Source organism: Enhydra lutris, unplaced genomic scaffold, assembly GCF_002288905.1.
Source record: "Enhydra lutris kenyoni isolate GAN:26980312 unplaced genomic scaffold, ASM228890v2 scaffoldscaffold2, whole genome shotgun sequence".
Lineage (NCBI taxonomy): Eukaryota > Metazoa > Chordata > Mammalia > Carnivora > Mustelidae > Enhydra > Enhydra lutris.
In genome coordinates, this window is record NW_019154086.1 from 28,174,846 (window position 1) to 28,246,934 (window position 72,089).

Genomic DNA, 72,089 nt, shown 5'->3' on the forward strand with positions numbered 1-72,089 from the left:
AACTATCATAGTATCTTCAGCAAAGTCTGAATCATGGATGCTATCTTTGTCAGCAGGGAAGGCGTTTCAAATCCAAATTCCTATTTAAGCTTATCTAAGCAAAATAACTTTCATATATACTCTACCATATTGCCAGGAACCTGTACAATGCTACTTCCTCAGCATACCCATTTCCAGACATCTTTATCTAACATCAAAAAATTCACATATATACTTGGCCAACTCCAGCAGCAGTTTGGCCAAAGAGCTTGTAATTTTCCAATAGCACCCCCAACTGTCATTGCAGAACCTTGAATCAAAAGACTTACTCAGGTATGTGACTAAAAATATCTGCCAGGTAAGTCAGGCCACGATCAAGCTACTCCCACATCAAAACTATCCTAAGAATAGATGTACTTTCTTTTTGTCTCAACAAAGGAAAACTTCCAATGGCTATCCAACTGCTGGTTTTAAGATTTGCTTTTGGAAAAGCCGTAAATTGTGGAAGAGAGAAGAACTTTGTATCCAGCTTCCATTTTCTTGGCAAAACCTCTCGAAAAGATGCTCGTTGTGAACTTAACACTTTCCATAGCAGCAAGCATGACTTCTGTCAGAATTCTTGACAGGGTTTTCATGCCAACCCATGCCCGTGTCAAAAACAGTGAGTCACTCTGACATGTTACCAGGCAGTAAGGCCCAGTGTGGTGCCAAGCTTCTAGAGACCCCATCTGTACACAGAGTATCACAATTTTTCTTTCAGGCAAAGTTTTGCTTGGCTAAGAAGCACAGCATCATTTTGAAGCTGCTGACAACCTTTCCAGTTTCCAAAAAGGAAATGGGACTTTTTCTTTGATGGCATCAGCAAGCACATACCCGGCAAAACACAGGAGCTGGCAGCACTGAAAAACATCATTAGTTTTATTGAAGAAACTGGTGTGTCAGCTCCATGATCAGCTGTGAAATATCAGAAATGTCAGCAGCTACGTAGTGAGTCACATAATGTAGGAGAGACACCACTTCCATTGCCTTCCCCCCCGCCCCAAGCTACTCCCAACTTGACCATTCCCAGGGCAGACACTTTCAGCAAGACCTCTCTGGACATGTGTGGCTTCTTTCCTTTTCCAGTATAAATCTAGCAGGATTTAAGTAAGGGTTTTGTCTGAGGTCAAATCCTAACTTTTTCAAATCAGGATTTCTTCCTGAAAACTTCCAATGAGTTTCCGAATGGACAAACACGAAGCATTCCGCGGTTTTACTCGATTTGGGATCTCGCTGGCAAGAACTCAGTAGCACAGGACACACAACAACTTTTGTGTTGGTGATAAAAGGGAAAGCAAATGCAATATGCATCTCATCATTTTACCCATGTGAGGGTCTCAATTACAAAATATGGTCTTCTCCTTCTCATTCCTGCTTGACTGACAGAGTGAATTGAGTATTTGGTTGGGGAGCAGGGATGGCTTCCCCCACCTCCCCTGGTTTCCACCACTGCTCACTGAGCAGCAGACATGCCCATCTCCCCAGGCAGTCTGGGGGCTCCCATGCATCTTTTTAAAATCATTAGCAAATAGTCAAGAAGGAAGGGCAATTAAAAAAATGTCTGGACATAAATGAGATTTCTCGGTAATCAATTCATTTGACAAGGGAGTACACCAGAAGAATGACTTCAGAATCTCTCCAACAATTTTGTCTTAAGAGGTAGGTTTTGTGGGAATTTTTTGTGTAGTTAACACACAATGTTACATTAGTTTCATGTGTACAACATAATTATTTAACACCTTCATACATTATGCTATACTTACCATAAATGTAGCTATCATCTATCACCATACAATGCTATTACAGTATCATTGACTATATTCCCTAAGTTGTATCTTCTGTGACTTGTTCATTCCATAACTAGAAACCTGTATTTTCCACTCCCTTTCACTCATTTTGCTTATCCTCACACCCCACTTCCCTCTGGCAATCATCAATTTGCTCTCTGTATTTATAGGTCTGAGTCTACTGTTTGCTTATTCACTTGCTTTGTTTTTTAGAGTCCATGTAGGAGTGAAACTATATGGCATTTGTTTTTCTCAGTCTGACTTATTTCACTTAGTGTAATATCCTTAAAGTCCATCCATGTTGTTGCAAATGGCAAGATCACATCCTTTTGTATGGCTGTGTAATATCCCATTGTTCACATATACTACATCTTCTTTATCTATTAATGGACACAGGTGCTTCCATATCTTGGCTATTGTAAATCACAATGCAGTAAATATAGGGGAGTAAGGTTTTTTTGAATTATTTTTTATTTTCTTTGGGCAAATACCCAGTAGTGGAATTACTGGATCATATGGTATTTCTAATTCTAATTTTTTGAGAAACCTCCATACCATTTTCCACAGTACCTGTACCAATTTACTTTTCCACCCATAGTGCAGAAGAGTTCTATTTTCTCTACCTCCTCATCAACACTTATTTCTTGTCTTTTTTATTTTGCCATTCTGACAGGTATAGTGTAATATCTCACTGTGGTTTTGATTTATATCTCCCTGATGATGACCGATATTGAACATCTGTATGTCTTCTTTAGAAAAATGCCTCTTCAGGTAAGAGGTGGGTTTCTTGAAAACCAGTGAGATGCTACCTTTCCAAAAATTTCCTGCCAATACTTACAACACAACTAAATGTGTAAATGTATCAGACTTACATTTGTTCGATTAACAATTTTTCTTTTTCCACACGCTAAGCATTGTGCTAAGTAGTAAAGACAAAAGGTAAGCAAAACAGACAAGATCCTTGCCCTCAAGAATATTATAATTCAATGGGATAGACAGGAAGAAAAGAAATACTGAGATACAATAATTACAGATATGGAGAAATGCTTAAAGAGAGATAAACAGGAGAACAACAAAAGAGGCAAAGATTTTAATCAGATAAGGTAGTTAAGGAGATACTGTCTGACAATATACCATTTATATCATCATAATGGATGAAAAAGAGTCACTTCTGCCAAGTGGGGAGAAGTGTTCCAAGTGGGGCAAACATCCTGAGCAAAGACCTTGAGGCAGGGAAGTTATAGGAACTGACAAAGGCCTATATGACTACAGCCTAATTTGTAAGAAGAGATTAAAGTAAAATTTAAATTTAAATTTTAAAAAGTTACCACTATTTCGTTTAGTAAAGAATCCCTTGTTTCCAATTATAAAACAACTAACAGAGTTTGATCATTAGACTCACAATCTCTCTCTAGCACTGCCCCCCACATTTCACCCTTACTAAAGTCACAGAAGAGTTTGCACTGACCCTTGCCCCTTCAGATGTCAGCAGGGTTACTAGAATATTTACTGTTGGTGACATCACCCATAGTCTTCTCCAGACTTTCCCAGCACCATGGGACAGTATGACACTGACTGCTATGGCTTTGGGGTGGGCTCAGCTTGGTTCTTGTGATTCCTCTACCCACTGTCACAAAACTCTGACATAATCTCCTGGAAAGGTTAAAGCCCTCTCCTCCCTGGAGACTGATGGTGGTTGGATGGACAGACCTCCCCATCCCTTTTACCGCCATTTGGTGGCCCAGGACCAGCTCACCAGACAGGGCAGACATGTCCAGACACTTCAGAAAGCATTCAGCATGTAAGAGGGGAGATGATAACATTTAGCTGGTGCAGATGCTTCTTCAAGCCTCTTCATTCCAAATAACTTCCTTCCCACAGGAAAAATTCTCATCTCCTAGGTTCTCCTTCCACCCCAAGTCAAGGAAGTCATGGTCTTGAGTACTTTCCACCTCAACCAAGGAGATGGTTACCCATCTTACCTCCCAAGACCTTAGGTGAGGATGAGTTTCAATCCCATAGGTAAATGAGCATCCATCTTCTAACTCAAAGTCTCTTTTTAAGTCTCACCGGTGAGGACTATGGTCCTGCTTTTTCTTTTCACAGTTTACCTACATAATAGCCTGCCCACTGACTTTTTGGCAAGACTGACAAACAAGGTGCCTTGGGACTTTGCTCAGTCCATATTCAACTCCTTAGAGCAGCCTCATCTTCCCCATCCCAGATCCTCACAAGCCCTCCGGTGAAGAATGTGGACTTCGGACTCCCAAGGACAAGCAGGAACCATGGTACCAAATACCCTTGTTACAATGCTTTAAGAAGCATAAATGGAAAAAGAAAAAGTATGCTTAATAAAACCCATCTCAAACTCCTCTTGATGAATACATAATCTATATGCATTCAAAAGAATAGACAGTATGCCTAAACCCCATAGGGCTTAGTTAGCTATCTTCTTGGGAAAAAAAATCACTAAAAATTCTATAAAATTCCCAATATATCCCTAATGCCTAAATATACTCCACTCACAGTTTTATAGACCAAACTTGGGAACAAATGTGATTAATGATCTAATAACCCCTATCAACAGAAAACAAAAATGAGATGAGAAGTTCTTCTTTGTTAATTCTGACAGGGAACAAGAATTCCTGTCCCCCTAAGGGTCCCTCCAGGTAGACTAAGAATCAAATTGACATGAGACATATTAACAGATGAAAATCAAATGTACTAGTGTACACACAGAGAATCCACCCAGACATGGAAATTTCGAAGACAGGTGAAATAAGGCATATATGTCATTCTGAACCAAGGAGAAGGGAACAGGGGTCTAGGATTTCAGAATAAAAAAAAAATGTATTGGGGCGCCTGGGTGGCTCAGTGGGTTAAGCCGGTGCCTTCGGCTCAGGTCATGATCCCAGGTCCTGGGTTCAAGCCCCACATCGGGCTTTCTGCTCAGCAGGAAGCCTGCTTCCTCCTCTCTCTCTGCCTGCTTCTCTGCCTACTTGTGATTTCTCTCTGTCAAATAAATAAATAAAATCTTTAAAAAAAAAAATGTATTTTCCAGGGTGATAAGAAGAGGAGATGTTTGGTAGTTAAATGTTTGCCTTGTGATACAGATGGGTTACTCAGATAAAACCTATCTCTGCTAGTAACCCTTATTCTGGGAAAGATCCAAATTTAGATTATGTAGTTAAAAGAGTGAGAAAGTTTCTCTTGAGCCCACAGGGTCTTAATGGTCCCCAACCTAAACCCTAACCCTTGAGCCTACAGGGTCTTGATGGCTCAGGATCATCTTTACTCCAGAGTGGTCCCTCTTGTGGTGGCCTGCCCTTGGCCCCTACCACTCCATAGAAGCTTCTCTCCTGCAGAGACTGAAACTTCTCATTGCAAAGACACTGGACACACATACTTCAGCCCAGAAAGGTCCTTTGAGTTAGTTTACCAAAAACCTGTGTTCACGTTCAAGGTTTCTGGGCACAGCTTTTATCATCAGCAGTAGGAAATCCAGAAATCTTTCATATAGTTAATCATTTCTTTCCCAGTTTCTATTTTTATTGAAGTACACAATTCAATAATAGTAACCTGCTTTAATAAATAAATAAATAAATAAATAAAGCTGGGAGTTAGGCAATAAATGAAGACCATCTAAAGAGAAGAGGATCTTGACACTGGTTTTCTCCTGTTTTTTTTTTTTTTTTCCTATTTTCAGACACAGTATGGTTTAGTGGTGTTACTAAAATACAAGCAAACTGGTAGCTCAATACAGTGCCTTTGTTAGAACCAGCCAGCTGAATCATTAGAAAACAGATTTCTTCTGTTCTGTTTCATGTTTCTCTAAAATGGCACCCATTTTGTGGTGGTAAATTGTTTTTAAATGATAGGTTCTCTGAGACCAATAATGCATGAATCCTCCTCTTGAAGATTAATATTATTTTCCACTCCATCTATCTCACTGTGGAAAATGGCGGCAGTGATGGAAGTTACAGCAGGCTGGGAAAGCTGGTGAGACCCAGCCATCTGGCCTGGATCAGTTTCAGAGCTCTTTTAAAGCGAGTCTGGGTGAACAGAGGAGATTTGTTTAAAACACTTTGTCATGCTGCAAGGCCAGTAACTAGTTGGGGAAGCCAAAGATGGGACAGGGTTATAGGTCCCTAGATAGTTCATCAGAGTACTTGTATTAGTAAATCAGAAATCACACACCTGAAACAAACAAACAAGCAAACAAACAAACAAACAAAAAAAAAAAAACAGAAACGGGGCAAAAAATGCTATTGTAAAAGAGGAAAGGCTTTCAATGGCTTCTCATTTTTTTCACATATGCTGTTATGTAACAAAAATAAAGAAAAAATAATGCTCGGATTTTGTCTTTGGGGCAAAAACACTTCACAAATCTCTCAAAATATGTGAGAGAAGATTGTGAGTAAATATACTGCTGTTATGGGGTGTTATACAATTTGCGAGACTTTGATGTATGTAGAAGTGAAAAAGTTTACATAAAGAATCTGTGTCTTTTTTTTTTAACCTTACTAACTACCCACAAATAAGGGAAAGTCTCCAATAGATTACAAAATTGATTTAGAAAGTGTAACAGAAGATGAAAGTAAATGAGATTTCATTTCATATTTAAAATAATGTTTTGCATTTAAACGAAATTCTACCTATGAACACAGCATATGTTATAAAAAGAAAAGCAAGGGGTGGCTAGGTGGCTCAGTGGGTTAAGCCTCTGCCTTTGGCTCAGGTCATGATCTCAGGGTCCTGGAATTGAGCCCTCATCTGACTCTCTGCTCAGCAGGGAGCCTGCTTCCCCCACCCTCTATCTCTACCTGCCTCTCTGCCTACTTGTGATCTATGTCTGTCAAACAAATAAATAAAATCTTTTAAAAAAAAAAAAAACAAAAAAGCAAGTTTTCTTTTATCTTGTGGAGAGGGTGCAGATGTGCCCAGATGGGGAACTATTTATTCTACTCCTCATACATTCACTAAGTATTAAAATTAATAGATCATTTTCACATAGTCAAATGTCATAGATGAATTTGATTAAATTACAAATGTCAACATTATGTAAAACTTTCATGGGAAAGTTGTAGGCTTTCAATTTGATTGCTACCATAAAATTTGTAGCGATTTCAAGTAATCCAACGATTCTGTAACAAGTGAATGGAAAGTCCTCTTGATCTGATAAATCGACTTCAGGTTACAAAATCACTGGATGTCACTGAGGCTGTCCTCAAGTAAAACCGTCCCTCCATCCTTAAAATGGTGAAAAATAGATATATTCTTCAGTCTCACAAAAAAAAAAAAAAATCAGCTTTATTAGAGACACTTTTCCCTGTTACTACAATTAACTACTATACCATCCGCTGCATGAGCACACAATCAACAGCACCTTGTCAAGGTTTTAAAGACTGGACCACCGATCAACCTGCCCCACTGCAATCTTTGCCACCCCACAGTTTAAAACAATAGATAGATCCTGCATACTTAACAATGAAGTTGAAATAAGCATCTCAAAATTACAGTTGATGAATTTACAGTCTAGCAATTCTGAATCTGATAACGTCTATCAAATCCAGGTCCGAATCTTGAGCTCATGACTTACAGCCTCTGCCACCTCGGGAGTCATCCCTTATTCCTCTGAGACTCAGTTTCCTTGTCTGTAAAACAGAATTGTATCAACTTTGAGCATTGATGAGAGAATTACAGATAATCAAAGTAAGGTGCGTGGCACCAGGCGGGCTGCACGGTGCTGCTCAGTCACTGAACACTTGTTAAGCTCTGGATGCTTTGCGAATGGGATTCTCTCATTTTTGCTATTTGCACAGAGTGTTTTGTACCATTAAAAAAAAAAAGTATAAACTTTAAAATGAGGGGCTGATTTGGCCACTTGGTCGCGCCAAAGGGGTACGTACCACAAATGGCTTAAACAGAAGCTTGACTGTCTCCCAGTTCTGGAGGCTAGAAGTCCAAGAGCAAAGCGTGGGCAGACTTGGGTCCTTCTGAGGACTGTGCAGAAGAGTCTGCCCTAGCTCTCTTGCCCAGCTCCTGGCATTTTGCTGGCCATCTTTGGCATTCCCTGGCTCCTTAACACATCACCCCAATCTCTGCCTTCACGTGGTGTTCTTTCCGACCGCGTGTCTCTGTGCAAATTTCCCCTTTTTACAAGGACACTAGTAATACTGGACTAGAGCCCACACTCCTCCAGTATGACTTCATCTTTGATGAAAGGCACTTAGGACCTCAACATATGACTTTGGCGGGGGGCCGGGGGGCGGGGCGAGTTGTACAATTCAACCCTGAACAAGGTTATAAGACTCTCCTCATTTCCATGAGCTTTCTGGACCATAAACTCCAAAGGAAATAAGCAGGACCTAATTATAACTCTGGTTGTCAGCCTTTTTCCATTGCAAGTGTCTGTGCTGGACTACGAATGTGTAACATTATATACATAACAGAAAGGATCTGACCTTCCTACAGAAGAGATCTTTCTAGAATTCTACCCTTTAAAAAGAAAAAAAAGCAACACCACATTTAGTATCTTAAATGTATTACTTTCATCTATTACTTAAATGTATGACTTTCATCTCTTGCAATTCATAGTTCAGCTAACCATCACTTCATTGACAAGACAGGATTTCAGAAACCCTACAATAGGAAATAAAAAAAAACATGACACAGCTCGACCCAAAACCTAACAAAAGAGCTGCACCTAAATATGTGAACATTTTTAGGGTTGCTCAAAACAAGGGAGCCAAAATTCTGAGGCTGGGAAGTATTTTTCTTACGACAAAATTTTCTTTGGGTAGATTTTTCTTATTGTGGTTTTCTGTTATTAGAAATGATCCATATATGTAATTCTTTTCCATATATGGAATTCTTTTAATGGAGGAGCGCTGCAGACACAAAAGGTTTGCAGGAATACTAAAAGGAAGCCTCCCTCTGTGCCTCTCATCTACCCAATTCCCCTCCTGGAGGTAACCCCTGCTACCACGGTCTTTAGTCTCCACAATTAGAAAGAAAGAGGTCTGTAAACTCATACCAGAGGTAGCGCTGTGGGCTGTCCTGACCCTGGCTTGTTTTCTCTTTACCTTGTATCTTGAAGATCCTGCTCTATCAGTATCTGTTTCTTTAGTTCTAACAGCTGCACTCATTGTGTTCCAGAGTCAGGATTCCTACTGAGCAGGAATTTTATCTACACAAGTAAATGCAGTGTTCTCACGGTACTATAATGGGCCCCCTCCCTGCCCCCTGCCATCCCACACCCTATAAGACTGAGAAGGCAAGTTTGTGCCCAACACACAGTATCAAATGAAAAGATGGACAGACTTACTCAAGATTTTCAATGGCACCATTGTACTGGAAGAGTTCTGTTTGATAACTTGCAGTTTAAAAAAACAAACAAACAAAAAAAAACCTAAAAATCAGGTTTAGCAATTAGCACTTCTCTACCCAACCTCCTTTCCTAGTTCCTTTACTAATGAAATTTGCAAGTGAAAGAATCATTAATTCTACACCACCATTGCTAACTAACCACCATAGTAACTCCACCCTAGGGCTGGAATCAGATTTATGTGAAATTCCCCGAATGTTGAATGTTTAGGTGGTTCGTACTTGTTAAGCATTCAAAACAATGCTGGAATGCCCATGACCTTTGTAAGGGGGGGGACACAAATTGCCAATGTGACCCCCCAAAATAAACATTTGTTTTTAACATTTGAGAGGATGAGTCCCCTTGAGAATTGGATGGAACTTTCACCTCTCCTCAGGAAAAAAAGGCAAATACACATAAAAATTTTCACACAGTTTTAGGGAAACTCTCCCCCACAAAATGACCCTAGGTTAAGAACCTAGCATCAAATTATGCTCCTACCAACATGTGATTGCCTCTTTGCCCTCACCTCCACTTTCTTCCCCAACTTTTTACTGATCTGATAGATGAAAAAAGTATACCACTCTTAATTTTTGGATTGCTGATGAAAAGTGAACACTTTTTTAAAAAGTTGATTTGGTTATGTATAGTTTTTATATATTACTTATTTGAGTCTTTTATATAAGGACTCAGTTTTAAAAATTAAATAAAAAAATTTTAACTCAACACTATAAAAGCAGATGAATTTGGAAACAGCCAAGCCCTAGGCATCACCTGGACTAAAATAATGAAATCTTTCATCTAAGAGTATCAGATTCCAATAGTGCATGTTTCATGATTTCCACTAGAGGGCAATAGTAGATTGTCTATTATTCTCTGACTTCCACAGCCCTCAAGACTGCTCCATTTATATTCCCTAAAAAGCCTTTTTCTAAAAAAATATTTAAAGAGTTATAAATACTTCATTATGCATATAACATTATATAAAAATAACATTTTAAATATTTTATCTAATTTGTGACAATATAAGAAAATGTACAAATGGGATTTTTAATTATCATAATTAGTGCTTCATATGAAAACTATGTCTTCATTAGTATTTACTATTACATAGATGGAGTGAAATCACCATTACTTACAGAATGGTGCTTACAGCACTATTTTATTAATCATTAGTATAAAAAAAAAAGGAAGAAAAACAATAGACTCCTGAAAAGGCAACCAGATTAATTCTTGATCCCAAATATTTATTATAACTGCTGGGCCATGTACTATCAGATATAGCCTGATTTGTTCTTTTCATTCAATAAATACTTAATGATCACCTGCGTTTGCAGGGCATTCTCCTGGGGCCAACAAATACAGTCATGAGTACCAAAATCCCTGACCTCCAGGATTTTTTTCCCACTAGAGGGATAGGGCAGAGAGGATATCCAAATACCATGTCTCACAGACACACCTGCAGGTGTTAACAAAAGTTCCTTTTTTAATTTGGGTGCATTTGAAGTTCTAATTAGCTTTATTAAGCAATCAACTTACGCAGTAGCACACCCGGCAAATACAAAGGAGCTCTAAGACAGCGTACAAAGTAGAAGGTTTTTATAGGAAGGAGGGTGGGGCAAGGAAGTTTGTAACAAAAGAAAAGAAAGGATTGCTTGCTTCAGACAAGGTCACTTTCCCCTGCAGTCTTATCATGCAGATTATCTCATCTTCCTTAGAGTGATGGAGAGACCCTCACGATGGATTACCTCACCAGTGCTGGCCTTAAAATTCCTGACTGACCTGTTAAAACTTCATTTCTGGAGAGGCTGAAACGGCAATGAGATTAGGTAGGAAGCCCCCATCTGGTGACTTGGGCCTGGTTTTCTTCTTGACACAGGTTGTAGGGCCAAAGAGGAAAATAAGGCTGAGAAGGGAGTTACACCACACCAAGGAAAATGAAGGTGGCCAGTGGAGGCTTCACACACATTTGACATCTGAGCAGACAGCTTAGGGAGCTCAGTCGTGTAGATCTGAGAAAAGATTATTCCATGAAGAGAAGGGACATCAGGCGCAAGGGTGTTGAGGCGTAAGTGGATCCGATCCAACTAGTGAGAAAAAGCAAGACAGCCAATGACCCCGGGAGGGGGAGAGGGCCTTGGCAGCAGCATCAGAACTGGGACTTTTGCTCTGAGATGAAGAAAAGCTGGGTTTTTAAACACAGGCGTGATATAATCTACATGCATGTAAAGAATCACTCTGACTACTATTGTAAGTCACTTTAGGTCCCCAACCACCTGTGATGTATGCCTGACAGGCACTACTTGTCCAAAGCAGTAGTGATTTCTTGCAGAACTTCCTTGAATATGTCAAAATTATAAAAGAATAGACCCCTGTAGATATTGATTCCAAGGGAACTAAGGAATGTAAGAATAACCACTATCAGCCTGGGAGATAGCTTAAGCATCTCAGGGACAAGAGATCAATCATAAATCTCCTACTGCTGGCTGAAAAGTAGAGACAAAGCAACACACACTCTTGAGTTTTCTTTGAGGGTCTAAACCTCTTTGAGCGTTCAGATACAAGGCCAGCTAGAACCAGAGATCTGATGATGTTGACCCTTGCCAGCCGTCGGGACTGGGACCTGGTCTCTTTCACCTTAAGATGACTCACCCCAATCCCATGAAAGCTGGAAGCCCCTTCATGAATATGCATGAACCCTAAACTTGAAATTTCCCCACTTTTGTTGTTTGAGGAGACACTGCTTCGGGAAATATCCCGGGTGTTCTGGACTTGTTGCTAGTATGATCCTTCTTTTCTTACTCTTTGGCTTGGTTGTGTCTTTTGGCTCAACACCCACCAAGAGATGAACCCAGTTCCAGGTAACATTACTTTGAGAATAGACTGTAGAGGGGACAGAGTTGAAACAGGAAAACTACTTAGGAAGCTGCTGCCATTAAGTAGGTGAGAAACCATGGTGATTTGGACTAGCCTGATAGCCACAGCGGAAGGCTGGGGGCAGATGATGGTCAATGTGCCTATGAGCTACTGTCCAGGGAGCTGCACACAGAAGACTGGCATTCAAGGCAGAAGTCTGCACTGGAAATAGAAATTCGAGAGACATCAGTGTAGAGATGGAACGAGATCATAAAAGAGCAAGAGTAGAAAGAGCAGAAAAGAGGCCTAAAAACCAAACCCCAGGATATCCAGTGTCTAGAAGTTGAGACAATCAGAGGACATGAGCAAAGAAGGTTGAGAAAGAGAGTCAAGAGAGGTAGGAGAAAAACCAAGAATGAGGGTCTCGGAAGCCAGTAGCCTCCAGGAGCAGAAAGTAAGCCATTATTAAAAGCTGAGGGGAAAGACTGACTGGTGATATTAGCAGGGCTGATTGTGGGGGCCCTGACAGCAGTGGTGTTCCTGGGGTGTAATGGGGCCCAAAGCCACAGCAGAGAGGATTACAGAGATACAGCACAACATAGGAGAGAGCAAGTATCATAGTTATTTCAAGGAATCTTAATAAAAAGGGAACCTAGAAATGAACTGTTAGCTGGAGAGGAATTCAAGGTCAAGAGAAGGTTTTCAAAAGATGTGAGAAATGATAGCATGATTTTCTGCTATCCGAGAGAGGGAAAACTGGCGATTGCAAGAAAGAGATGACACTTTCCACAGTGATGCCCTTGAGTAGACAAAGGGGATGAGATCTAATGCAAAAGGTGGGGGCTAGCCACTTTTAATATGTGGCCAAGTATATGGGCCCAGACACCAGGAGGATTTTTGAATAAGAAAAGGAGGTCATTGATTCCCATGGCCCTTTACTCTGCCTTTTTATTAGGAAATGTGTCTTACAGGAACCATTTATAAGACTATATCTTTATCTATACTATAGCTAATTGAGTTTACAAGGCACCTGCTTATTTGTCTCTCCATTGTTCAGAGTGGTACATTTCACAGCTGCCTTGACTTCGCTGTCTGAAGGGAGGAGTGCCAATGCCTACTCCAGAAGGCACTGCTCTCATCCAGAAAAAAAAAAAAAAAAAACCCTCCCCACAAGAAACAGCGGGGTCAGTGTCATCAGGGGGAGGCGTGATATGGTAGGAAGGAGTTATAGCGAAATTAGGGGCAGGTGGGTAGCCCTAAAGTAATTACTTGCAAAGTAATTACCATCTCAAAAAATTCTATGCCTTCATTTTGCCCAGAACCATGAAAGAAGTCAGTTCTTGCTTTTTTTGCAGAAAGATACATGATTCTATGGACAGGATTTACTCACCCACACAATCAGTCTTTCAGTCCAGCTGTACCTGAAGTATTTCTTTCCATCATTTTCATAACCACCTCACCCTAATTTAAGATCACAAGCTCATGAACTTATAGTATTTACTATATATTCTATTGTCTTCCTCTGCAACATATTTTGTTATTCAAAAAATATATATATACATATATATGTATATGTATATGTATATGTATATGTATATGTATATGTATATATTCCCACTACCATCAGTTCCCTTGGCAAATATTAGTGATTCTTTCCTCCTTGAGTTTTCAAGGCATTTTTCAACAAGTCTGCTTTTTTCTTATCTGGGTCTTTGTTATCTGTTCAATTAGCAACATTTAGTTAACATTGGATTACTTCAGGCAGTACCAAACCCCAACTCCAGACCCAGTGTCTTTCCTGGGGAAATAAGAGGGTGTGACGTTTGAGTAGCATAAATTCATTAGTGTTCTCCCACGAGATTAATCTAGTCTGAAATCTGTCACTGAAGGACTGTAATTTTGGTCTCAAACATGACAGTGAAGATGATTAAGGTTTATTTAAAAAACTCACTTAAAAGAAGGTTTATCTGAGAGGTCCTTGTTCTGGGGTCACTGGGCCCAACCTGCCCATCAGTTTATGAATCCCATTCATAGGCCCCGAGGTATATGGCAGCCTTGCAAATTTTATCATTCTGCATACATTTGTACACAGAAACCCCTCTGCTTATTTATTTCCTGTAATTCTTGATATTCCTTATGGGATCCTTTCCCACTAAGAAAAATACAAACACAGTCCAACTGGTAAACTTCATTAAATATATAGTGTCCTTGAGTAACTTGGGCTTCCTGAGGAGAAGGCTGAGCACTTGAAGTTTCTTCTACTTCTTTCGTTCTTCTCCAAGATGGCAGTTCAGGAGTGGTGGAGGGCCCTGGATACAACCCTGCCATTCTTCACCTTCCATCTCCCAATGCTGGTCACTGGAGCCCCCACCTGCCAGCTAGTCTTCAAACCTGGGCTTGAGGAACTGTCAGATCTTTCTCAGCTGCGTCCGACGAGTTCTGATCTTCAATTTCCGGGCTACCTCCAGCCCAGCTGAGCCACCCTACCCTTGTTTCGAGTCACTTTGCCCCAACCATGTTTACACCCCTCCTCTTAAGTTCACATACCACCATCCACACTCCGCCTACCTGACCCTGCAGTTAGTTGCCCACATTGTTTTGGGAAGAATCACTCTTAAATTTCCTCCTCTCTGGTAAGAAATAGGGCAAAGACCATTCTTCTTTCACCTCTGCCCTCCCTATCTAATATGTCTCCACATTCAACACTTTGGCCTAGACTGAGTCACTCAGACATGCTTTGTCTCACCACCTGCTCCCTCTGCCTCTATTACCTCCTTCCTCCCACAAGGATGGGATCCCTTCTTTCTCGACCTGGCAGAATATGGCTCATGCACTCAATCCAAAGAGTTCCCCAGATGGGACCTACACTACCCTATGCTTCCTGGAAGCTTCTGAGTTCATGATTCAAGCTTGAAGATGAAGGAAAAGAGGGGGAAAAAATTTGTAGGACAAAACAAACATACTGCCAAATACTTCAACATTTTCCAAAACGTGATTACCTCCCCTCTATTTTCTCAGAAGCAGAATATTTTAACTCCTTCACCAGCCTTTAGCTCCCTAAGTTGCCAGTGTACCTTCAGCATTCCAAAGACAACCCATTATCTCATTTAAACAAAACAAAACAAACCCACCTAACCAGTCCTCTGAGCTTTGATGTCAGGTCAAAGTGGCAAGCAGTAAAGGGCTGGTGGCTGCAGAAAAGCCACATGTGAGAACATAATACAGTATTCAATTGAGAAAGAAAATGACTCACTCAGGGCACATGAAATATGTTTAGAAAATCAAGGCCAGCATTATTAATGAAGCCAAGTTGTTTCATATGGTAGTGAATGCACACCCATAATTATTTTAATGATCTTCAACATCACATCGGGAGAACATAACCTACCAGATTTAAAAGGTGAGCACTGCCCTACGAAACTCATCATATAAAACCAGCTTTATCTAGCTGCTTTCACAAATTAATCTTCTAATGTGATTGCCCAATTGAATAAAAGCTTTAGGATGACTCAATCTTATTTGAATTTAGGAATTCAGTCCAAATACTGAGGTAATGGTTGGCACAAATAGTCATTTGCAAGGTCATGGCGGGGGAGGGGGTTCAATCAAAAAGACTAAATTTCTCATTACTTGTCCTTTCCAGATAGTGTATGTCTATTTGAATATGGAATGGGTCTCAGGGGAAAATTGAAGATCATTTTTAGAGCATTATTAAAGTCTCAAATAGATGCCAAGTAAAGAAATTTACATAGTGACTAATACAGGCATTATTTTAAAAAGTCATTCCTAAGCAAGATAAAATTTGTTCAATTAAATGGATAAAATACCCATTACCTAAGCAGGTCCTTTCCAATATTTATATAACAGTTTCATTGTCTTCCATGTGTGACTTAGATCCACAATCAAAAAGAATAAGTCTCAAAAAAAAATTAACTTAATTAAAAATAAAAGACTAAGTCTCTGCTTTGGTGCCACTGTCATTTTAAAGGGGAAAAACAGAAAGAGTCGTGGAAAAGTGATGAGAGGTGTTGAAAAATGTAGCTACGATAAAACTCGTGGAAAAACAGTATACATAGGGTGATAAGCTGAGAATATCAAGTCTACTTAAGCTCCCTAAACTTCCCTGAAATGTAATATAATCGTTAACCAGAATATAAAACGTCACAGAATCACAGCTTTTTAGGAACGGGAGCCTCTTCAGTTCTTTTGCTTTGTTTTTTCCCCAATTTCAAAATCCACTTTTCTCTAACAACAAAGAAATGAATATTTATGAACTCTGCAGCTCTTTATGGTACACATATTAATATGTGTATTATATGTACACATGTATATATATTAATATACTGATCATCAACAAGCTACTGTTTATGCTTGTCCACTTCACACACACACACACACACACACACACCCCAGATTATAAACTAGAGCAAAGATCATTTCCTAATCTTCTTTACTCTTCCACAATTCTTATCCTAGTTCTTGCAGACAGTAGGGACTAAGTAAACGTTTATCAAACTGAACTGGAGCTGCATTAATGGTTTAACCAATAAATGGTGAACCTGCCATAGTCAAAAGCTTTAAAAAAAGAGAGAAAATTTCTAAATAAGATATTTTTAAAACTCCATCATTTTACGATACACTGGCATGGTGTGCAGACTAACATATTTTTTCATCAGTTCTATTATACTTGGGTTCAGCAGAAATTTTACAGGCAAGTCAATATGGTAAATTTCCAGGGTTTTAGATTGTGGGTTCAAAACTGAAAGCTGTGTTGACAAAAGATATGTCGTAGAGACTGAGTGCCCTGGCTTCTGATTAAATTAGTGCTGGATGAATTTTACTGCCTGCCTTGTTACTATCTCACCACTACAGACTCAGTGCAGAAGAGTTGAATTTAATTGTTATATCAGGTTTCAGAAAGTATGGCTGTCCTTCCAGATTCTACCCACTTTTCCCTCTAGGACGATTTCCTTTAATTAAAGAGATAAGTGTCTGCTTTTTCAGCATGTGTATCAAGAGTGGCTCCAGATTAAAGTCCTAGGACAAGCAATGCACACACGTGAATAAAGACAAATACAGCTTTGATGAAACAGAATAACTAGGAGAGAAGGAAGGAGGGGAGGGAGAGAGGGAGGAAGGGAGAGAGGGAAATGGAGCAAAGAAGTGAAAGATACTTCAGGGAAAATGAAAAACAAATATAGAGAAGTGAGATGTTGTGGATTTAAAGACACTACCTAGGCAGGGCCACGATGCTGTGTCTTCTTGACTTGGTAACCCCAAGTCCTTAAATCACACTGCCATGCCCTCTGTAGTTTTCAGAGAATGTTAGTCCTGCTTTTCAAAACAGATGCAGATTGTAAATTCGTGTGTCTGGAGTTGGTTCTGAAAGTCTGTATTTCTTACAAATGTCCAAGTGAAGCTGATGTCACCTGGGGACCAGCCCTTGACTAGTAAGCTGTCAACTGACGTGCTAAGCAAGAAACTGGTTTCCTTGGCTTAAAATTTAGAGTGCAGTTTCTCAGCTTCAGCCTTTTTGCCATTTGGGGCTGGATGACTCCTTGTTGTGGGGTGCCGTCCTGTCAGCTGTCCAATGTCCCCACTGCAGGATGTTTACCAGCATCCCTGTCCTCTACCGACCAGATGCCAGCAGCATATCTCACAAAATACCACGGAATACCACCAAAAGTCCCCTGCCAGGCAAATCACCCTCACAGAGATCCACGGAAATCAATGACGTGTAGGCAGTCAGGTAAAATGCATGCATTTTTTGCAGGCCACTAGGTAAAATGCATGCATTTTTTGCAAAAGCAGCCTGGTCTTTCAGTTCTTCACCAGCGCTGACCCTTAGCCAAACTTGGCCTTCCTTTAGAAATGACAGGGGAGGAAACAACGGTAGAAGCTATCATGCCAACACCTCGGATGAAAACATTACAACTTGGCCAGCTGCAGCCTGGCCTCCCTCCAAGGAGCTCTGCCATCCAAGAACCACCCCCTCCATTTGCTGCAGAGCTGGCAAGATCTGAGAATATTCCTAACATTTAGAAGAAATAAAATCCTATGGACCTATTTTTAGGGTTTAGATAAATGTTAAACTAGTAGAAATGTTCACTATCTCAGACACATTAAAAATGTAATTTTAATATCATCTACACAATGCATCTCAGAGAGTCATTCCTTCTTCGCATTTAAGGAAGCAAATGGCAAATATTTTCTAGACTGTTTGAGAAACATAGGAGAAGTTAGCACAGCCTTTCAGGTGAATTTTAGTTTTTCCTCCTGTGAAAATGCCAATAAAATAAATAACCTCTCTCATCATTTCAATGTGGTCATTTTCTTCTCCACTTAACTCCCAAATCACTCAAATTCTACTTCAAAGTCTTTTCCTTTACCTTCTTTATTTATTCTGTGTTGTTCAATTATATTGAATACATTCAATAGAATATTTATTGGGCTCTACTAAATTATAAAATGTGTGGATGGCAAAAAAAATAAGACAGTGTTTCTAAACTCAAAGTTAACTAGCAACTTAGTTAAGGTAGCACTAACACAAAGAAACAGACTACAAATACAAACAATTCTAAGACTCCCTGCCTCCTGAACTATGCCCAGCACACAGGAGACTCCCAACTAATCTTTGTGGAGGGAGTGAAGGAACCACTAATGTTTCAGTTTCCAAAAATGCCATCAAAGTTGACAGACGAATTATATTGGTCAGAGAAGGCTTCATGGTGAGAAATGCAGAACTCTACCCACACCTCTGCACTAAGAAGAGACCAAACTCTAGCATGGCTTTTAGCAGTGTAAGGCTGTGTCCCTAGGATGACCGCAGTCCTCCCCACCCCGTATAAAAACACCTACCTGAGAGAGCTCACCTACCAGAAAAGTCGGCTGCTTTTCTAACCACCACCTGAGGACAAGCCCAACCTCCCTTTCTTAGAACATCTGCTAAGAAGAACGTCAGCGGTGAATCCTCCTTCTGTTCCTTTGAGGAGTATATGTAGCCCCTACAGCTCTGGAGTGTCCTTCTCAAGGTACCGAGGGCCTTGGAAATGTAACCACCGGAAGTACAGAGCCTCTGCCTCCCCGCCGGTGCAAGAGGGTAGAACCCTCACTTCGGTCACCACCAGCGAGCACATGTGGCTGCCCTCATGCAGCTATTCTGACCAGCTCTTTGTCCTTCTCCATGTGAGCCCTGCTCTCTTCCTCCATACTTCCCCCTACTAAAACACCCTGTCACCCCCACCCAAATCAGGATGTCGCTCAGCTCTTTGCCCGAAAGTCAATAGTGACTGAATATAATCTGTTTTCACTGCTTTAACTCTTGTCCCCCTTTGTTTGTCTTTGAAACTGGTGAAGCTGAGACTAGGACAATGGGCAGAATTCCCCCGCCGTCGGCCTCTTCTGGGACCTTCTTCCAGCCCACTTCACAGACACTCACTGTGCCCCCACAAGCCCACCTCCCTTTACCACTGTTGCCGCCCACTGCCAGCTTCCATTTACCTGTCCAGTCTTACCACAACTGGTGACAGCATCTGGGGAGTGTGGTCCTGGGGCAGACAGACTGTATACCTCTGGAGGGGTCTAGTAGCTGAAGTAGCCTCCACAGCCTGTAACACCACAAAGTCCTCCGAAACTGTGGCCCACACCAGGAGCTCCTCCTGGCACATTAACTGAAACTCCTGCTCCTCCTATGTGTGTGGTAGGGGGACTCTCCCAGGTGGGCAGAAATGAAAACTGCTCCTCACACTGCCTTCTTTCCCTTTTATCCTGCATGTCTAGATAGGATCAGAGATGTTAAAATTCTACAGAGCTCCTTTACTACAATCTCCTCATGTAATAATAGAGAACCCAGGCACCACTATTTGACTTTTGCATGCATACTCTGCAGCAGAAATTATGTTGAAATCTTCACAAATTGCACCCTTCTCCCCACTTTGGAAGAGGAAGACAGTGAGGCTTGAGAAAATGAAGTCTTAACCTGATTTTCTGCAGCTAACAAAAGGGGCAGGGCGAGATTTCAAACCCTCTTTAAAAAAAAAAAAAAAAGTTTCACAAATATGAAACTTAAAAGTTAGCCACTCTCTTATCCTCCAGATTTAGTAAAATAGTAAGACCACCACCCCATTTTGTTAGATGCATTTTTAAAGAAGAGATGTGTACAAAACAATCAGCCCTCAGGGTACAGGTGAAGGGGGCTGTGACATATGGTTACAAATTTGTACAAAGTCTTCTGTACTTACCCCAATCACATTTTCCTTAAATTGGGCAAAGTTTCAGTAGCAATTGATTTAAATATGAAAATGATAAGATAACATGTTATCCTGTGAGAAGTTCATGCTTATCAATGTTTTATTTGTCTCAGTTTAATAAAAGACTAGTCAGTAAAGAATTTTGCAAATATTGAAAGTTCCATTAGGGGGCAACATGGGGCCGTCACATAGGTGAGACACTATTTCACACACACGCACGCGCACACACACACACACATACACACCAACTTGATTCCTCTCTTTAACCTCAAACATTTCCAGAGCCCAAGCTTACTCCAAAAATAATATTCTAGGAACTGATTTTAAGAATTACTGCCAGGAATTCAAAGCTCCGTGACGCCCTCCCAACAGCAACGAGAGTTAAATATCAGAATTCAGGCGTATAAGAACTGACGTTAGACCTTGGGTGAGTTCCTTGCTCACTCTGGATCTCCAAGTTCACCTTTGTTAAGCAGGGCTAAAATCGCCTCCACTGCCTCCTGCAGAGGGCAAATGCTAATTTGCAGGGAGACGCTATGCCTGCACAGGTAAGATTTGATTAAAAACACGGTTAATTCAAATACAGGGCTTTGTTACCTGCCAGGATCCCGAAGACAACATATGCTCGGAAGCATAAAGCTGGAGAAAACCTCTTGCCACCCGAATCCCTAAAACCCTGATGTAGAAGGAAAACAAGGCCTCGGGTAAAAACCCTTCCTCGACTGTAGCCTTTCACCAGCAACGATTAGGCACCACATGGAGACGTCACTCAAAACCAGTGGGGCCTGGGTAGGCAAGCTCCATCAGGGATGGGAAAGTTTCCAGTGGGTCTCAAGAAACTGGCAGTCTGGTGCCATACCTGCGGCCGGTGACTGTAGATACATCAGTTAAGTATCAGCCTTTTTAAATGTCTCTGCCATAATTAACTTCTGCAAAAATGATTGTACGGGCTTTTATGAAAATGATGTGCCAATAGGGTTGCCTCATGACTTCTTTGATCTTTCCTTTCAAGAAACTTTAGGTATTGGGCACCTGGGTGGCTCAGTGGGTTAAAGCCTCTGCCTTCGGCTCAGGTCAAGATCCCAGGGTCCTGATATCGAGTCCCGCATCGGGCTCCCTGCTCAGCAGAGAGCCTGCTTCTTCCCCTCCCACTCTCCCTGCTTGTGTTCCCTCTCTCGCTGTGTCTGTCAAATAAATAAATTTAAAAAAAAAAAAAAAGAAACTTTAGGTATTTTTAAATCCTTGCCCTCCCTGATGATACCGATTAAAGTTAATGATTCAACTATGTGTACCTAGTTCTGCTTTGTTCACATTTAGGAACAACTATATATATACTGCCTTACAGTTTAACTATTTACAGCTCAGGATTTTATGTACATGTTTATCTCCAGAACTAATCCTAAACATTTAGAAATTCTATCATTCAAGATTCTTTGTTTATAAGCAGGTAGATTTTTCACCAGTCTCAAAATGAGAATACTAAAAATCAAATGAATAGAACAACTCTGCAATGCCCATCCAATTCCCTAGTGACCTGATGTCAGTCACAAGCAGGGGTCAATAAAGAAGTGGCAGGGAAGACCAGGTACTCAGCCTAAACCATAAAATGAATTTTCAGCAGGAGATCCTGGGGGGTAAAAATCCATTTAGCATGTTCCATATGTGTTGTATAGTCTGGGTGGAAAACAATCCTGTTGTTGAAAATTCATCAGTTGGGAGGAAAAACATAATCCCTAGTCACAGTCATAATAGGCCCAACCCTTGAGAGAAAAAAAAAATAGAACATGTCCAACCATGGGCTCCTCCATCTATGGAGTCAATATTTGCACATTCAAAACTTGTAGGTATCAAATATATATATTTGTTTGGAAAAGAAATTTTGGAGCCAGAGAATAGTCTACCCTTAGTGACTTCTGTTCTACCATACATGACCATGTCTCAAGAGAAACTTTAGTTCTTACCACCTTAAGGGTGCTTCAATTGTGCTGAAAAACCCATAGCTAGAGACAAAAGTACTGTCTCTGGGCTCCACACTCCTCCACAAAGTTCCAGTGCAGACTGGATTCCGAAGCCTAAGCCTCTTGCAAAGTGCAAAAATGTCTATAAGAAGCAATGGAAGGAAAAAAAAAAAAAAAAGAAGCAATGGAAGGGGGCGCCTGGGTGGCTCAGTGGGTTAAGCCTCTGCCTTCAGCTCAGGTCATGATCTCAGGGTCCTGGGATCGAGTCCCGCATCGGGCTCTCTGCTCAGCAGGGACCCTGCCCCCCCCTCTCTCTCTGCCTGCCTCTCTGCCTACTTGTGATCTCTGTCAAATAAATAAATAAAATCTTTAAAAAAAAAAAAAAAAGAAGCAATGGAAGAAGGCAAAGCGGAAGAGGAAAAATAAGGGAAGGCAGTGGGAAAATGTTTTATTTGTATTCAAAGAGAATTCCATGACCGTGGCATTGAGATAGAAAAGAGCTGTGTTTGGATACCAGAAATAAAGGCATAGAGTATGATAAACATGCTGCTATTTAGGAAGAATTAACAGAACGTGTGAAATCAGAGCTGTCCCAGACCCAGGTTCTCTTAACGCAGGAGTGAACAGACCTTTCACAAGCTTCATTGGTATAGAGCTCCAGGAAGACCTAGTGTCGTCATCCACAGTCTTCTTTGCTTTGCCTACACACACACACACACACACACACACACACACACACACACACACGAAAAAAAATGGCCAACTTATCGCAAACACTCAAGCATCTGAACTTCATGTATATCAAAATTTTCAGACCAGATTTGACACACAGACAAGGCTTAGCTGTCTGCAATCCCCACTAATCCTATCTTTGCCCTACAGAGGCATACTTGTCCCCAGTCTGGGAAAGCTGGTCACCAGCCTGCTTCATACCTCCCAGCTCCCAACCTAGAGACCCGTGTGCTAGTTTCCACAGGGATTTCCACCCACCGGATCCCTCTCCCTGACATTAGTGTGAGTCCTTTTCTGTGTATTTCTTTCTCATCCCACGCCAAGACCGCCGCTTCCCCATACCAGTGAACATCAGGATTGCCCACAACAATCCAACACTTCCAGGAAGTTTAAGAAGATAAGCCACGCCTCCAGGACCAGCTCTCCCATCGTACCCACCACTTTCAGTCCTTCACTCACTCTTTAATGTGCCCTCACCTGTGCCCCCACATCAGGGACAGCCCTCCGTGTGCTAGGCCCGCACGCTGCACCGTTCCTGTCATAGGACTCCATGGAGAAGCGGAAATTGTGGTCTCTTAGGGGCACTGCCACGTTGGACCACTATGTTAGAAGGTGAAATCAAAGATGTACATAACCCCATCCTCAGACTGATTACCATCAAGGGTCAGAGGTCACCTCACAATTCAACTGAATGTTCTCAGGTCTGAGGAAATGTTGTAAACCCTTGTAAAATAACTAGGTGGTCAAGAATGTAGGTTTTATGTCAGTAGCTTTGTAGATAAGTCCCAGAAGTTAGGTTAGGTGAGAGCAAGGTTTTCAAAGCCCAAGAAAGAAGTTCCACTGGATTTGATGCTTTACAGGCCCTTGATAAAGGTTTGGGGGCAGGGATAAACACAGAGGACGCGTGAGTTGTAATACTCCCCTGCGGACAGCCTACCAGGATATCTGGAGGGCAAGTGTCTAAAAGCAGAAAACCCAGCTGGAAACCTACTAAAATTCTTCAGCAGGGAAAACACCAGCGCCTGAGCCAGGGAAGGGCAGAGGGCATCAAGAAATATGAACGACCTTGAAAAGGAAGAAGCCCCAGGAACCTAGCACAGAGCAGTCCAATGCAGTAAAGACAAGACTTCCACTCCTGGTTCCAGGGAAAGGAGCAGAAATCTTTTTTGAGTTAATATAAATCTCTTCCTAAGGCGCTGAGACCCTCTGGTATGAGAAATCACTGTGGCCAGAGATGTGAACCTACTTTCTCCAGTTGTTCATTCAACAAGCCTAGATTTAGTACCTTTGTGCTAGGCATTAAAAAGTCAGAAATCATTAAATGAGGTCCAGAACCCCAAGGAATTCACCGACCAGTTCTTTGACTTACAGGTAATGATTTTGGTTTCCTCATCTCTCAAATAGAGAATGGCCACTGCGTTTTTCCATTCAGGATTTCCCCCATAACCCATTATTAAGACACAGTGATCATCATTTAAATGCACATTCCCTTGGAGGTGCCCCGAGCCACTGCAAAGGTGTGAATAATTTATTATGCTCCCCTTTCCAGTTGCATTATCAAGGAGAACACAGAGCTTAAAGAACAGCTGTCCAAATGGAATTTCAAACATCACAGAGGACCAGAGGCAATGGTCCTTCACAGATTTTAGCAAAAAACCTCCTTCTCTGTTATTTCCCTGACGGAATTTTGTGCTCCACTAGGAATATGGGCAGTACCCTAGGCTGTACTCAGAGCCAAGGCTAGCAGGAGACATTACTTTGGAGCATTGACTTTACTAGAAAATTCGGGTAATTTTATGGATTTGAAGTAGCTTATATCAGAACACACCAAAACATGATGCAGTTCAATATAAGTTTGGTACAGATTTTTCATTTTTTACATTTTTTAAAGGTTTTATTTATTTATTTATTTATTTAAGAGCGAGAGAGAGAAAGCAGAAGACAGAGAGAGAATCAGGCTCCCTGCTGAGCAAGGTGCAGACCTGGGCCCGGATCTCAGGACCCTGGGATCATGACCTGAGCTGAAGGCAGACGCTTAACCAGCTGAGCCACCCAGGCATCCACAGATTTTTCATTTTAAATAGGAGATTTAAAATAAGTTCAATTCTGGGCCCTGGGAGGCATGTAAAGGAGACCTAGGGGAAGGGAGAAAAAGGTAAATAAATCGACTTTTGGATGCACTCCAGGGTAAAGTTTGGGGACCCTGGCTCATATGTCATGGGATGAAAAAAGCAATCCAGGACCACTCAGTGAGACCCAAAACTCAGTACTAAAATATCCTTCCTTTTTTCCCTATATTTACTTTCAGTAGAAAGTAAATATATATATATATTACTTACTAGTAATATATATTACTAGTATATACTTACTAATATACTATTACTAATATACTATACTTACTAATGTACTATAACATACTATCACTTATTAATAAGTATATATATTACTTACATGTTCTTTATAATTCTGAGCCTCCTGGCTGTAAGTTAAAAACTCAGTAACTGAAATGAGAGAGCAAGCTGTGAAGAGAAAGACCTTTGGAGCCAACACTGGCATGTCTGGGGTTAAAGCAATTGTGAAGGTGGACACCATTATCTGCAGAACATACCAGCTCCCTCACAAACCAGTGACCGTTCACTGCATGTCTCAACCAAAATGTCAACTTCAAGGTTTGTACACACACGGCCTGCTTTGGTCTCCCTCACCTCACAAGGCCTTTAAAGAACTCAGGAGCCCAAATTCTTTGCCCGTCTAGATTGTCTGTATAAATCTTGACACAAAGACAGCCATCTCCATGGTAACCATAGATAAATCTAGACATGAGAGTGGCTTTGTATCACTTAAACAGAAATGAGAGAATCGGGTTCAAACTGTCTGACTTTTGATGCTAAAGATGTTGGATTCAAAAGAGAAAGTTATTTTAAATCTGTCCTCCATGCCATTTAAATCAAGCAGACATATGATTTTCCCAGAGTTGAGTAGCTCTTGTGACTGATTGCGGGGACTTTCTGCTGCTGGTGGTGCTTGGGTACAGCAGGAGGGGTGTGTTCAGCAGGCAACAGCTAAAACACCACACAGCTTAGGAAGGCCTCCTAGTGAGGTCCAGAGCAGAGTAAGCCTCAGTGCCCCATTTAGAAATATTTGCAGGGTAGAGAAGAGAGCAGAGCATTGGCAAAAGTAAGGGTCTAGGCCGACTGGTTTTCCCAGACAACTGTGCTCCCTCCCACCCCTCTGCTAGAAGGCCAAATTTTCGGAGCTGTTTTAACTGCCTGGGAATCACAAGTTAGAGATGCAAGGAGAACAGCAGGTCAAGTCCAGCCCTTGGCTCCCTGGGGAGCTCAATCTAGGTAGCCCTGGTGCAGGAGGCACCCATAGTTCCAGCCTCGGCCAGGAGGCTCAGGCCCCTTCCCCGACTCCACCCTCCCTTCCCTGACAGATCGTGGTGGCCATTCAGCAAGGCTGGTCTCCAGGAGCAAAGCTCCTTCTGCTCCAGAAAAACAGGGACTGTGGGCGGAAATGGCAGGCTGACTGTGGACGTAGCTTAGTTTTTCACTTTAAAATATTGAGATATGTGATACATGGCCTGCTTTCATACTGCTAAACCTGATCCAGTGTCAATAATCAATTTCTGAGAAACACCAAGTCAGGGAAACATGTTCACCAAAGTCCAGTGACTTTGAAATTTTTGTAATTTTCGCAAATTGCAAAAATTCAGAATATGGAAACTCTACTGGACAAATAAACAAATTGCTGGGGGCGGGGAGGAGGGGGGAAGGCAGTACAAACAATAGATTAAAAGAGGCTTGAGAACCTCTTCAACCAACCATAGGGTTCAGCCCTTACGTGGAATGGAACGAGCTGACTAGGACAGTCACTCATGAGACATTCCGGTGATTTTAATACTGATTGGATATTTGGCAGATCTAAGGAATTATTGTTAATTTCTTTAAATATGTGGTAGCAATATTAAGATTACATTTTAAAAAATTATCTTTTAGAAATATATACTGAAATATGAATGTATGACATGATATGATGTGTGGGATTTGCTTCAAATCCTCTGGCGTCAGGGAGAGGAGCGGGGGGATGGGGACGAACTAAAAATGGCCGGAATTGACCCCTGGTGTAGCTGGAACGTGAGATATGAGGGCTCCAGATACCACTCTCTCCAGTCTTACATAGATTTCCCTTCTTCCCTCCTTCCTTCCTGCCTGTCCTCCCTCCATACACTAGAACAAAAGAAAAACAGGAGTAAGTTCCTGCAAATAAATGCAATGTGTTCAGATATTTGAGGAACTTAATCTTTTGGGTCAGATGCTTTCCCCATGTTAAATAGAGGTATTACCTATTTCAAAACATTTACTATATCAAGACAGTGTCTGAGAGAAAGCAACTCTGAATCCAGAATGTGCTTTAATTTAAATCTCACCTTACCAGCTGGGCGACCTTGAGCAAATCATTAAACCTTGTAGCACTTCCCTGGCAGTTTTCTCACTTGTCAACCTGTAATAAAACCACTTGGTGTGCTTTATTGTGAAGATCAGCAAGAATCTTTGAAAGTGATAGGCTCTTAGCACACAGAATTTACAACAATTGGTTAGGCACTGTTATTCCAATTATTTTGGCAAAGATTTAAATTCTTTGCCACAGAAGACCTAATTCTTGATTTTCAAACTTTCACATTTCACCATTTTATTAAAGGTTTTGTTGCATTTATTTTGACAGTTAAGTCCTCCTTTTAGTCTGAGGTAGTGGCTACAGAAAATAGTAAACAGTTTAAAGTTCAATGTTAAATGTTGGTCCAATAATGAAATCGCCTTTGACTCTTAAATTTTACTTTATTCTTATGCCAACCTGTGACTGAATATTTCCTTCATATACATTTGTCCATAAGAGTAAATTTACATCAGTTGCCATAAGAAAAATCAGTCAGCTCCGGGAGTTTAAAGAATGAATGTAAAGGAGGAATATTTATCATCAACACCCCACACCCTGCCTCCCCTGCAGAAAAGTGGGAGAAGTGTCTCTGCTCTGTGGAAGCCCCACCCCTCTATTGGCTCTTGGCTTCCCTCTCCTCTTACCTCCTCAAGGACACCACTCAGCCATTCTCCCAGGCCTCTTCAACACCTTCATTCCCTTGAGTATAAAATACAAATACTATTTTCTACTTGAAAAACCCAGCTCTTCCTTGACCTCATGACTCCATTCAGGCCCTGCCTCATTGCTCAGCATTCTTTGCACCAAAACTCTAAAGTCCTCCCTTTCTACTCTCTCACCCACCCCTCTAATCATCTTTCATCCCCACCACACCCGAGAATCAAGTCTTGTCAAGGATCTTTAGCCACACCAAACCCCCAAAAGCCAGTTAATGGTCTCCATCCAACCTGACCTCTCAGTGCATTTTGACCCGGCTATCCACACTCATCTTCCCAATTTTTTCTCTTCTTTCCCACTGTTTTCTCTTAGCATCTGAGGCTCCTCACTCCTTGTTTTCTTATTTCAACTCCCTTTTCCTTCTTCTGAACCCAGTTGCCAACCATGGAAGCCCAGGGCTAGGTCTTCAGCCCTCTTTTCTTCCAGTCCTTCTATTCCCACCTGTCCCCACACCCACCATAGATCTCTTCTAGGCCCATGAATTTAAATGCTACCATTCACTCATGACAACCTTATTTTTAACTCCAGCCCTGCCTTCTCCTCCAAGCTCTGGTCGCATAAATACATTTTTTTTAAATGCAAGTATAATTGACATAGTGTTATATTAGTTTCAGGTGTATAATATAATGATTTAACAAGTCTATACGTTTCTCAGTGCTCCTCACAATCAGTACTCTTAATCCCCTTCGCCTGTTTCATGCATTCCACCCCACCACCTCCCCTCAGGCAACTACCACTTGTCTGTATTTAAGAGTTTAGGTTTTTTAAGTCAGGAAACTACAGGTTGGCAAGGATGTGGAGAAAGGGGAACCCTCCTACAGTGTTGGTGGGAATGCAAGCTGGTGCAGCTACTCTGGAAAACAGTATGGAGGTTCCTCAAAAAATTGAAAATAGAGCTAACCTATAACCTAGCAGTTGCACTACTGGGTATTTATCCCAAAGACACAAATGTAGTGATCCAAAGGGGCATGAATGTTTATAGCAGCAATGTCCACAATAGCCAAACTATGGAAAGAACCTAGATGTCCATCAACAGATGAATGCATGAAGATGTGGTGTATATATATATCTCACACACGATGGAATACTATGCAGCCATCAAAAGAAAATGAAATTTGTCATTTACAATGACGTGGATGGAACTAGAGGGTATTATGCTAAATGAAATAAGTCGATCAGAGAAAGACAATTATCATATGATTTCACTGACATGAAGAATTTGAGAAACAAGACAGAGGATCATAGGGGAAGGGAGGGAAAAATGAAACAAGACAAAACCAGATAGGGAAACTCTTAATCTCGGGAAACAAATTGAGGGTTGCTGGAGTGGAGGAGCAAGGGAGGGATGGGGTGGCTGGGTGTTGGACATTGGGGAGGGTATGTGCTATGGTAAGAGCTGTGTGTAAGACTGATGATTCACAGACCTGTACCTCTGAAACAAATAATACATGTTAAAAAAAAGTCTAGGTTTTTTTTCTCTTTTTTCCTTTGTTCGTTCATAAATACAATTATTTAATTAACATCCACATTTGGGTATCCAATTGGCATCTCAAAGCTAACATTTCCAAGAGATTCCACATTTTTCCTCAATAAACCCCACCTCTTGATTATGTGCATGAAGGGGAAAAGGATCTAAGGACACCAATAGTTTTGCAAAAATCACTTTAAAATATTTGGGTTCTGTAAATCATTCAACAAACAGTATGTTACAGATGCTGAGTTAAGTGCAGAAGATCCACGAGAGATGAGACAGGACCACCACTGTCAAAAAACTCAGTATGGTATGTAGTCATTACTACTTACAGTTGTCCAAACTTGGCATCTTGTTGCTTTGCGTTTCCTCATTTGAAACATAATAAAAATAATTATACTTTTCTCATACGATCGTTATGTGAATCAAATAAAATACTATATAGGGGCACCTGAGTGGCTCAGTCAGTTAAGCGACTGCCTTCACCTCAGGTCCTGATCCCAGGGTCCTGGGATCAAGCCCCACATCGGGCTCCCTGCTCGGTGGGGAGCCTGCTTCTCTCTCCCTTAGCCTGCTGCTCCCCCTGCTTGAGCGCTCTCTCTCTCTCTCTGCCAAATAAATAAAATCTTTAAAAAAAATTTAATAAAAAAAAAAAATACTATATATAAAACTATTCCAGTGCCTGGCACATAGAACCCACTGAATAACTTTTAATTTTTTTTAAGATTTTATTTATTCATTTGTCAGAGAGAGAGCGCACACAACAGGGGGAGTGGCAGACTGAGGGAGAAGCAGGCTCCCTGCCAAGCAAGATACCTGATGAGGGGCTCAATTCCAGGACCCTGGGATCATGACCTGAGCTGAAGGCAGATGCTTAACCTACTGAGCCACCCAGGCATCCCAATAAGTGGCTAAAATCGTTATGTCCTGTTGTCTCCTGAAATTCCAAGTGTCATTTTCTTTATGCCTCAAAGGGAGACAGGAATATAAATAAATATGGAAATTATGCAAGACACTTGAGAGTCATACATAAATTAGTGCAAGTTCTGAAAGAAAATGTTCTCCAACAAAAAGCCCAAACCAAACAATTGCTACATAAACATCCGCTGCAGAGGACATCTTTTCCTCCAGTCTATGCTTATTGCCTTTATCTTATTCATCTCTGCCTTCTGGTCCTCTCTTCCCTCTCAAGTATCCTTCATGAAAAAAGGCACTCCACGTGGAGAGACATCCTCATTCTTTCTTCCTCCTACACACGAAGGATCTGCTACCTTAAAAAGCTGAGCCAGCAGAGTGATGGTGTCTAAATGCCAATTATGGAAAGTCATAAAGGAAGCCTATCGTTTTGTTTCCTGTGTCAATACTTGGCAGGCACTCTGATTTCCAGACAGTAGGATTGTTTTGCCTCCCTGGCCACAAGCAAGGAGTCCTTAGAAGTCTGTCCTTCCCCTGGGAAGGCTGAGGGACCCGGGAAAGGAAACTGCCTTGAAGCAGGGCTGTTCTGCAGGGTTCAAGGTACCTGTGGAGCTCAGCTGTTTCAATCGTGGTTCAGAAAAGCTCAGTCATGTCATGAGCTGTTTGAAAATTCCCTTAGAAGCTTTTACTGACCAAGCTAATCGTCCACCTATAGTTTCTTCTAAGACTCACCCCCCTTTTTGCTAATTTTAATGTATCCTACTATGAAGTCATCCACATAGCAATCTTATAGATTGTTTAAGGGTTTTTGGAAGCACACTGAACCTTATATTACAGAGTACTGACATAAGTACTTTTTTTTTCACCAAAATCTTTGCATGCCTGTAAATTATTAGAAAACTGAACTCAAATTTCACATCAAATCCCAAAGTGTGTGACCAAGAGTGCTATTCTTCTTTCACAGGTAGAAAAACTGAAACCCTGAGACATTACGAAATCCGTGACATGGCAGGAATGGGGTGATGGAAGCCTGATATAAAACGCTTTCTCCTTTTGTTTTTCCTGTGGGCCTTCTTTAAGCATGAGGTCTCATCAGCATCCTGAACAAGGGGCATCCTCTTGAAGAGATTTGCATTTTTCCTGACAAGGGATGACAAGGACACATTTAGCTTCATGCCTTCTCCCAGCCCTCTTAAAGCAAGTGAGTCCCTCTGTGCCTCTCCTCTGATTTATTTTTGTGAGGACCTCACTGACAAGTAAACTTTCTTGCCTCTGTTCAGAGTCTATAAATAATGAATTACTGTCTCCCAAGATAAAAGGGAGGATTAGCTCTTCCACAGAGTGCAAATCCCACAGAAGGTCAACAGGACATTGTAATGCTCCCTTCAGCCCACCCAGAGCACACAAAGGGCAGGTCTTGTGTCAGGAACTTCTTCATCAGGACCCAAGAGAAAAGCCTTAAACTGACTCCTTACAGATGGAAACAGACTCAGGGAGACAGAGTTGCTTGAGCTCCCACAGCGAGTGCCTGGCAGAGCTGGAAGAAAACAGAAGTCTGTTCCATTCTGTGTCCATCCTACTTCCCTTTTGTACCATGGAAGACAAGGCTGCTCAAGCATCTCCAGGACATCTGAAGATCTGTAATCTAACCCATCTAGACCCCCTGCTCTGGTTCAACCCTTGGGCCAGCCTCAGAAATCCATTTACCACCCCTGAGAAACTAGGGCTTTGCCAACGGCTATCCCAGACTGGGCTGAATTCCTGAATTAGGATGTGTGATTCTTTCTCCACCAAATATGAGTCAGGGGCAAATCAAGGCTGACTGGTATTAGAAAATGGGAGGGAAGTAGAGGCTCTGGGACCAGACCAGGTTGTCTGCCTGGAATCATCATTTGCTGGCAGTGAAAGTGAAAAGACATTGCCCCACTTCTCTGAGCCCCAGCTTCCTAACCCAGAAAATGGAGACAGTAGAAACTTCTGATCCAACCGCATTACGCCGGGAATCAAAACAAGTAATGGAAATAGGTGTCCCTCACCAAGAAAACAGATAAACAAACTGTGGGTACCCACACAATAGAGTATTACTCATTAACAAAAGGAAACAAATCACTGATACAGGCAACAACACAGATGACTCTCAAAGGCATTACATGAAGGGAAAAGAGACACAAAAGACTGCAAAGATCCAATTTACATGAAGTTTCCTAGCAAGAAAAGCTAAGCATTGATGATAGATATCAGGATAGTGGTTGCATGGGGTTGGGGTGGGAGGAATTGACTGAGAAGGGTAATGAGGAGAATTCCTGGGGTGATAGAAATGTTCTGTGCCTTGATAGAAGTGCATGCATTTGTTAAGACTGATAGAAACACACATTTAAGACCTATGCATTTCACCATAAGTACACTGTGCCTCAATAAAAAGGGCGATAACATTTAAAACCTTTGTAAATAGAAGAGCTGTGTACAAATGTAAAAGGCCACAGTCCTCCTTCCGTCACTTCTTGGTCAGACAACCTCATACAAGTGTCTTCTGGTGGCTCCCACCAAAAATCCACTTAACCGAAATTGCCTTCTTTTAATAACCAACGTTTATGATTGGATCCGAACATAGGGAGTTCTGAGAAAAGCAAATAGCAGACAAGTAGAGGAACACTAAGTTTAGAGATAATGATTCATATTCTAATAGCAAAGTGGCATATGGGCCATTCCACAGCGTCTGCGCATTTCCTCTAAATCAGACTCCTAGATTTCCATAAGAAAGGGAAGTTGCTGTTTAAGATATAGCCAAGATAGCAAGCAGCAATAAAAAGAATAATAGCCACTTGTATTGAATATACTAGCCTCTTTCAAAATGTTTCTGCTCACAACAGCCCTGCAAAGCAAACAGCATTATCTCCATTTCACAGCTAAGAAAACAGAGGCTCAGGAGTGGCTGAGTTACTTGCCCTACGAAACAAGAAGTCAAAATTAGCATGTCTAACTCCATTGCTTCTTCACTCTACCCTGGTAGATACGGAGAGATCCAGTCTCACCTTCTAATTAGTTATCTTCACAGTTGTAGGTAATTTTATATCATTACAGAACACCATAACAGTGATAGCTAATATTTACCGAACATTTATTATGTCTCGGGAATTCACCATGTATTAACTCACTAAATGCTTAAAATTCAGTAAGAGGTAGATATTATTAATAGCTTGATTTTACAAATGAAAAAACTGGCCATGAGAAATAAAAGAACTTTTCCAAGGTCACATATGTAGCAAGCAGCAGAGCCAGGATTTGTGCCCAGGCTGGCGGGCAGAAGCCACATGAGCATTCCAGTCCTTGCATTATCTCTTATCAATGCCGGGTAAGGGGTGGCTCACCTCCGAGAAACCCAAAGTGCGAGGCATAACAGAGTAAGGTTAAATCTCTCATTTTGGAAAAGAGTAGAAAACTTTTCAAGTTTCCTAGGAACAATCTGCAACCAGAGGTTAGTCCTAGATTGCAAAACAATTGCATATCTCCTCCAATTTCTGTCCAACTCATAAGACTAGGTGGGTCGATCAGTACTTCTGCAGCAGACGCAACAACAACAGAATTTAACAAATCTTCACTGACAAGTATCCTAAAAAGCTCATCAAAACTGACCATCTTGTAGAATTTCATTTACCTATCTAATGGATCATCACAACACCTCCAAAAGATGTGTTCAGACTCTCAGAGGAATGGCTCACTGTGCCATAAGGGAGAAGGAAGCGTGTCAGAAAAGGAAGCAAGACAAGAAACCCAGGTGTTTCTGATACTTTCCTTCTTCTTCCTCCTTCTAGAGAATTACTGAGCTCAGGCTCCAATTCCTTTCACAGGGCTCCCAGATGTTAGCGGGCATCACAAACACCCGGAGGAAGGGCAAGTTCTAACAAGTCCCCAGATGAGGTGAGTGCTGCTGGCCTGAAGACCACACACTGAGAACCACTGCCCTATAATATTTATTGCTAAGAAGACTCTGTTTAAATATCTCCAACCACAGGGGGCAAGGAGGTGAAATTAACACTACCCACTCACAGCACCTCAGTGGCTCAGTTGGTTGGGCGGCTGCCTAAGCTCAGATCATGATCCTGGAGTCTCAGGATAGAGTCCCCCATCCATCTCCTTGCTTGGCAGGGAGTCTGCTTCTCCCTCTGACCCTCCCCCTTCTCCTGCTCTCTCTCTCTCTCTCTCAAATAAATAAATAAAATCTTAAAAAAAAAAAAAAAACCTACCCACTCCTTCAAAGCAAGAAGTTACAATTTCACTTACCAGCAATAAGAAGGCACATTTTAATTTTGTTCAGAAACAGCAAAAAAAGCCCAGCTCCAAACTGTCTATGAACAATGTTTGCACCTAGTCAGAAAAACAAAACAAAACATAACACCCTGAAGACCCAGCAGCTGATGTACAGGTTCTGCATAAACCTGGGCGACCTGAGTCTCAGCTGAGCTCATTTAGCTTAACAAGTCTCTAGCTCCAGTTCACAGTCAGCAGAAGAGATCAATAAAGCTCCATAATGCTTTTCCGTTCATCTCTGGACTTTCTTTGCACAAAATAATAAAAGATGAGCAAGGGTCAAGAGTGCAATAGACATAACCCACACCTGCCGGCTCATTAGTTCTCACTACAGTTATATAGAGTCAAGCAGCATTTTTTAAGGTTTCTGTGTTTTTCTGTGGTCATTTTGAAGAGACCCCCCCCCCATGCACACACACCTCAGTTTGTTACAATTCACCAAATCCTAGATATGAAAGGGGCCTTAGAAATCTTTTGGCTTCTCTTCCCATTGTTAGGGTATGGAGTCGACCACCCCTCAATTAGACAGAGAACACTCTTGATAATGCAAGTCACACAGCGAGGTTTATTTGACAAGCTTAAGCTTGGGCCCAAGTATACCCGACAAGCAGAGTAGGTACTTGGACCCCGAGGCTAGTTAAGGCAGGGATTTTTATGGGTCATTACAAGAGGCTTGGGGTGGGGGAGGAGGAGAAGTTTCAGACTTTTCTGCAGTAGGCTGATTAGCTGTTGCTGGTTACAGGGTTAGGTACTTTCTTGGAAGTGTTTACAGGGTTAGGTTTTCCTGTTACTAAAGCAGGGTGGGGGTCTCTGGAACTAAAGCAGGGTGGGGGTCCCTGGAACTAAAGTAAAGTAGGGGAAAGTTCAGCCCTTGAGCCTGAGATGGCTGCCCAAGCTAAGATGGCTGTACTTATGCTAACCCACTCTTACACCATCAGTCTATGGTGCACAAAACTTTCCTACAATATTTTTAGGAGATGTAAATATGACAGTCTTCAAAAAGACGAAGGCAGACCTACCAGAGTGATTTGCAGAGTAACTTTACCTGGATCCCTGACCTATTCACATGATATGATTGCTTTTTATAAAATAAATCCTTCAGGGGTGCCTGGGTGGCTCAGTCCGTTAAGTATCTGTCTTTGGTTCAGGTCATGATCTTGGGGTCCTGGGATCAAGTTCTGCATTGGGCTCCCTGCTGGCAAGGAGTTTGCTTCTCCCTCTCCCTCTCCCTCTGCTTCTCCCTCTTCCTCTGCCCTTCCCCCTACTCATGCTTTCACTCTCTCTCTCAAATAAATAAATAAAATCTTTAAAAAAAATCTTTCATAGGGGTGTCTGGGTGGCTCAGTGGGTTAAAGCCTCTGCCTTCGGCTCAGGTCATGATCTCAGAGTCCTGGGATGGAGCCCCACATCGGGCTCTCTGCTCAGCAGGGAGCCTGCTTCCTCCTCTCTCTCTGCCTGGCTGTCTGCCTACTTGTGATCTCTGTCAAATAAATAAATAAAATCTTTAAAAAAAAATCTTCCATAAACTTCACTATTAAGGAAGTAAGACAACTAATAACCACTGAGTATCTGCTCTGTGCAAGGCAATGAGAAACTCCTTTTACAAACATCATCTTACTCATCCCATCAATAGGCAGCTAACTTTCAGCCCAAGTAATCTGCCTATCCAACTGTGCACTGAAACCAGCAGCAAGCCAGTCAGGAAACTTTTGTGTCAAATTTAAATGATCCAACAGCTAAGTTGAAAAGTAAATTTCTAACACCTTCCATGTGTTAAATGACTAGCCTTGGCGAAAAGAAACATTAGCTTTAGTAATTAAGAGTAGAAAAGCTCTTTCCCAGTCAAGTCAGGAATGCTATTTGGTATTATGGAGAGGACAGGCATTTCAAAGGACATTGATTATTTCCTCATGAACAACAACAAAAAGTCAACCAAAAGGGCTGCAAGTGATACCTTTAAAAGGATACAGGGACGGATACAGGGAGGACAGTGATCCTGTCCTTTGCAAGAGGCACAGAAGGTCAAAAACCTCCCCTAAGTAAAGGAGGGCTCAAATACAAGGGTATTATTTATTAGGATGGTAAAAAAGCCCTGTCTCCAGAGTGCATCTACCACTACACCCTTCCTCCCATCTCTCATTCTCTGTCAATCTCCCTAGCTGAGCCACCCTTTTCATTCTAGGGGAGAACTGTCTGTGTGCATCCCCCCCACCTTTCCAACACCCCATCGTCATTGTCCTCTCTCCCTCTCCCCGCCTACTAGTGGCCATAGTATAGAATTGAAGTCTTCAATTTCATAGTCCTTGATTAGAAATTTTTATAGTTCTCCCTTAAGAATGCCTCAGCTTTTTTTTTTTAAATGAGCTCCAGTCTTATTTAAAACTTCAAGGTTTATAATTACTAAAATTGTCTTGAAATCTGCTAAATCCAGAAAACCATGTTCTACGCCTCCGTGAAAGATAATTTTAAGATGAAATCGGGAAAAGCATGATTTCTGCAGATCTGGAGGAGTACGCACCACAGGAGGGTATGCGTCTAGGAATGCCTGACCTCTTGCAAAGCCAATCACTAAATTAAAAACAAAAAATAAAAGTCTTGATAAAAGAAAAATTCCAGTAGAGAAGACTTGGGGCAGATAAAATGTACCATCTCTGAGATACAGTGACTCAAACTATTACATTGTTTCAATGTAAAGAATGAAAACCTGAAACAGAAAAAAAATGTTTTTTTAAGAGAAAAACAGTTTGTCTTAATATAAGATATTTTTCAAAAGTACAGGGAAATTCCTAGTGCTCGTTTTGTTTCAAGTATTGATCTACCTCTTAATTGCTTCTTTCTTTGCTATTATTGATTTCAAAATCAGAAGGAGGGCTTTAGCATTTATTCATTTATTTATTCCTCAAATGCCTGGGGGGAGAAAAGGCTTCTGGCAGAAAAGATAGTGTTTTCTTGCCCCTGCAGCTTCTAAACTTAAAAGAGACAGGCTCTGAGCCAAATGCCTCAAAAGGGAGGACACAAATGTTGATATATTGCTGACTGAAATAACTTGTCCGGCTTATGAACATCAAGTACCAGAAATCTGTGCTCCAAGATTCCTGCAGCTTCCGAGCTACTGCCAGGTTCTACCCTGGGTCCAAACTCACAGTTCTTAAAATCAGGTCTTTGGTTGCTAAGACCAATGAGCCTGAGTCTGGCTCTCTTCTCCTGGGACTGAAATGTCCTTAGTTCTTAGAAGGACTTAAGTTTGAGTTCATAGTTTCCTAAGACCTGTCAAAGAGACTTCTGAGTAAACCCTCCACAAAAAATTGTGTCCCATCCAAACAGCGACTGCAGTAGAAATAACTTGACCCTTATAACCTGGAATTGATCGTCCATTATTCACACAACAGTTGGAGGAGAATTCCTAGGGACTCGATTACTCAAAACCAATTATTCTATTACTCAAAAATCTATTACTCAGCTTTCCTGAGAAACAACACTAATATGATTCGTTTCTTTTTAAGAAACCATAAGCCTCCTTGAAACTAAGATGAAAAAATAAACTCTTCCAGTTTTTCTTTAATATTCTCCTCAATTAAACTTGGATATTAGTGTGGAAGTGCAGCTTCATGACAAAAGCTTTGCCTTCCTACTATTTGCTATAATCTAAGAAATGTCTAAATAGAAATGTGGAACTGCTTGATTTCCTCAAAAAAAAAACCTCTATTATTTTGGTAATAAAATATCGGGGTAATGTGAAATAAAATTCAAGGAATGCAGGTATTTTACCGTAAATATTCATGTTACCTCCTACTGGGTTTTTACCAGAGCTGATGGCAAGTTAAAAGTGAAAACAAAATAAAACAAAACAACTTTTTAAAGATTACCTCTTATTTGCTAGCTAGGTCACTTCCTCTCTAAGGCACTTGCTCTCTCATTCTAACCTCAAATTCAGAGTTCAACCCTGCGGCTCAGCAAAAGCATGAATTTTATGGACCTTTAAAATAATTTGAATATAGTGGCATTAAAAATGTTACACCCACAAGGCCCAGGGTCTAGTTCATGGTATTCATTAAAATATTTCCCTTTCCTTTATTTCATTGGTTAGATTCTCAAACAACTGAGATAATAACAATGTGGCCAAGAGCAGTTCAACTCCCATCTTCATCTGCAAGTTCTTTTGTGTTTCACTCCCATCTCAGAAGCCCCCTATCCCTCTACCTACATTTTCCTGCAAAGAAGAAATCACAGATTTTAACCTGGCTTCCTTGAGGAATACTTCCTCATTTCTTTTTTAACCATTTACAATTGAAAATTTCTTCATCTTGGGTGCAGGCTGCCATCGGCATTCCTCAAGCTCAGACCTGAACGGTATCAGTCAATCATGGTGATTCCTCCTAGGCCACAATGTCTCATACCCTTGTTGACAGGCATTGCTCTTATTTATTTACTTACTTACTCACTTACGTATTTATTTTATGTAGGCTCTACCCCAGCACAGAACCCAACGCTGGGCTTGAACTGACCATGAGATCAAAACTTGAGCCAAGATCAAGAGTTGGACATCTAACTAACTGAGCCACCCAGGTGCCCCTGACAGGCATTTCTCTTAATGCATCTCCTGTTTCCTCCATCAAAACTCTCAGTAGGCCTCCTTTGACCTCTCTTTCTTTCTTTTTTAAATTTATTTGAGAGAGACAGAGACAGAAAGACAGAGAGAACATGAGTGGGGAAAGTGGCAGAGGGAGAGGAAAAGCGGGCTCCCCGAGTCCCCCCCATGGGGCTCCATCCCAGGATCCTGAGATCATGACCTCCACCAAGGCAGATGCTTAAATGACCAAGCCATCCAGGTGCACCCCACTTTCTGATGAGAGTTGTGTGATCAATAATATCTAACCAGGTCTAGATCTCTCCTCTTGGTTCATTTGGTTGCCTCACCTTGAAAATGTCTTCCTGGTTTGTAAGTGTTCTCTGTGAATGCTAGATAATCTGCTCTCCTTTCAGTTGCAGTAATTTATTTTTTTATTATTACTTTTAAATTTTTGTTCCAAGTTTTTGTTGGAATCCCAGTTAGTTAACTATAAACATATAGTTTAAAGTTAGTTTCAAGAGTAGAATTTAGTGATTCAATACTTACATGTAACATTCAGTGCTTATCACAAGTGTCCTCCTTAATAGCCATCACCCATTTAGTTGCAGTAACTTAATACCTGTGTTATCCCATCATGCCCTTCTCTATCAACTGCTCAACTGAATGCTTAATGGGATGCACAAGTCTAAAGCATGAGGAGACACAACTTTCTAGGAGGTGTCAACTTGTAAAAGAGAGATCTACCTCTGAAACACAAATAGAAAAGAGAGTCTAGAAGGTTTGCTATATGTTTAACTCCATCTCTGGTAGTCAGACTTTAACTTCTATTAAGTCAAGAGTCTTGTATTTTCACATCAATGAGTCACTGAAATGTGACATGGAGATAACTATAAGCCTTTTCTCACTTTTCTAATTTAGAAGCTCAAAAAAAAAAAAAAATCATCTGAGTGAAACCCTGCTTTTAGCCCTAAAGGAGCTGGATGATATGACAATATGCATTTTTAATGTAATTCAATAAAAATCATGTAGTGCCACCCTCCTTTTCCCCCCAATCTTCTCCACGTGCTTCTGGGTTTAAAAACTTTCAGAATTAATACAATACTAGTGGGAAATGTTGAATCGTGGTCTCATTTTATGTTTGACATGGACTGAGTATCTTCAGCCATGCCAATTAACTTTCTTGGCCTCCATGTATTACCCATTAGTTAACTTTCTTTTAGTAAGTTGGACAGGAGGAGTTACCTCTTATTTAGCATTTTTGTTCTATTTGGGTCTTCAACTGACTAGATGAGGCCCACCAACTTTGGGGAGGAAAATCTGCTTTACTCAGTCTACAGATTCTAATATTAATCTCATGTAGAAACACTCTCAAGGACACATTCAGAATACTGTTGGGACACATTTCTGGGGAACCTCTGGCCCAGTCAAGTTGACACATAACACTTATCATCAGAGTGGCCAAAATTTTTGAATGATCCAACCATTTTACTTTGGATTTTGACATGTAATCAAATCTTTGCCTAGAACAAATTTACTTTGCCTTTCTTTTCTAAGGCATTCACTGACTTTTTTTTTTTTTTTAGGGCTTTTGATTTAGCAACAGTCTTCTCTGACTTATTTTCTTATCCTTAATTAGTTGGAGTAAGACTCCTCAGCTATAATTAATAGCTGTGTAATGAGAAAAGGAGAACTCCAGCCCCATCATTGCCCATTCCCCACTAAGTGAATTGTCACCCATCTTCAACAAAACATTTTCCTCTCTCTTTTATGTACTATGAAAATTCGCAGCTGCTCTAGCATTGTGGCGTTTTTCTGTGGAGAATTTGACATTCATTGTAAAGGTATTATTTTAATTACGATCAAATGTAACTTTTGGGTCAGGTTGCTGTTAAGGATAAAAAGAACAAACAAACCCAGAGTGAAAATAAGAAATAAGAAAATAAAGCAACAAGAAAAACCAGATGTCAAGAGTAAAAAACAACAGGCAAAGAATCTCATGGAAACACAATGGCAACTGGAAAGTAGCCAGGGTCCTTCTTTGGGCAGTCTGTCTCAGTCTTCAACATTTGATCTAGTGACCTAGTGACCTGTATTTTAAATTTATATGATAGCTTAATGGGAGGCATCAGGGGAAATTGGTGAAGCATCTCACAAACCACAGAGTAATCACCTAAGAAATTCTTCCCAGCAAGACTAGACTTTTTAAAATCAGGCAGGTCACAACATGCCTGTGTAAATGAAAACAGAATCTCACCACAAATAGCAACCAACACTGATATTGATCTCCAACATTTTATTTTTTAAATGGCTGTGATATGCTTTTACCTATCATTTTTTAAAAGCAGCATTATGGAGATAAAGTTCATATACCATACAACTTGCTCATTTATAAAATACGGTTCAGTGGTTTTTTAGTATGTTCATAGACTTGTGCAACCATCATCACTATCTAATTCCAGAATATTTTTATGGCCCCAAAAAGAAATTCTATATTCATTAGCAGTTAACTTTCTATTCTCTCACTCCCACCGTTCCCCTAACCTTGGACTCGAATTGAAAAATGAACTCTTTTTTATTTATTTATTGTTATTTTAAAATAAATAGGCTCCACCCCAACAGGGGGGCTTGAACTCATGATCCTGAGGTCAAGAATCCCACACTCTACCAACTGAGCCAGCCAGGTGCCCCCAAAATCAACTCTTTTTGAGTCTGGGGTCTGCCATCTTTTGGACTGGAATTTACATCATTGGCTCTCCTGGGTCTCCAGCTTGACAACTACAGATCTTGAGACTTGCCAACCTCCTTACTAAAATGAGCTAATTCTTTACAAATTATCCCCCTCCCTCCTGCTGCACCTCCTCTTTCTCTTTTGCTCTCACTCTGTCTTCATAATTGGATCTATTTCTCTGGAGAACCCTAATACATCCACTTTAGATCAATCTGTATTTCAGACATTGAGAGTTCTGTCATTATTTTTTTTTAAGATTTTATTTATTTATTTGAGAGAGAGTGAGAGTGAGAGAACACAGTAGCAGAGAGAGAGGGAGAAGCAGGCTCTTCACTGAGCAAGGAACCCAATGCGGGGCTTGATCCCAGGACCCTGGGATCATGACCTGAACCAAAGGGAGATATTTAACCAACTGAGCCACCCAGGGACCCCGAGAGTTCTGTCATTATTATCCTTAACTGATGAATCAATCAATTTCTCATAAAATTGGAAGCTGTTATGTTTAAGCTAATTTCAACTTTTAAAACCAGAGTTATTTTATCTTATTTTTTCTCAACTGTTGTTTCAGTAAAAGTCTTTTAAACAGATGAGGAAGTGAAGAGTTCTATATCTGAATATGTGATATTGAATTAAAGTATAAATGTTTAATGTTGGTCTGAAATATTTGGCTAAACAATGGGTTTCCCTGAAAAGGTGGCTCATAGAAAACACTGTTGAGTAAGTGATAGTTGGCACAAAACGGGAGGAAGGGGAGAAGATAGGGAGGGAAAAGGGGGGCTGGGGGAAGGAAGAGGAAGTTGTCACCAATTATTTTCCTAAAAGACTAGCTTAAAGCTGTATATGATATAAAAGATTTTAATAAGCAAAAGAGATGTATTAGGCATTTTCTAAGGGTCAGATACTTAGCTAACTGCTTTATATGCATTATAATCTCATTGAACTGTCAAAACAATAGTAAAGAACACTTATGAGACATTTCCTCAGTGCCCGGCACACTTCTGAGTGCTTTTTTTGTATATTAATTAAGTAACTTAATATGTTAATTATCCTTTGTGGCAGATGAGGAAATTGAGATTTTGGAGAAGTTTAAGTAAGTTATCCTCATTCACAAGTTAAGTGGTCATGGATTTAAATATGGGAAGTCTGGCTCCTATATCTGTTCTCCTAACCAGGACAACACAGCCACCTTCTTTGAGAAAAGTGATATATGAGAAGTCATGGAAAGATTGTTTACAGTGAGCCAACAGAGTATTGGGCAAATGACAGGTTTTGACATCCAGCTCTTAAAGTTGTGTCACTTTAGAAGAGTTACAACCTCTCTGACTCTTGGTTTCCTATCTATAAAAATGAGATAAAAGCTCCCACCCTGCCTACTAGTGACAAGACAAAGAGATAATGTATGGAAGCCTTGGTAGTAATAGTTTAATAAATTATAGTTATATCAACATTATCATTTTCTTTATCCATGTTATTATTATTATTCTTTTGAAGTTTGACATAGTGCTCAAAGACCCAAGCCATACAACTTTCCTAGCTAGACCTTGTTTTCAACCTTACAGTTCTAGTTCATAAAGAAAATAAAATTCTATGTTGATAGAGGTAAACTGAAACACAACAACTGATAGTAATGGAGGGTATCAGGTGCCTCTTTATAACAACATAACTGGGGCAGGGGATGTTTTCCATTTAACAGAAAAACAGAATTACCACTTATTTGGAGAAAACAATGATAAATAAAAATTACTAATGAGGTTCCTTATACTAACTAGAAGGACACTGAGATGGGTTCTTTTAGTTAATTAATATATTCCAGTAATATATGCAAGTACCTGTACCATAATGTGGTTCTGGAGATGTTAGCTGGCTTAGCCAAAGGTGCAGAGTTGCTGTAAAGCTAGTGGGTGACTCAGTAAAGACTAGCACACATCAGCTTAATAGACCTTTAGAATTCTCAGTGTTACAAAGAGTTCTACTCTGGGGACCAAGAGTATTTTATGTCATCATAAAAATAAGTAGTGCTAATCTAATAATGTTTTTTAAAAATAAGGGTTAAGGTGTGGACTCAGTTTGTGAGGAGATTTTGCCTTCTGCTGTGCTGTGGAGCAAAGCTTGTTCCTCTCCCATGCAGGTTGAATTGACCAAAGCCACGGTTATGCAGAAGCCTGGTCCCTGCTGGTGAGGCAGGAATTTGTGAGACAGTATTACACGCTGCTGAACCAGGCCCCAGACATGCCATACAGATTTTATGGGAGGAACTCTTCTTATGTCCATGGGGGATCAGATCCAAGTGGAAAGCCAGCAGATGCAGTCTATGGACAGAAAGCGATCCAGAGGAAAGTGATGTCACAAACTTTACCAGTTGCTGCACTAAGATTCGCCATGTTGAAGCTCATGCTACCTGAATGATGGTGTAGTGGTCCAGGTGATGCGGTTGCTCTCTAATAACAACCAGACTTTGAGGAGATTCATGCAGATGTTTGTCCTTGCTCCTAAGGGCTCTGTCACAAATAAGTTCTATGTTCACAATGATCTCTTCAGATACCAAAATGAGGTTCTTTGGTGGCTTTGTCAATGAGCCTCAGGAGGAATCTGAGGAAGAGGTAGAGGAATCTGAAGAAAGGCAGCAGACACCTGAGGTGGTACCTGATGATTCTGGAACTTTCTATGATCAGACTGTCAACAATGACTTAGAAGAACAGTTAGAGAAACCTATGGCTGAACCAGAGCCAGATCCTGAACCTGAACCAGAACAAGAACCAGAGCAAGGGGACACCTGGGTGGCTCAGTGGGTTAAGCCTCTGCCTTCGGCTCAGGTCATGATCTCAGGGTCCTGGGATCGAGCCCCGCATCGGGCTCTCTGCTCAGCGGTGAGCCTGCTTCCCTCTCTCTCTGCCTGCCTCTCTGCCTACCTGTGATCTCTCTCTCTCTCTGTCAAATGAATAAAAATTTAAAAAAAAAAAAAAAAAAAAAAAAGAACCAGAGCAAGAACCTGTGTCTGAAATCCAAGAGGAAAAGTCTGAGCCAGCACTAGAAAAAATTGTTCCTAAGGATGCTCAGAAGAGTTCTTCCCAGCATCTACAGACATACCTCAGATGGTGCAGGAAAACTTGAGGACATTTTCTTGGGGATCTATGACCAGGAAGAACATTCCACCCAGTGGAGCTGTTCCAATTACCGGGATATCATCTCATGTTGTTAAAGTACCAGCTTCACAGCCTCATCCGGAGTCTAAGCCTGAATCCCAGATTCCATCACAGAGGCGTCAGAGGGATCAAAGAGTGGGAGAATGATGAATAAAAATTCCTCCCTAGAGGAGATCTATACCAATCCATGAGGCTGGTGAGCAAGGTGATGTTGAACCCCAAAGAATTGTGAGACACCCTGATGGTCACCAACTTTTCATTGGCAATCTGCCAGATGAAGTAGAAAAATTGGAGCTTAAAGATTTTTTTCAACGTATGGGAACATGGTGGAGCTACATATTATCAGTGGCGGGAAATTACCCAGTTTGGGTTTTATTGTGTTTGATGATTCTGAGCCTGTTCAGAAGGTCCTTGGCAACAGGCCCGTCATGTTCAGAGGTGAGGTCCATCTGAATGTGGAAGAGAAGATCCAAGCTGCCCGGGAGATAACCGCCTGTGGGGCCTTGGAGGCCCTCGATGTGTGCTGGGTGGTGGAATGAGCGGCCCTCCCTGAGGGGACCTGGTGCAGAAGCCAGGATCTGGAGAGGGAAGGAGAATTGCTGCAAGGCAGTGAATTGCTCTTCACTGATCTTCAAGCAGCACTACAAATCTAGCTCCTGCAGAATGGTGAATTTCTTACACCAGCATGTGGTATCCTGGAGTTTGACCCCAGTCTGTGAAAAACTGCTTAAGTTTATACAATTTTACTTTTTATGTTAATGATGTGTGCTCCCTCTCCCCCCGTTCCCTCTCCTGACCTTTTAGTCCTTCACTTCCAGTTTTGGGGAATGATATTTTAGGAAAAGATTTAGATTTTTAAAGAAGAGAAAAAGACTGAATTTCCTTGCTTTACTTTTGCATATACAGGCTGAATTCTTTTTTTTTTTTTTTTAAAGCCGTTTCCCCAAAGGAATGTGTCTGGCTTATTTCTGACATTTGGTATGTTTCATTCATTGGAATAGTTATTTTCTGTGTGTTTCAAAAGCCTGTGAGAAACACAAGATTTGATAAACATTTTGAAGGCAGGAAAAATCCAAATCGTTTCTTCTTTGAGAGTCATGACTACCTTCTGGTGTGTAGAAATTGTCATTGGAAAAATTGGCAGTTTTGATTCTTGCTGGTATGGTTAAAAACTGAGTAAAAGGTATTAGAATTTTTTTTTTCTTTTGATATGTGATCGCAGAACAATTATAAGCCTACAGTTTTTACCACTTAAATTGTGGGATAGGTTTTAAATGTCTAGGATGCAACTATTTAGATGTCTTTTGAAATAGTGTTGTTTCATGTTTAATTTGTATTTGTAAGAAAAAAATGCCCAAAAAACAAAAGAGAAACCCCAAAACCCAAATAACACAAAACCATAGCAAAACTGTTGTGTCTTCTATTTATCTTTGATTCCAGCCTTGTTTAAAGAAAAAAAAATTTTTTTTAAGGCTAAAAAAATAAATAAATAAAAATTTAAAAATAAATAAAAACAAGGTAAGGGGGTACCTGAATGTCTCAGTCAGTTAAACATCTGACTTTGGCTCTGGTCATGATCTCAGGGTCCTAGGATTAAGCCCCGCCTGGAGCCCTGCCTCAGGCTCCAGTCCCCAGTCAAGCTCCACACACAGCAGGGCGTCTGTTTATCCCTCTCCCTCTGTCCCTCCTCCCCTTTTCCCTCTCCCTCTGCTCCTCCCCCCTCACGCCCACCCCCACAAACCACCCCGCTCAAGCTGGCTTATTCTCTCTGTCTTAAATAAATAAATAAATCTTTGAAAAAAATTTTTTTAATTTTAAAAATAAGAGTTAATCTGCACATTATGAAAGTAAACCAGGAAGAAGTCAATAAAATTTATCTCAAATTTCTGGTTTTGCTATTAAATACTCCTCTTACTGGGCTTCTTACATTCTCTCCTCCTGAAAATAAAATGTACATAAGAGAATAAGTGTTGATAAAGAGAGAGATTGCTGATATAGTTAGTTGGGGCTTTATTCTTTTCTCTTGATTTCATTGGCTTTCCATTGTCTTCTTTGTCTTGTCCAAATAGCTGTAGATACACACTGGATAGTGTGTGTAAAGACAGTGTTTGAGGTTGCTTTAGAATAATAGATGCTCCTGAGAGTCTTTTGTTAAACTGGTCTTACAGCGACTCTGGGGGTTTCTGTATTGTTCTTCGGGGGGCTCTTTATTGCTAAGAAGTGTCCTTTCAAAGGCAAGAATTGTGCATATTATGATATATCTCATGTTTGTTAACAATTAATGGGATGGTCACATTAGTTCCTTAATGAAATATTACTGCTTTTCCAATTTCTAGAACTACTGACTCTGGTTATTAGTATGATCTTTATCCTAATATTCAAACAGAGACTGTTTAAAGGTTAGGTCCTCCCATGAGAGACTTCAGCCTAAGCATCTGCATATCTGTGAAACTGGAATCAGTGAGTTGGAGCAATGTCACTCATGCTACTAGAGCATAGCCCCATAAGAACTTCAGAAATGTATTAAAAATGAAGGAAAGAAGGGAGGGAGGGAAGGAAAGACAGAAGGGCAGGTGGGTAATCCTGCTTTTGCCATGCACTTTATAAGAGAGGGGCTGAGTTAATTTTTAATTCAGGAGGGTCTTTCTAAAGTATTCCAAAGGTGCTCAGTCATGATGCTTGGATTTCTGAATGCTAAAGAGTCATGGAGAAGGTGGCTGAGTCACTGAAAGAAAGGGAAGGAACACAGAGCTCTACTAACAAAATAGAAAAAAATGTCAAAATACAGAAGATAAGTTCCTGAATGATGGGTATTTAGAGAAGGCAGAATGGAGGAAGGAAGGAAAAGGAGAGGCAAATGGGGAGGGAGATGAAGAACTATATGAGTACTTTGTAAACGGTGGTTCATTTAATCCTTCAGAAGAACCCAGTGAAGTCAATATTATTCCCACTTCTCAGATGAGAAAATTAAGGTATAGAGATACAAGAGAATTTGTCTTAGACTATAGTTTGTTAGTAGAAAAACTGGTATTTAAACCCAGGGGTATTTTGTCCCAAAGTCCGTAACTTTTACTATCGTGCCATTCTGGTTAAGTTTGGAAGCTTGAGAAAACTCACATTTCACACTGTTCATTTTGCTCCCGTAGGAGTAAGACGGTTCTCAGCAGATGCATACCAGATCTGGTAACTGACAGCTGGTTATTCCAAGTGGATTCTCACAACTTTTCTCCTTTCTGGTATGCTGAACTCCAGATACATTCCACACAACCTCGTACAGCTTTACAAAGTGATGCCATTCCCTTCCAGTATTTGTCCCCAAACCTTCCAGGTTACCTAAGGAAATATACTCTTCTATTACTTTTAACTTTTACTACTTCTAAAAGATTTCTACTCCGGCAAGCATGTGTTCTTCAGGTATTCAACAGCTGCTTTATGATAATGACAACAAAAGGCCTTGTTCAAAATGTTCAGTTGATACAATTATAATTACTTCAAATTCTCATACTATTGTATTCTAAACAATTCTGCCTGGTTCTTTAAAACTTATTCCCCTTTCTACAAGCTGTGGTGTGTCTTAACTATTTCTTATCTCACCATTTGTAGTTAGCATAAAGGGAGAATCCTCTTCATGGAGAAAGAAAATCATTTGCGACTTGAAAAAAAAAATCGTCCTTTTCTGTGGTTATATACCATCTTTCCTTCCCAATGTTACTTGTGTCTTTGTTCCTTGATTTTTTTTTTTTTTCAGTGAATAAGTTTGTTTGTTTGTTTGGTTGGTTTTATGGATCAATTCTCCTGGATTTTTACTTTTCTATTTCATTAATTTCTGCTTTAGTCTTTACTAGTTAATGTAATTCTTTTGTAATTTTTTCTAAGTTTCTTGGTTTGTATGTTATTTTGCAACAAATACATTTAAGGTTTATGATTTCTGCTTTTCTATATTCTCATTTTGTTATGTAGGATTTTTTTCTTGTTTCTAAAGATTTTGTAATTTCTCATTTGTTCTTCTCTTTATTTTTTTTAAGACTTTATTTATTTATTTGACAGACAGAGATCACAAGTAGGCAGACAGCCAGGCAGAGAGAGAGGAGGAAGCAGGCTCCCTGCTGAGCAGAGAGCCCGATGTGAGGCTGGATCCCAGGACTCTGAGATCATGACCTGAGCCAAAGGCAGAGGCTTGAACCCACTGAACCACCCAGACGCCCCTTGTTCTTCTCTTTAATCTAGATTTAAAGCATTTTTAAATTTCCAGTTGTAGATCAATGAGAAGGAATTTTTCTTTTTAATTGTTTTGATTAATTTTATCCTCATTGTGCTTCAATAGATGATGTGGTCCATCTGATCACTATCTTTTAAAAATGTGATTTTTATTTTATGATCTAGTTAAGTTTCTTCTTTGTTTAGATAGAAAAAAAAACAACTATTTTCCATTGGGAATGAAAAAACCCACATATCTTTTACCTGTGTGTGGTTATATTACACATAAATCATTTAAGATCTTTTTTAATAGTCTGGATGCTTCTGCCAAATGTACCAGTTTCTCCCCACCTCCAGTTGAAGTAATTGCAAGGTCTCTCCTACCCGTTTCACAAAACTTGGGCAGGGAGAAGTGAGGCCTGTTTCTGTACTTCCACAAATGTACAATCACCTGGTGATTGTCAAGATCTAGTAAGGAAACTAGATAATGAGGAATGAGACCTAAAAAACGAGTGCAATGGTACTGGCCCTGCCGCACAACGGGCTTGGCGACCCTGGGCGAGTCGCTTTTCAGGTTTTCTATTTCCTCATCTATTTCCACACCTCAATGGTGTGGCCCTACTTGCTCTGCCGAAATTACAAGGTTTGTCAGGAGAAGCAGCGAGATAAGGATGTGAACAACACAAAGTGATAATGAAATAAAAAATACTAGCCGTGGTTGCCAGTATTTAGATACAGTCCCAGGGAAGGAAAACATAAGGATGTAAAATCTGGCCAGTACCGGCTTCAGTTCCTAGCGGGTCCCTTCCCTGACCCCCAACGACCGCCAGCTTCCTTTGGGGACGCAGGCCCTCCTGCGCGCAGAACATCCCTCGCAATAACGGAAGTCTTCCTCTTCGTGGCACCCGCGGCTTGGAACCTGCTGGAAGAGTGTTGGGCAAATGAGCCGAAACCTGCCCGCAGCTCAAATTCGCGCTTCAGCACGACCAGCCCAGGCCGAGCATGTGCAGTGCCTCCTCCCTCGGTGGTGGGGGTTGACTGGCAGTTGTGGCCCAAACGCTCGTTAATCGGAAGAGGCTCTGGGCCCCCGACGCCCCCGGGTCTGGGGCCGAGGCTCGGTGGCAGAGATACCGGGCCTCTGCGCTCGCAGCCCGCAGCCCGCAGCCACCGCGTTAAACCTAAGCACCCTGCCCTCGGGAGAGAAGGGATCGCTGGGGTTCTGGATGCGGGCTTCCAGGGAAGATGCTCTTCGCGGTCCCGCGCCTCCTCGGGAAGATCGCTGAGAGCGGAGCGCGAGCGCTGGGCACGCCGGCCCCGGAACGGCGGGAGCCCGCGCCGCGCTTGTCTGCGCCGCCGAGCCGCCTCCCAGCTCGCTTTCCCCAGTTTGCGTTCCTGCTGCAGTCCGGGCCCGAATTAACTCTCTTCACTTGTGAGTGAGCACACACAAGTTCCCCGGGCACGATCCTTCCATCTGCTTCCCCGGGGGGAGCCCAGTTTTTCAACGATTAACCTCCCAGCCAAGGGGCGGAGGGAAGGTGGCAGGATGGTGGGAGCGGGGCGGGGAGAGGCGTTCTTGCGCGTTCAAAGGCAGCAAAATTAGCTGCCGGCGCTCAATGGGTTTACTTTCTTCGATTTTTGACAAACAAATGCAGGGGGATGCCTGCTCGGCCGACTGCCGCCCCGGCCCGGAGCCCTGGGCTCACTTCGCAGCCTGCTGCCGAGTTTCGCACCGCAGTCCTGCTCAGCATCCGCCGAGCTTCGCCCCCTTGCCCAAGTCTGCAGATGGATGGATGCGGGGCGCAGGCTTCTCCTGGTCAGGTTAACGCTGGCTCCGGCTAAAGCCCCGAAGCGCCTACCTCGCGCCTCCCGTTTATCTGCTCGCCCCCACCACCACTACCAAAGGACGTGCCCCTCTGGTAGTGTCGGGGCTCCCAGCCCAAGAGAGGGGGAGGACACCTCCCTCTCCCCTCCTCCCCATCCCCGCCGCGGCTCGGGGTTTTACTGCAGCAGCCGGAGGTGACAGCGACGCCTTAGCCTCCTCCGTTGCTCTCAGAGCCCTGGCTTCCCCTGCATCCGGAAAGCGCCCCCTCCTGAAAGGCTGGTCCTTGGAGAAGTGCTAACGAGCTGCAGAAAACCAAATTTAAAAATGTAGAAGTCGCTGGGCTGCATTCCTCCGAAGACGAGCCCGATCGCCCAGGACAGAGTGGCAGCGTGTGGGAAGTTGGGACCGTAGAGCAAGGGGGGGAGGGGAGTGGTGCAGCCGGCATTCTCTTCTGGAAGGAATCGCTGGGAGCAGTGCGGTTGGACACAAGTTTGAGTGGGAGTGTTTTCCTTTTGTCAATAATTAATCACCGGAATTGGTCTGGCAGAATTGGAGTTTTAGCAATAGTGCAGAGGGCGGGGCCGAACACCTAACTCCAGGAGGCTCTGAGGCGCCCGGCGCAGTGGGAAGCTCGCAGCAGCTGGGGAGGAGCCAAAGCTTGGGCGCTCACCTAAGCCGCAGGGAGATACACCCAACCCAACCGGGAGGTAAGCATCTTCCAAAATATACGCTTGAACGCTGAAGTAGCTTTAGTAGGAGAGAATTCCTGTCTCTACCGGGGAGAAATTAATTCTAGCTTTAATGCAATTTATCCGTTTATTATTTAACTGCATTAAAATTTTAAGAATTGAATGGGTTTTTCCATCTGCCTTAGTAACATAGTTGCCTTTCTAACATAGTTAGAAACTAAGAGGTTTTCACTCAACAGAAGCCAAACTTTATTACCGAAACTTTCCCAGCCAAAGAAGAGAAAATTACTTTGTGGATTACTTTCGTATTTATCTTTGTGTAGTTCAGTAACTATTCAGGGAAATATCTTTGGGAGGTGCTCGGTTTCATTCTTAAATATTCTAGTGTTGTGTTCTTATATAATACTTTTTGCCTCTAAAGCTACTTTAGGCAATAGTACACACAAGACAACTACCCAAAAAGTGAAGAACTTCCAATTTTAACATTTTCTCGCGATTATTAAGCAGTGTGTATTTTCTCAAAGATGCTTACGTGATCATTCAGAAGTAACCAGACTTCTAAATCCCAGGAGGAAGGAATAGTTAACTTTGCCATGGGAGTGGGGATGTGAGGAATGGAAAGAAGAGGGTTTTAGATATGAGCAGAAGTTCTATGTCTGTGTCAACTAAAGTGACATTCAACTGGTTGGCAATTAACATAGATGAGTTCAGCCCCTGATTCAATAAAGATTTGAAGAATTGTTAAATATAAATCTTAGCCCTAAAACTACAAATAAGTTCATCAGGGAAATTGGGAAAGTTGTTTTTCTAAAAGACATAGTAGTGTGATCGTTCTTTTGAATTAATTAAGAAATATATGGTCATTTTTGCCTGTGAACTTTTTAGATCAATGCATAAAACTAATGAGGTTTTAATAATTTAGTATGCATATTTTAATTATTCCTATGCTTTCAAAAACAGGCATCATCTTGATAACTTTCAATGGCTTTGATGGCTTTGTACATAGATTACTAGAGCAATAATAAGCTCTCATATGAAATGCACTGTCAACCTCAATATTCAAATATTTCTATTCAGCCACTTAATAACAACAAATTAAGAATAGTTTGTCAAACTAAATGCATGAGCATTCTAGAATTTGACTGGATATAAAGTGAAAAGTTAACCAGGCCTCAACTACAATCAGTTTTCTTAATCCACTGTTTGTAAATTTACAAAATTTACTTTTGTAAAAACTGTCCTTCGTAATTCTCTATTTACTATGTCAGCATAAGCTATTTTACCCCCAAGTATATAAGATGCAACATTTGCATTACAAATTATCCAAATGGAACTCAGCTTCCAGAATGGTTGTGTAAGGAGGTCCATGAACTCACTTTCGTAGCAAAACAACCACTGGCAAAAATTATAGATAAACTAGTTAGTCTCTGGAAATTGTTCTGAGGAAATAAAACAAATGAAGAAAACCTTATTCAAGACAAACTATTGCAATTCAGTAAGAACAATAAGAGTGTGAGGTATTTCAACCACAACCCACTTCCCTGCTGCCCTCCAGCTAGCAGATGGTGCTTCATTCCAGGTGGCTGCCATCAAGAACACAGGACTCCCTCTCAACTTAGATCCCAGTCTAGGGCTATGGTAGAACCCTGGGAAAAGCAGGCTACTGGCATCTTATCACCCACTTTGTGTTGTAGAAGCTTTCTTCTAGGCATGAGCAGGCAAGAGGTCTCAGGCTCTTCTTCCAATACTCCCATTCTTAAGGCATATGAAGAAAAATTCAACATCTAAAAGACAAATAAGCCATACAAAAATGGGCAAGGGAATCAAAGAGTCATTGCTCCAAAGAAGATGTACAAACGGCCAATCAACACATGAAAAAGTACTTACTATTAGTAGTCATTAAGGAAATGAAGATCAAAAGCATAAGGTACCATTTCACACCAACCAAAATGGCCATAATAAAAAAAAGACAGATAACTAACACTTGTTGGAAAGGAGGTAGAGTAATTGGGACCATCATTCATTGGTGGTAGGAATATAAAATGGTGAGTTATTGGGGCAGGGGTACCTGGGTGGCTTAGTCAGTTAAGCATCCAACTCGATTTCAGCTCAGGTCATGATCTCAGGAGCCCATCAGTCTCCAAGCTCAGCAAGGAGTCTCCTTGAGACTCTTTCCTTCTACCTCTGCCCCTTCATCTGCTCACACAAACTCTCTCTTTCTCCCTCTCTCTCTCTCTCTCAAATAAATAGATACATCTTTGAAAAACAAAAGTTTAACACAGAGTTAGCACATAACCCAGCCATCCCACTTCTAGCTATATATCCAAGAGAATGAGAATGTACGTCCATGCACACAAATGTATGAATGGTACACCAAGGTTCAGAGCAGCGTTACTCATAATAGCCAAAAAGTGAAAACAATCAAAATGGTCACTTACTGATAAATGGTCACTTACTGATAAAATGTGATACAGAATAGAAAAATGGAATAGTATTTAGCAACAAAAAGGAATGAAGTACTGATATTTGCTACAGCATGGATGAACCTTGAACAGATTATGCTAAATGGGAGAGGACCATATACTATGTGATTCCATGTATATAACAGATCTATAACAGGCAAACCTATAGAGACAGAAAGAGCGGAGTTGGGGAGGAATGGGGAGTGATTGCTAAAGGATACACGGGTCTTATTGGGGTGATGAAAATAGTCTAAAATTGACTGGTGATGTTTATATCACTGTGAGTATACTAAAGACCATTGAACTGTGTACTTTAAATGGCTAGATTATATCTCAATAAAGCTGGTTTTTCAAAATAAATTGGCCAAGATACTCAAAACACAGATGGATTTAGAACTTGGGAGTTCATGAATTCCCATATACCACTAAACCAATGGCTTACATGAGGCTTTTTTTTTTTTTTTTTTTTTTTTTGCTTTCTAAGATTTTATTTATTGATTTGTCAGAGAGAAAGAGAGAGAGAGAGAGCACAAGCAGGACAAACGGCAGGCAGAGGGAGAAGCAGGCCCTCTGCCGAGCAAGGAGCCTGACATGGGACTTAATCCCAGAACGCTGGGACCATGATCTGACCCAAAGGCAGATGCCTAACTGACTGAACCATCCAGGTGTCCCTACATGAGGCTTTTTCCCAAGGACCACACTGAAATATATGAAATAATCAAGAGTGGCTCAGGTGTTACACAGCTCTGTGATTTGCACATGTTTACACACTCACCCGAGTTTTCCTCTGTTTAAAAATAAGTCAAATGTAGGGGCACCTATGTGGCTCAGTCAGTGAAAGGTCCAACTCTTGATTTCGGCTCAGGTCATGATCTCAGGGTCATGATCTCAGGGTTGTGATATTAAGCCCTGAGTTGGGCTTGTGCTGGTCATGGAGTCTGCTTAACATTCTCTCTCTCTTCCTCTGCCCCCCTCAATACCACCCCTCCTGCCCCCAGCATAAACTCTCTCTCTCAAAAAAATAAAAAATAAAAAATAAAAAAATTATATATATATAGGAAAGTAGTCAAATGTCACTAGTGTAGTCTTATAGAGAATTTGCTTGTAAATGCCCAATCTTTTTGGACTCACCAACTTGCTATATTAATTTAAGCCCAATGAGGCCGGTTGTTCCTCCCATTACTAGATAACTCTAGTCCTTTATCAGTTCTTCAGGCCAGTTGTTGAAAGAGGTCACACTGAGGGAGAGAAGGAGGTTACTTAAATCCCAACCAAGAGCGAACTTTGCTACTCAGATTAGCCCAGTTTCATTCCCCCAGATTGGCCCCTGAAGTAGGAGTCTTGGGGGGACAGGAAGAGCTGGAGCAGCCACTCTAGTTTCAGAATACACTGACATGTTACTGCTGGAAAGCATTTCCTGTGATGTGACATCTCAAATACAAGAGAAGCTCTCAAATAATTCATATATTCCTCTAGTCACCTTTATGTTTTGAGTTCTCATAAACTGCCTGATCTTGTACCAAGAACCAGGGAACTGGATGATAGTGCTTTGTCCAGAAATAAGGATATAAAATTAGTGAGTCTCTGAGTTCCATGGGGCTGGTAAGCAGCAGCTAAACTTGTTGCTAGAAATAGTTAACGAGTACACTGAGCCAAACCATACCCTTAGCCTTAGGGATTCAGGTAAGTCTGCCTGCATCAGGAAAACTCAAGATTTTCTATTCTCATCAGCACAGCCTTATCCTTCCGTGTGTATGTTTAGAAGAGTATGCCATGCTGATGAAAATGGGTTCCATGTGGCTTTTGACCATCAGAGCTTTAGTACAGGTCCTATTGTCATATTTCATCCAATTAGAAGATTTACACAAAAAAATGTCAAAGATCCAACCAGTTGTCTATAGATTAAATACATGTAAAAAAAAAAAACTTGATCACAGTTATTACTTATTAATATTGCTTTGATCGGGATTCATAATTCATTTATCCAACAGATATTTCTTGTGCACCTATCTTGTGCCAGAACAACTCTAGGCCCCGAATGAGTAATAAAATAAGCTCCTTCCAGGAGTTCAATTCTAGAGGGGATATCAGCCATTTAAAAAAATGATTAAAAAGTAATTATGATTATAATAAGTGAATTACAGTGTATGATAAGAGGGCTCTGGAGAAAGAATTAAGCAGGGAAGGGAATGAGGTACAGTTTTAAACTGTAGCATCATGCAAGGAAGTAAAATTGTGTAATTAGATAATGTAAAGATGATGTAGAAACCTGGCTACGTGTCTCTGAGGTGGACCATGAAGATTACCAGCTCCAAGTGAACTCTTCCCCTCGGGAGTCTTGGTTTCCCCTTCCCATTAGCATTATTTTGCTACCTTGGCTTTGCTATTCCTTCATTAAGGAAAATACTAGTCTTGACACAGGCACAAGGAAGACATAGCTTAATACCTGCTCCAGAGAACTATAATCCAAATAAAACACCACCTTATGATAACAAAAATTCTTGCTGAGGGAAATCATTAGCCTGGGGTTTCGGTTTTCTTTTCTTTTCTCTCTTTCTTTGCCCTGGATTCTTGTAGTCTGCCAGAGGACAGTGTGGTAAATAATTAAGAACTGCTTTCCTGAAGTTAACATCTTTTTGAAGAGTTGGGGTTGAGGGGAGGATGAGGGGAAGAAAAATTTCCAGGTCAGTTTGGAAAGGTGAAGGGAGAACAGAACTTTCAGAGAACAGAGCATGGACTCCCACAGATCATTTGAAAAATGTGGGGAGGGAGGAAGCAACCAGAGTCTCCACTTTCCTGGACTGTCCCAGAATCTCTACTCAAGGCTCCCGTTTTAAAAGACACCTGAGGACACATCGTTCTAGAAAAAGACAATGGGTGTGGCAGCTCACCTGGAATAGAGCTTTTTAGAAAATGGCTTAAAAGGGAGCAGGGACTTGATGTTTTAAAGTAAAAAAAAGAGCATTTATTTCAGGCTTAGAGGAGAAGCATTTAAGCATGATCAGAGTCCAGTTAGAAATAAGTCAAAAGACTCCCTGTTATAATGGGGGTTATTTTGGTGTATTAGAATTCTAATTTATTTATTCTACAGATGTTAATTGAGCAGTCCCCTGGGTGCTGGGGGAATAACAGAGGGGAAGACCTTGTTTCAAAGATCTTTCTTTGGGATGCCTGAGTGGCTCAGTCAGTTAAGTGTCTGCCTTCAGCTCAGGTCATGATCCCAGGCTCCTGGGAGCAAGTCCAATATCTGGCTCCTTGCTCAGCAGGGAGGCTGCTTCTCTCTCTGCCTCTGCCTGCCACTCTGCCTACTTGCGCTCTCTCTCTGTGACAAAAAAATAAAAATCTTAAAAAAAAAAAAAAAAAAAACAAAAACCAAAGACCTTTCTTTGTAGAAGTTACATTATATGCCTTTTGCAACAAAATAGCTGAAGCACAGAGTGATGAGGATAAGAACTTTTTGACCTGCCTGTCCTGACATCTCCTTCCAGACTGGGTTAGCACCTCCTTCCATATGCTTTCCTGTCATAGTACTTATCACACTGTGTGGGGATGCTAGCCTAACTGTCCTTTCTCCTCTCTGGAAAGTGCTAGAGGAGAGTGACCTGTCAGTCTTAGTCATCATTTATATCTCTAGAACATTTTTTTTAAATTAAGGACTTATTTATTTATTTCAGAGAGAGCAAGAGTGAGGAGCCTGGGGTGGGGTCAGAGGGAAAGGGAGGGAGAGAATCTCAAGCAGACTCCCAGCCCCTGCCCCACCTGTGTGATGAATATTTGATTGGATGGGTGGGTGGGTACATTAATGATTTGCCAAGTTAAGACCAAAGCTCTTTGCATAGATAGGCAGTCCCCCAGAGTTGTTAAGAGTTGTGTACTCTACATTAGTTGTGAGACTCTAGGTCAGCTTTGAAATTTCCCAATGTCAGGGGCACCTGGGTGGCTCAGTCAGTTGAGTGTCCAGTGATTTTGCCTCAGGTCATGATCTCAGGGTCCTGGGATCAAACCCTGCCTTGGGCTCCACACTCGGAAGGAAGTCTGCTTCTCTCCCTCTCTTTCTGTCCTCCCCCGCCCCCCCGCATGAGTTCTCTCTCTCACTCTCTCAAATAATCTTTAAAAAATTAATAAAATAAAATAAATTCCCCAATGTCTCAGTTTCCTCATTTGTGAAATGGTTACAGAAATAGTGCCTCTACTATAGTGTTATTAAGTGAACTACATAAGGTAAGCTATAATATAAAGCAGTTAGCAAAGTTCTGGGACATAAGTTGTTCAATAAATACTCTCTGCTATTATTACCAATATAGAATGGCAGTTTCCTGGGGGACAGTTTGCTATTCAAATATTGCATTCCTGCCCTTTCAGCTGCATTGTAAGATCAAAGGATGTCAATTAGGAATTCCAAGCCAAAGTAATCATTTTGAATTGAAGCTCTCTGAAAAGATTAAAAAGAGAATTTGGGAATTAATATAAGTAGGATATTGAACAAGAAAATTAGACTAGAAAAAGAAAGGAGGAAAACAAGCTCAAGATGGTAGGTCCAAAGCAAATTTTTTGGAGCAATAATAACCTCTACAGCTCTCACACCCAGACCTCCCCTTTAGACAGCCCAAGTACCAGCCCAACCCTGCTCTGGAACACACTCATACCTCATAAAATGTCAGGCCCCTTACACATCAATAGATGTTCACTGATGCAGAAGAACGAAAAGTGAAAAAAAAGTTATTTGAAGTGGAGTCTTATCTAACCCTGAAAGTGTTAGAGCATCCTCTTCATTTTTTTTTTGAAAATTGAATAATCTTCTTTTTGTGTGAGACCTTTGTTCAGAATTATCATAGCGCCTCTTCACAGGCAACTCCTTATTACCTTCTGAATGAGACCAAACGCCAGCCTGTGACCAACATATGGAATCCCAGCATCCTCACTGCTTCCCTCTGTTCTGGCAAACAGAATGCACGTGGTCTCTCTCCCAACCATAGTGGAGTCTCATGGCTTTCGTCTTCTCTTAAGAATAGTAAACTGCTGCTCCCTTACTAACTCATCAACTGGGAAGTCAGTTTTAAATAAAAGTAGCTTAGAATCACTCTATTGATGGAAAAACTAGGCCTAGAAAGAAGACATAATTCTTTAGTTACCAACTCTTTTCATTCCTCAAGGCTGAAGATATGTTCTCTACTCCACAAGGGAGATCTTGGTCCTTAAATTTTTAATAAGGTGTTTTATTGCCTCAATTTTTCAACAAAGAAAAAAAATCAATCAGGTTGGCCTAGTTCTGGTTTTGATGGGCAGGAAAATCAGGTTATCATTTAGGACAAAGGAGTTGTTCCACAGGTTTCCTCCATTTAGGAGAAAACAAACATTGGCCACAAACACAGGAGAGGTGATATGGAACCCCTATGACCTTCAGAGTGAATTCTTCCTCCTAGACTCATAGAAGTCACCATTTTACCCACTTACATCATATGTCTCTGACGGGTTCAATGGAGTCACCTGGAAGGAATCTCACAGAGGAAATAAAATGCATATAGAAAATAAGAGGAACAATTAGTAACTGTAATAAAAGTTACTCTCTCTGAGCCCTTACTAAGACCAGGCACCATTAAGCATCCTTTACCAATGTTATGCTGTACCATCTTCACAGCAACACAGAAATAATCATCTCTGTGTTACTGACAAACTAACCGATGTTCCCAGAGGTTAAACGATATCCTGGATATCACACAGTAGCAAACTCCGGCTTGCCATTTTCAAAATCCACACTTTTATCACAGACCAAAAATATTTAATGAAGTGAATCATTCTCCAGTGGGATATTGAATTCTATTATACAAATAGGATCTCACATTTGATGAAATCTTAGTAATTTCTTCTTAAAATCTTCCTGATGATTGATAATAATCCTCAGAAGATGTGGTCCAGTCTCTGCTTCAACAGTTTCCCTAATGGAAATATCACTACTTCAACTAGGCAATCACTTTCCCTTTAGATAGCTCTTATTATAAGTTTTCCCTGAGATTCACCTCTGAAAACAATAAATTCCAAAACTTCACCTCCAGGACTGCCTATAACACCATTTAAAACCTTTCAGATCTTTTAAGACCTCCAAGACACGTTTCTCTTCTCAAATCTTCTCTCAACATTGCCCTTGAAAATCTTCCAGACTATTTAGCTTCCCTCAGATGTGCTCAACTGACTGCTTTTAGTAACTGCTTTTAGCAGCTGGAAGAAGGCTGCTAATCAAAGCCAAGGGCTGTAGCCCCCTTTTGTCATCTGTGGCACCTTACTCCTATAAATATATAAGGATACTGGCACTGTGGTTTGAATCTATTCTCCCAAAATCCACGTTGAACCTGAACCTCCGAAGTGATCATAGAAAGAAGTGGGAGGTCATCAGGAGGTGCTTAGATATTGAGGATGGAGCCCCTCATGAAAGGGATTAGTGTTCCTATAAAGGGGCTACAGAGAGATCTCTTGCCCCTTCCACCATGCAAGGACACAGTAGAAGGTGCCAGCTATGAACCAGGAAGAGGGCCTTCACCAGAATGTCTTCTTAGTCTCCAGAACTGCAAGAAATAAACTACTATTGCTTACAAGTTACCGAATTTGTGGTATTCTGTTATAATAGCCCAAATGGACTGAAACAATTAGATCACTTATTTATTGCCCAACATTTTACAACACTAATGGCTCGTAATGAACTTGAAGTCAAATTAAATTGTTTAGTCTTTTTTACTTGAACTGCTCATCAACCACATTTTCCCCCCACCTGATCCTTGGACAGTTAGCATTTTGAATTGAAGAATGAGGTTTTAGATTTCCCCCAAAAGTTTTACCATACTTGGAACTCTGTAATCTGCTAAGTCTTTTATAACTTCACCCCATAATTTGAGCTTGTCTGCAAATTTGATCATGCATAATTTCTATGATTTAATTCAGATGGACAAAAATGCTACCAAGGTCAAGACAAAATGCAGACCTGGGGGCCTCACCACTAGAGACCCACTCCCTGACTTTATGATGCATTACCAGTTACGGAGCACTTTCACAAACATCTCTCTTGATTTTTACAACTACCCTGTAAATCAGAAACTATTATCATTGTATGTGAGGACAAAAATTCAGAAAGATGTTCTGACTTGCCTAATGGAACACAGCTAATAAATGACAAAATAGGAAAAAGCCTTAAGGCTTCTAACCATTTCCAGAGCATTTCAAAAACAGATTTTTAAATACAGTGGATTAACCTAATCTCTTTTTCCTTTTTCTCCCCACCATGGATATCAAAAGACACTGATTAAAATCAAAACCATTTTCCAAAAAAAACCCAAAACACAACATTTTCTACAAACAAAATCTCACTTAAAACCCACCATATAAAGCAGATTAAAAGCTGGCTGTTCTGATAGAAATGAGGTACAAGATTCTTAGCCTCTGTGTCTGTCCCACTTGAGGTATCCCCTCAACCCCCTGTAGATGGTAACGTGGCGTCTCGTAGTCTCCCAAGCACATTCCAAAGTCACTAACCAGTGGCATGTTTTCAAACTGTAACCTCTGAAAGCAGCTCTTAAAATATGGCTAGCTTGTCATACTTTGCTTTTATAATACATTCTAGATTTTTGTGGGAGATATCCATTCAAGAGGTTCCATAACCTTTACATGGAACAGAACTATTTTGAAGTTTGAAGGCAACTTTGGATTAATCCAAATCTTTATTTCACAGATGAAGAAACAGCAACCCAGAGAAGAGAAGTAACCCACACAGGATCATTCCACAGAGGCACAAAGGCAAGAACCAGGATCTGAACCCTCCTAGGCTGGTAAATTCTTCTGATTATATCATGGAGTCTCACTTTTAGAAATCTGACCCTTTTGATGACAAGACGACATCTTTAACAACGTCTCACTTAAGCAACCAGCAAACATTATACTCTTGATATCAGAATGGCATTTAAGATGATACAAAGGAATAAAATGTGGCAATTAGCTTTAGTAATGAGGTCTTGAAACAGTGGTTCTTAGCTTCAGAAATCACAAGTTCCTTTGAAGTGTGTGCAGAAAAATGTTTATGCAAAATTTGCAAACATCTCAAGGGGTTTCTAGATGCACCCCACCACCAAGTGCTTGGCCTCTAGTTTAAGAACCTCTGGCCAAGCCCAGAACAAGTGCCAGGGCCAAGACTGCATAATGCCAGCTCCTTTCTTATTTATGGGACTTCTGGTTAAAGGCTGCTTCTGTTTCAGAGTCCTTCATCTTTTATTTAAATGAAGTGGCATCTTATCCTGGAAGACCTTTGATATAAGAGAGTAGTAAGTTTTAATAAGTATGTAATTAAACAGGACAAATTGAGAAATACGAGAAAATGAAAACATTTTTCTTTCAAAAATATAAGTAGTGAAAGTGAGGATGACCTGTGCTTGTAATAGGACATTCATTTTCTTTCTGTTTCTTTTATTCTTAAGAAAGTAAGAAAAAGGGGCACCTGGGTGGCTCAGTGGGTTAAAGCCTTTGCCTTCAGCTCAGGTCATGATCCCATGTCCAGGGATCGAGCCCCACATCGGGCTCTCTGCTCAGCGGGGAGCCTGCTTCCTCCTCTCTCTCTGCCTGCTTCTCTGCCTACTTGTGATCTTTGTCTGTCAAATAAATAAATAAAATCTTTTAATAAAATAAAATAAAAATAAAAAAAGAAAAGAAAGTAAGAAAAGGAAATAAAATGAAAACAACTTTAGATTACCACTAATTGCCTGACCACTTTGATGAGATCTATGGGAAAATGGGAAACAGAGTAGGGGTGGGGACAAAAAGAAATAGATTTACCTTCTGAACTGATTGTTTCTTAATCCTTCCCTTTGCCACAATGTGTTAAGAGATTTGTAGTTCTGAAATGGCTGGCAAAAATGTCATTTTTAAACAGATTGGGAAACTCCAATATTATTTTAAAGTTATTGATAATGAGGCCTGTTTTACTAAGTCAGAAACACTTATTGGACACTTAGCATTTGTGCAGCACTCTCAAGCATGACGTGGTAGGAAGCACTTCTCACTGCTTGGAGTGAGAAGGTCCTGGGACCGAAACTCATTGTTGATTCAGCTTTGGCTTTGGCAATAAGCAAGGTGCAAAAGTTAATGAACTTCAGTTTCTCATCTTTAAAATGAAGTGATATATTTTTTTACCTCCTTAATGACAGCCACACCAGAACTGAATAAACATACTGAAGAAGAATATCTCTAGGGGCACCTGGGTGGCTCAGTGAGTTAAAACCCCTGCCTTCGGCTCAGGTCATGATCCCGGGGTCCTGGGATTGAGCCCCACATTGGGCTCTCCGCTCGGTGGGAAGCCTGCTTCTCTTCCTCTCTCTCTTTGCCTACTTGTAATCTCTGGCCATCAAATAAATAAATAAAATCTTAAAAAAAAAAGAATATCTCTAAAAGTGGCCTCTAATTGAATAACTGATAAAGTTCAGATGCCTCGTCTTCAAGATGAGCTTATTTTCTTTTCATCTATACCTGGTATCCATAACTAAGGCAATGATTAGTAATATCAATAGAGTGTGTAGTAATGTAGTGTATAGAACAGCATGTAATAATCATAATAGTTAATATTCACTTAGCTCTTCATACGCATTATTGTAAATACCTTATATTTTTTAATCTTCCCAGAAATCTTAGGAATGAAGTTCTGTTATGATTTCTAATTCCCACTTGAGGAAACTGAGTCAGAGTGGTTGAGTAACTTAGCCAGGGTCAAACCCAGATATGATTCAGGGCCAGAGCTCATCACTACTCACCACACACACTGTCTCTCGGCGAGATTCTCACCCAGCTCCACATGTATTCACTGTGAGACTTTTGCCCTCAGTTTCTTCATCCTTAAAATAGAAGTCCCTTAAGTTAAGCATCTAGCCAGTACATGTCACAGTGTACTTAATAAATGTTATTTCTGTTCCCTGAAAAGCATTTCATATTATAAAATTCCAGTGTTTTTAAAGAAATCTGAATTTGTTTCCTAGGCCTGGTATAACACAGTACTATAACATTGGTGGCTTAAAACAAGAGAAATGTATTCTCTAGGTAGCTCTGGAGGCTAGAAGTCTGAAATCACCGTATTACCTGGGCCACACTCCTTCCAAAGGCTTTACGGAAGTTTTTCCTCTGCACCTCCCATGCTGGGATTCATAACTTAATTATAGCTACAAGGATCCTTTTCCCTTAAATAAGGTCATATTCACAAGTTCCAAGATGTGGGCCTATCTCTTTGGGATTCCCCATTCAACCTAATATGATATATATATATTTTTTAAGTTTTATTTATTTTTTTTTCAGTGTTCCAAAATTCATTGTTTATGCACCACACCCAGTGCTCCATGCAACATGTGGCCTCCTTAATAGCCACCACCAGGCTCACCCAACCCCCCACCCCCCTCCCCTCCAAAACCCTCAGTTTGTTTCTCAAAGTCCACAGTCTCTCATGGTTTGTCTCTCCCTCCGATCTCCTCCAACTCACTTCTCCTCTCCATCTCCCAATGTCCTCCGTGTTATTCCTTACGCTCCACAAGTAAGTGAGACCATATGATAATTGACTCTGCTTGATTTATTTCACTCAGCATAATCTCTTCCAATCCCGTCCACGTTGATACAAAAGTTGGGTATTCATCCTTTCTGATGGAGGCATAATACTCCATTATATTTATATGGATCATATCTTCTTTATCCATTCATCTGTTGAAGGGCATCTTAGTCTTTCCACAGTTTGGCAACTGTGATCATTGCTGCTATGAAGTTGGGGTACAGATGGCCCTTCTTTTCACTACATCTGTATCTTTGGGGTAAATACCCAGTAGTGCAATTGCAGGATCATAGGGTAGCTCTATTTTTGATTTCTTAAGGAATGTCCACTCTTTTCTTAATTCAAATACACTTATGTCTTGGGAGATTCCCTCTGGTATTCTTGACCGGCCAGCTCACATTTATTCAAAGAGAGAAAAGAACATTTTATCTCACCTAATTTAGGCCTATAGTTAAATTGGTTATAAAATCTGCCAGCTGAAAAAATTTTTCTTAATATACTCAGTTGCCATTAGCCTTCCCACATTTACTTGAAAATCAACAAAGTCTTAGGAAACAAACAGTTGTTACCCATTTAAAAGAACAAGCCTGGAGCTCAGCACTTGTCTACTTTTCACTAGAATCATGCAAGGTAGCCATGTACTTGGGAACAGGTGAAAGAAAATGAAGTCAACAATAATATGTCTACGCTGTTCTTGCTAGGAGAATGAGAAATCCATTTGGCTAAATGGCCAGTGAGACTTTTTCTTTTAGTATATCATTTAAGTAACTCAATTTTAAGTACGAGATCATAAGATTTAGAGAATTTAATTGCCTAAAAGCAACAACATGTTTTGACATGACTCTATAAACACCTGTCTTTCCTTTCTTCCCTCCTCCTCTTCTCCCTTTATTCCTTACACCAGAAACTAGCTTACCTAGAATGCCAACCAACCCACTAGGGAGGTGCCCCCTGCTCTGGGCCTTGGCAGAGAAAACACCTAAACAAAGCTAAGTCTATTCCCATGACCCTTGGAGTCAGCCTAGATTTCCATTCATTTGCCTAAAAGCAGTAATAACTGAGACACAGAAGCAGCTCAGTTGAGGACAGTGAAAAAGCAACAGACAATATGACCACTGTCACAAAAATCATGCCTATGGGAATTCAGTGTTACTGGTCACCAAAATAAGAAAAACAGTGAACTCATCACCAGAAGCACTCCAAACAGTGTAATAAGAAGTGAAAAATAAACCAGAAGAATGAGAAGGAGGAGGAAGGATGGAAAATAAACAAAACCAAAAAAGTTTTATGAGCAAATATTCAATGCTATCAAAAAATTAAAATTGCAAAGAAAACTACTATTAGAACATACTACTGGAATGTCTTTGTTGACCAGCTGCCTATCAAACAGATTTCCATTGACAGAACTCTGGGAGCAAGTACTCAGCGGGTATGATGGTGACAAATCAGTATTATTACAGTAACTCACATTCTTCAGCCTCGAATTCTTCCTTAAAAATAAGTTTTCTGTTTCTGAAGACACATCAAATATAATGACAATAGATAGGATGAGATAAAGGCTTACATTTTCATGGTCAGACTTCTAGCTCCTAAGAAAACAAAGTCCTCAGAAACAAAGAGTAAACACGTAATTCCTTTATCAGATTGTGGGTTTGATGGCCAAAAGCTGGGGAAGAAAAGACAAAGGCAAAACTGTTACGGCGTGCACGGAATACAATTACCTAGAAAGGGCTTTGTAATGACAGTAGAAAAGTTTCAGCCAAACAGTTTAACTACTTTTCCACTCTTCCTCCTTTTCGAGTGCTCTAGGCACTGGTGTCTTATAAACCCCATATTTCACATCACTGTCAAAAACGAATAAGCATATCATAGAATTTACAATTCCCACAAGTACTGTATTCTATATACTGAATTTCACTGATGGGAACAACACAGGTAAACATGTCATCCCTCTTCTCAGAAGGTTCTTTGTAGTTTGGCAATTCCCAGTTTTCCTCTTGTATCCTAAGAAAGTCAAGAAGGGAAACCCACTGGGACTTCAGAATTATTATTTGAAGACATTTGGGGTTATTTGTTTACTCAGCTTTGGATGGTACATCTATGTGATTTTGGTCAGCTAGTCATGCCCCACTACAAATTGAGAATCTCAATGTAAAATATATATATATATATATATATATATATATAAAATATGTGTGTGTGTGTGAAAATGAAAAATATATATATATATTGTTCAGACTATTTTATTTTTTTAAAGATTTTATTATTTGAGAGAGAGAGAACAAGAGAACAAGCATGAATAGGCGGAGGGGCAGAGGGAGAGGGAAAAGCAGATTCCGTGCTGAGCAGAGAGCCCGATGCGGGACTTGATCCCAGGACCCTGGGATCATGACCTGAGCCAAAGGCAGAGGCTTAACCCATTAAGCCAGCCAGGCACCCCTGTTCATACTGTTAAACTGTATTTTTAAGAGTCTCATGCTCTACCGACTGAGCTAGCCGGGCGACTAAACTGTATTTTTAAATTTCAGTCCTCCATAATGTTTAGAGTTACTCATTGACATTTAAAATTTTTAATTGCAGTAAGACGCACTGCATGTAACATAAAAATTTGCCATCTTAACCATTTTTAAATATGTTAAATATTAACCATGTTTAAATATAGAGCTCAGTAGTGTTAAGTATATTCACATTGCTGTGCAACCAGTTTTGGAAATGTTTTCATCTTGCAAAACTGAAATTTCATACCCATTGAACAACTCCCACCTTCCCCCTTCCACTAGCTCCTGGTAAGACCACCATTCTACTTTGTTTCTATGAGCCTGACTACTCCTGTAAGTGAAGTCATACAGCATTTGTCTTTTTGTGACTGGCTTATTTCACTTGGCATAATATCCTGGAGTTATCCATGCTGTAGCCTGTGTCAGAACTTCTTTCCTTTTCAGGGATGAATAATATTCCATTATATGTATCTACTACATTATTATTCAGCCATTTATTCATCTACCAGTGGAAATTTTAGTTGCTTCCACCTTATGGTTATTGTGAATAATGCTGCTTTAACATGTGTGTACATTTAATGATTTTTAAAAAATTATTTATAAAGACTTTAAGGCCACTGTTAGTTCTGCAACTCTGTTTACATTTTACCTCTAAAAACAACTGGCAGATCTTGAGAATAGTATCTTCAGAAGGAAAAAACCACCCAGAAGCAAAACTCTTTCCTCTTTCCTTCATTACAGGATAACAGGGTTTCTTCTTCTTTAATAAAATAGTAATAATGAGGTTCACCTTAAGAAATGACATTCTAGTTAAAAGCTTGGCTCAGAAGCCCTACTCTCCACTCCAGTTTTGGCAGAAATAAACAGGGGTCCTTGTTCTTTTTCTGTATGAGCAAATGAAAGGACACCAGGAACAACACAAGATATATCATCCTGCTGGTTACAAATTTCTCTTCCGATTCATGATATCTACTCAACACTAATGTACTTACTGCTCTTTTTTAGTTTCAAAATATTTATCTTCTTTTTGAGAGCTACACAACATAGAGACTGATCTAAAGTGAACTTCGTATTTCTTAAACTATTATGAAATTTTCTGTTGAAGTCAAATTCCAAATTTTCTTTCCCAAGCAGAAGTCCTTAATCCCTAAATCCCTCTGGAACCTATTGGAAGATGCCAAACAACAAGGATTACTTTGAAATTACAGTTATTTAACACATGCCATGTTGCCCAGCGGTCTCAGTTGATAATTGGGCTAGAAATACATGTTTTCTCTGCTTTTGTTAGTGTCAGTGACAACTGGAGGCAATAAGTTCGGTTCAGATAGCCACAAAAAAAAAAAAAATCTGCTCTTGCATATAATTCAAACCAACACTGCACCAACAACAACGTGGCTAAAATTGTTGGTGAGACTTTTTCCTTTTAGTACATTATTTCAGTAACTCACTTCTAAATAAACGATTAGACAATTTAGAGTAGCTTAATTGCCCAAAATGGTAGCAGGCTTTGGCTTACAATTGTTTCTTTCCTCCTCTCTGAGGAGCCCAGAATTATTCAAATCCATCACTTCTGGTCTGACTTCTAATATTAACCCTGATATCAGCATGAGGCATTGGTTGGCAAAGGATGGCTGGAGAGTATTCTAAGATGGAAAAGAAATTCACAGGAAAATGTTAAGCAAGGATGGAACTTTCTGCGAGGTGCAGAAAACACTGGAGTCATCTGCAGAAAACTTAGAGCAAGATATGTGGAAAGTGGGAAACCAATAAACTGCTATTATGCCTTATTTTTAATAGATACAATATGAGGTTTTGCCATTAATTGTAGGAACTTTGTATCTTTGTGAATCAAACTGTGTTCACATAAAGCAGCAGCTTGCAATTAGGTCCCCAAGATAAGAACTATTACATAAGATTGTGCAGGCACAGCTCACACAATTGTATGTGGTCGCCCTGCCCAAGACGCATTTGAAAACATGCTTAGAGATTGGAATGCCTCTCAAGCAGTGGTTTGTGGTAATCACTTTATACATGTGTTGTTTTATTTTTTCAAAAATATTACTAGATAATTCAATTAGCGAACATAATAAGGGTTGAGGTTTTTTCCTTATAAAATATACACAGCACTCCATTATAGGTAACCGTTATTTCACAAAGACTCCTTGACTCTATAACTTTGGAAAAATCTTGCAAGTAGTTTAAAGGTATACCAATTCACAAGAAACAACAACAAACACTTCTAGGACGGTGATTATGACTTCTAAAGAACTCACAACTTACCCCTACATTCCCTGCCGCATCACTGAGACACATAAAGGCAATTATGATTATCTTAATTTTACAGAGAGACTGGGGCCCAGAAGATTTTGGAACTTGTTCAGGAACATGAAGCAAAATGAATGAATCAATGAATGAATGAATCAATGAATGAATAGAAAAGAATAAAGCTACAACACAATTCAGGTCTCCAGATGTTCCCATCCTGGGATTTTTCTCTATTAGAACAATTTTCTACCTACCAATCTTAAATTACTACCCACCTAGAGTAAGCACTTGTAAAAACCATTTTAATGAGCTTTAAAACCACTTCACAAGTACTTTTTTTATTCTCCCCAGAGTCCATGAACTTTTAACAGTATGAGAAGGAAAAAAAAAAAGCATTTGTTACATTGAAAAAAAAATTTAGTACCAGCTTCTTTCCTTCCTACAAAAAGACAGATTGTACTGAATTTGCAAAAAAACAATCTGCCTAAAACTCTTTGTCTGAGAACAGACAATGAGAATTCATAAGTACCTTTAATGTAGCCCACACTGTGCTATGGAAATATTAAATAAGTATAAGCGCATTCCCTGCCCTCATCCCACTTACAATTCAGTCAGCCAGCCAACCAGCTCACCAGCCAGCATGCAAGGACCCCCCATTCCAGGCACTGGAGATAAAGAGATGACCGGGGCATGTAGTCCTCATAGTCTAGTAAAGAAACAGACTGTACATGGCTAGTTATAATATGGTATAAGTGCTGAGACATTGCTCCAATTAAAACACATAAACAAGAGCAATATATTTTCCTCAGGAAGGGTAATTTCCTGAGAATATTTCATAGAAGAGAGACTACAGGAGCTAGGTCCTGAAAGTAAACAGGACTTTATCTAGAAGAAAAAGGGCACAAGATCATTTCTAGAAAAAAAAAAAAAAAAAGATGAACAAAAGCATGGAATCTTAACAGTGAATGGAATTTAGCAGGAGAGTTCAGATTTGCTGCTGGAGAGGTAGAAAAATGAAATCGTGAAGGACTTTCAAGGAATATTTCATATCATAGTAAATGGAGAGCCATTGAAGGGTTTCAAGCAAAGAAATTAATCTGTGATTTTAGAAAGTTAATTCCAAAATCAGGATGGAAGATTGTAAGGTGAAAAGAAGATAGGTTTGTAGGCTATTTCATTAGTCCAAGCAAGATATGGAGAGAATCCATAGCACTGCCCAATAAAATTTGCTGCCGTGATGGAAATGTTCTCTATCCATGCTGTCCAATATGGGAGCCATGAGCTACATGTGGCTACTGAGCACTAAATATTTAAATTGCCCCACGTGACTAGTGGCAGCCATATTGGTCAGTACAGAGGCATCTTAAAGTAGCTGGCACTTGAGTTAAGCCTTAAAGCTGGGTGTTTCCAACTGTAGGTTATATCTGGTGTAGCTCACAATTGGGATATTTTGTAATGACTTAAGAGAATAACATAGAATGCAGTAGAATTAAATCAAGTCAAATAGAGCAGAATAGAAAAGAAAGTAGCATGCACTGTAGAGTAATCCTTTGAGAGATTTGTTTCAGTCATAGAGCTGTGTGCATATGTGTACTCTGGATCACGATGCAAAATGTACTTTCCCTCTATATTCTGTTCAAAAATGTTTGAGAGTCGCTCCTTTATGAAAGGGTATTATTTAACTATGTTCAGAGTTATTGGCAAGATGTTCCCAGAAGAACAGTTTAGTTCATTGAAGTTTAGAATAGGGAGAACTCTGGACCTTTCAAGACTTTCCTAATTATTATTTTGCCTTCAAAAAATTAATAGACCATATTGTTTAGAACAGCTTTAGACTTAGAGAAATATTGAAAAGATAGTACAGAGAGTTTCCACATACCCTGAACCCAGTTTCTCCTATTAAGATCTTATATTAGGGGCGCCTGGGTGGCTCAGTGGGTTAAAGCCTCTGCCTTCGGCTCAGGTCATGATCCCAGGGTCCTGGGATTGAGCCCCACATTGGGCTCTCTGCTCAGCAGGGAACCTGCTTCTCCCTCTCTCTCTGCCTGCCTCTCTGCCTACTTGTGATCTCTGTCTGTCAAATAAATAAATAAAATCTTTAAAAAAAAAAAAAGATCTTACATTAGTATGACATGTGTTACAATTAATGAGTCAATGTTGATACACTATTAAGTAAAGCCAATACTTTATTCATATTTCCTTAGCTTTTACCTAATTTCCTTTTTTTCTATTCCAGGATTCCATCCAGGATAACACATTACATCTAGTTGTCACATTTCCATAGGCTCCTTTGAGCTGTGACAGTTTCTCACACTTTGCTTGCTTCTGATGACCTTGAGA

At 40.6% G+C, this 72,089-nt stretch overlaps 1 pseudogene; it reads left to right on the top strand.

Annotated features, from left to right (window-relative positions):
- The first annotated feature begins 37,301 nt into the window (after positions 1 to 37,301).
- LOC111149708 lies at positions 37,302 to 45,868 on the top strand (annotated as a pseudogene).
- Positions 45,869 to 72,089: the final 26,221 nt, after the last annotated feature.